The sequence below is a fragment of the Notamacropus eugenii genome, chromosome 2 (assembly GCF_028372415.1).
Source record: "Notamacropus eugenii isolate mMacEug1 chromosome 2, mMacEug1.pri_v2, whole genome shotgun sequence".
NCBI lineage: Eukaryota > Metazoa > Chordata > Mammalia > Diprotodontia > Macropodidae > Notamacropus > Notamacropus eugenii.
In genome coordinates, this window is record NC_092873.1 from 168,908,821 (window position 1) to 168,980,909 (window position 72,089).

Below are 72,089 nucleotides of genomic sequence, written 5' to 3' on the forward strand. Positions count from 1 at the left end.
TATTATGTTTGTTTTGTTTTACTGTATGTGCAGAATCTATATAAGATGGCATGCTGTCTAGGGGAGGATTAGGGAGGGATGGGGGAAGGAAGTGGAAGGAAGGGAAAAAATCTAAGATATAGGGAAGTGATTGCAGAACACTGAAAACAAATAAAATAATTTATAAAAAAAAGAAAATAGTAAAAAAGAATGAATGAGGCTATGATAGTGGGTTCATGGACTCTAGAAGCATAACTGATCCTATATCTATGCAGCTTCTGTTCATTATCTCTTTGTTTCTTTTTGGATTTTTGTCTGTCCACCCTGTTTGCCAGATTTGTTTTCTGCAGGCTTAACACCCTCTACCTGTAGATATCTACCTGTTCAGTTAAGCTGGATTTACCCTCTGTCTGTTGTGCTCTGTCACTTCTAGACATGGCATCAAGGATGCTGGCTGAGGAACTGACTCCTCCAATGGAACCTCTTGAAGAAGGAACAACTCTATGCCCAATTTCAGCCAGAAGTAGCTATGGAAGAAGAGAATTTTACTCCCTGCTGCAGGGGTCCCATTTCCCCACTCTAGGATATGGTTTTATGTGCTTATTTTGTGATCCCTGTTATATTGTTGCAAAGTTCTGTTGACCCCAGTTGCCTAAGTTACTGTTTTATATGTTTATTTTTTATCCCTGTTAAAGTTCTGCTGATATCAGTTGAGCTATGTAAAGGATAAGATAGATCTTGGGGCCAGATGTATTGATAATGCATTTTTGCGTATTGTTAATATAATTTTGCTTCTTAATGGGAAGATCTTTCCCATCCATTAATAGGCCCATGTGACCTGCTTAAGTAACATGGAAACTTGAATCACATGAGTCAAGTCACATGGAAAAGGATGGGGCAAAGCAAGAAGGGTGGAATAGGAAGAGGTGGAACTGGAGCAGAGCTGAGAGGAAGTTCATCAGACTAGTTATAAATAGGAAAGACAGAGAAAGCAGGAAGCTGGGGCAGCAACTACCATGACTGGGAGAGCTTGTTTGTGGTTATGCTTAAGGGAACTGGTTTGTGGGAAGCCTAACAGAGGGAAGGCTTGAGGACGATGTTGCCCTTTGCATGGTTATTGTGCATAGATTTCTTTTCCTGGATGAGATGGATGTGGCTTTCTGGTGTTGAGATCTGGCTTTCTGGTGTTTGAATAAATGTTTTGGTTCTGTCTTCCATGTGGAGAGTCTGTTGAATTGGAAAATTCAGTATTGTGCTAGCATATTCATGGCTGCCATAGGTGCTGTATCACACTGGAATTGCATCCTCTTCTCTTTCTTCTCTATTCTCTTTCACTTGCTGATCTTTGTTTTAGTCACTATCTCTATGCCAGCCAGTTCAAAATTTAAATATCCAGCTTTATTCTGCTTCCAGAACTCCAGGTCTATATTATTAAAAAAAAAAAAAGATTATTGGGCATTTCCAATAGAATTTTGTTTAGGTATCTTAAAAACAACATCTTCAAACTCATCTTTTCCCTAAACATTCCTTTTCTGAACTTCCCCAGAAGTGCCGAAGGTACCACCATCAATTCAGTAACCCACAGTTACACTTTGTTTTATCACTTACTAACTCATTCCTCATATCTAATCAGTTGCCAAATCCTGTTTCTGCCTTCAGAACAACTCTTGCAGGTATCTCCTTCTTTTCCTTCTTTACTACTCTGAGGTCTCCTACTTTAGTTCAGAGCATAATTTCTTATTTAGACCATTACAATAGCTTTCTAATCAGGGTCCTTTTCTTATGTCTGCCCTCACTAATAAATCCTTCAAACAAATTCCCTATATCTCAAATCCCCATTTCACTCCAGTGTCTCCCAAGTATACCTAGGATCAAATCTATCTTTCCCTATTTGAAATTGAAATTCCTAAATCACCTGATTCCTTTCTAACTTTCTTATTTTTTTCCTATGAATTCTTCAATATAGCCCTACTGGACTGTTTCTTCAAATGTAGTGTGGCATCTCCCATCTCAGTGCCTTTGTTGGCTATCCCCTTTGTGCATTTCTTTTACACCTCTGCTTCTCAGAATCCTTGGTTTCTAGTTCCTTTTTAAAAACATTTTAATTTATTTACTAAAATTACCATTTTCATTGCACAGTACAATAAAAAAGATGATTCCTTTAATAGTCAGCTAAAGTACCACCTTATAATGAAAGCTTTCCCTAGATTCTCACTTTCATTCAACCTCTAAGTACATCCTTGCTCCATACTACCTATTATTCTTTTTATATATATTATTTATACACTTAAAAATGTACATATTCTCTCCCTCATTTGAATTTAAGTTCTTGGCATATAGTAGATGCTCAATAAATACTTCTTTATTGATAGGTCCTTTGATCCCCATTCATTAACAGACCTTAGCTGAGAGACAGAATTATAAATTTAAAGTGGTAAGGAGACAGTAAACTCAGTTGGTCTAAACCTTCTCTCTCTCTCTCTCTCTCTCTCTCTTAAATAAAGAAACTGACCATTTAAAATTAAATAAAGAGCTCAAGATCACACAGGTCATAAGTATAAGAGACAAAATTTGAACTAAGGTTTCTGAGTCCAGAGCCAGGGCTTTATCCAATCTACCCTGCTGCCTAGTTCTGTCTGTTTCTATTCAAATTAGCTATGGCATAATATTTTAATTTAGGAAAGCTCTTTAAAAATTTTTATTTAATTAAATAGAATCATTCCTTTGACCTGCAACCTGATGTTTCCATCTTACCACAGGAACTCAGACTGTCTTCAAGACTGCATAAACCCAATGAATAGATGAATAGCAGATTCAACACCAAAAGGCTGCAAGACCCAATATCTCCTACCACAAAACCAAAGCTATAACTAGGAATTTTTGAACTTGGGTTGAATATCACAAACTGTACCCAAAGCATAGCAATAGGGAAGGAGGAGCTCACCCAAGCCTGCCATCTGGTAGCTTCCTATTTTAGCTAATTATTCTAACTAACCAGATGCTGTACTTTGTGTTGATTCTATGCTACTGAAGAAGTAAGGATAACTAGAAGCTGGGCAAAGTCCTGCTTGCTCTCTTCTACACATGATTCTGATTTCAACAATATTTAACAATAAGTTGGGACCACTAACCACTGACCTCATCTTGTCCAGAAGGAAAAAATAATATGTCTCTTGGAGTTCTGCACTCTTCCTGGCGGTCACATTACTCCAACTCACTAAGTGGAAGTTTAAGAGAACTGCCTACTCATTTATATTTCTCCCTTAATGGATGACTTCCCCACAGGCTTTACTGCTCTTGGTGGTTGTGCTTACTTGCTCATCTTTATCTAGGCTGGAAATTTATTATGGTGAATTTACTCAATCTGGATAAGATTTTGTGCCTTCATCCCTGGTAAACTCCACCTCTCCACTGAATTTCTTGTATTCCTCTAAGTCCCAGTCATGTGACTTTAGTACAATGGAGTCTCTTCATACAGACTATGCTTAACTATATAGAGTTGTTTTACTATTGACACAGAATCAGTAAAATAACAAACATCTGATTTCTCCCACCCTTCCAACAGTCTCTCCTGACCTAGGAAATTCCAAGATTCGAGGTTAGGTATTATAAATTGAGTAACTTTTTTTTTCTTTTATTTCCCTGGCAAATCTTCCTGCCATAAGGCAAAGGAGAGTAGGTTTTACAGCATAGTATTTTAACAATCCCTGCATCAAGTAGGGACCGTTCTTTAGATAGCTTTTAATCTGGGGATCAATCGATTATTGAAGATTCTGAAAAGTTGAATCAGAAACAAATGATTTCCTTACTTTTACTAACCTCAAACTGGAATTTCACTTTCCTTTTCATTATGTATATATACATATATATATACACATATATATGTGTGTGTGTATATATATATACATACATATGTTTGTGTGTATATAAGTATATATACACACATTTTTGTGTGTGTATATATATATACACACATGTTATATAGACACATATACACATATGTATGTATGTGTGTTTAGGTATACATATATACACATTTTGAAAAGAGGTCTACACATTTCACCAGACTGTCAGAGGGCTCAGTGACCCAAACTCACAGATATGTAAAACGTTTAAGATCACCTGCTTTAGATGAAGATTCAACACCCCAGGACCCAAGACATTCTGGAGCATGATCTTAGGACTGGGTGCAAGCTGGAACTTCTGAACTATTTTTTTCTCATATGCTGTTCCACTTCTAGTAGGACTTCTGATTACTTCTCATCAATATCAACTCATTTTAGAGAAAGAGAAGATTCATTGACTGGCCACAGAAAGAGTATTGTGCCACCTTTCTATCCTTATGTACCTCTTTTTTCTCTGACTTTGAGAACTTTAGTTAGAAGGATGGAAAGAAGGAAGGAAAGAAAGAAGGAAAAAAGAAAGGAAGTCTTAAATACCTACTGTGGGCTCAGCACTGTGCTAAGTACTCTACAAATATTATCTCATCTGCTGTTCACTACCACCCTGAGATGTGTTATTATTATCATCTCCTTTTTACAGTTGAGAAAATGAGGTAGACAAGAGTTAAGAAACTTGCCCAGGGTCAAGGACCTAGCAAGTGTCTGAGAGTGGATGTGAGGTCAGGCATTCCTGACTCTAGTTCCAGTATTGTATCCACTGAATTGCTTCTTCTTCATTGCCATAATCAAACATCTGTTACACACTTTTCTTGCTAACCCTAACCAGGGCAAAACACAGATGCTCTACACAAAAGAACCAGTTATTTTACCCACAGATATCTGATGAGGTTCCAGTAGTAGAAACTTTGATTTCTAATGCTCTAAGTAGCAGAGATAGTGGTCATTTTTAAGCATTCTCAACCTTAAGGATTGGAAGTCAAGAGATAGAATCAGGTGAGAGCCTTCACAATCTCCTTCAGCTTCTAGTAAGTTCCAGGTCTATGCATGATGTTAAAGCAATTTGGTGACTAAGTACTCTAACCATCAATCCAGAGAGCTGTGAAAGAGTTATTGTATACTATGTGGTATAAATTATTCCTTTTGGGCCAATCTATTTTTTAAATAGGACCCAAAATTTGATTTTAATTTAACCCACATATGTTAATCATTACCTATGTTAAAAATGAGTAAGAATGATATTTAACACCTATGGTGACATTATAGTGGCAAATAAGCATCCAAAGTGCACATTTTTAATGCTACTGATAATAAATATTCCCCGTTATTTATTAATATGCTAGAGACTCTGCTACTATTTCTTATTTCATTTGGTAATTTTCACCTGGCCTTTTATGAGCTTTGGTCATCTTATGACTCTCTATTAATGTTATAATATATACATCCAAGTATGAAAAAATTTCCGAACAAATAGTAGACTTGAATCTACTTAGTTTTTTTTTACCTCAGTACACTTGTTACTTGAAGATTCTACTTGTAGATTTGTTGGTAGTGGAGAGAACATGTATCCACATCTATCTATCTATCTATCTATCTATCTATCTATCTATCTATCTATCTATCTATCTATCTATCTATCTATCATCTATCTACCTGTCTGTTTGTCTGTCTGTCTGTCTGTCTATCCATCTATCTACTCATCTAGCTATCTGTCTACAAATACATCTTCACTATAGCCCGGAAACAGAGCATATACCCACATGGCCACTGTACTACCATCATCAGAGCTGTTGGCAAGAACTATTCATCATAAGAATAATGATTCCTAGGGCTTACACTCCACACTCCCTGTCTATCTCTCTGTCTCTCTGTCTCCATCTTCTGGGTCACAAAAATTGTTAAATGAATTGTTCATGGTCATATAACTTGGATGGGTCTGAGAAAGAAATTGAATCTAGGTCTTCTTAACTCCCAATTCAGGCAACCAGCTATCTTACTGCTTGTTTAGTAGAGACATTTAATTCAGCCTCTTTAATTCAGTTTATTCAGTATCTATTTTATGCTTAACACTAAACTTTGGTGCTTGGAGAAAAAAAATATTTTGCAGATATATAAATATACATATAAACACAGATGCATATATATACATACACTATATATGTTTATCTATTGAGCAGCTAAAGGATGCAGTGGATAGAGCACCAGTGCAGGAGTCAGGAGGACCTGAGTTCAAATCTCACCTCAGGCACTTGACACTCACAAGCTGTGTGAACTTGGGGAAGTCACTTAGCCCCAATTGCCTCATCCTGGGTCATCTCCAGTCATCCTGATGAATATCTGGTCACAGGATCCAGATGGCTCTGGAGGAGAAGTGAGGCTGGTGACCTTCACAGCCCTCCCTCACTCAAAACAAAGTGAAGTGCAAGTCATTTCTCTGATGACATGGTCTTCTTCAGCAGCGAAGACAAACACACACACGTTTATCTATAGAATTATATATGCACATAAATAAAATACACTTACTTTCTATGCATATGTATCATAGCCTTTGTCCAGAAAAGAATTTATGATTTTTTTTGAGAAAAACATACTATAAATGAGGTAATAAGTTATGATGACATTATATAATTAATTACACAAAGTGTGATAGAGACTATATGCATAACAGGATTGTTTTAAAATTTTATTTATTTATTAATTAAATTATTTTATTTGTTTTCAGTCTTCTACATTCACTTCCACGTATCTTAGATTTATTTCCTTCCCTGTCCCTCCTTACCCGCTCCATCCCCACTTCCTCCCTGAGGCAGCATACAATTTTATATAGTTTCTACACAGACATTCCTATTAAATACATTTTCCCCTTAGTTATGTAGCATAAAATTAAAATGAATGGAAGAAATGATAAAACAAAAAAAAATAATACAAAAGAAAATGGTCTGCTTCATTCTGGATCGAATTCCATAATTCTTTCTCTGGATATAGAAGGCATTTTGCCTGAAGATTCCATTGGGAATTTTTTAAGTCCTTGCTTTGCAATGAAGTACTAAGTCTACCAGAAAAAGTCCTCACACACTGTGGTTGTTGCTATGTACAAATTTCTCTTGATTCTGGCCCTTTCACTCAGCATTAGTTCATATAAGTCTTTCCAGGCCTTTCTGAAGTCTTCCTTTTCATCATTTCTTATAGTATGACAGTATTCCATTACATTCATATACCACAATTTATTCAGTCATTCCTCGATTGATGGACATCCCCTTGATTTCCAGTTCTTGGCCACCACAAAGAGAACTGCTATAAATATTTTTGTACATGTGGAACCCTTTCCCATTTTTATGATCTCTTGGGGATACAGTTCCAGAAGCAGTAATGCCGGGTCAAAGGGTATGCACATTTTTGTAGCCCTTTGGGCATAGTTCCAAATTGCTCTCCAGAATGGTTGAATCAGCTCATAGCTCCACTAACAAAGAATTAGTTTATCTCTCCCACATCTTCTCCAACATTTATCATCTTCCTGTTTTGTCATGTTAGCCAATCTGATAGGTGTGATGTGGTACTTCTGAGTTGTTTTGATTTGTATTTCTCTAATCAACAGCGATTCAGAGCATTTTTTCATATGACGTATTCAGGGATAGCTTTAATTCCTTCCTTTGAAAACTGCCCATTCATATCCTTTGACCACTTATCAATTGGGGAATGACTTGTTTTCTTGTACATTTGACTCAGTTCTCTATATATTTTAGAAATCAGACCTTTATCGCAGACACTAGTTGCAAAAATTCTTTCCCAGTTTTCTGCTTCCCTCCTACTCTTGGTTGCATTGGGTTTGTTTGTGCAAAAAACTTTTCAGTTTAATGCAATCAAAATTGTCCATTTTGCACTTCATAATGTTTTCTGTCTCTTTTTTAGTCAAAAATTTCTCCATAAACTTGATAAATATGCTATAAATATGCTCCACTAATTTGTATATAGTATCAATCTTTATCCTTAGATCATGTACACATTTGGACTTTATTCCTGTGCATTGTGTCAAGCATTGGTCTATGTCCAGTTTCAATCACACTGCTATCCAGTTTTCCCAGCAATTTTTGTCAAACATTAAGTTCTTATCCCAGAAATTGGGGTCCTTGGGTTTATCAAAGAGTAGATTGCTATATTCATTGACTACTGGGTCTTGAGCATCCAACATATTCCATTGGTCTACCCCTCTGTTTCTTAGCCAGGACCAAGCAGTTTTGATAATTGCTGCTTTATAATACAATTTGAGATCTGGTAGGGATAGGCCACCTCCCTAAGCATTTCTTTTATTAGTTCCCTTGATCTTCTGGACCTTTTGTTCTTCCTGATGAATTTTGATATTTTTTTTTCTAGCTCTAGAAAATAACTGACAGTTTGATTGATATGGCACTGAATAAATAAATTCATTTAGGTACAATTGTCATTTTTGTTAGATTGGCTTGGCCTACCCACGAGCAACTGATGTTTTTCCACTTACTTAGATCTGACTTTATTTGTGAGAAAAGTCTTTTGTAATTGTGTTTCTATAGTCCCTGGGTTTGTTTTGGCAGGTAGACTCCCAAAATTTTATAGTGTGTGCTTTAGCTTTAAGTGGGATTTCTCTTTCTATCTCTTGCTGTTGGGCTTTGTTAGTAATATATAGAAATGCATAAACTTTGTGCAAGGTTATTTTGTAATCTGCAACTTTGCCAAAGTTGTTTATTACTTCAAGCAGATTTTTCTTGATTCTCTGGGATTCTCTAAGTATATCATCATATCATCTGCAAAGAGTGATAACTTAGTTTCTTCTTTGCCTGTTCTAATTCCTTCAGTTTCTTTTATTCTCTTACTGCTACAGCTAACATTTCTAGTACTATATTAAATAATTGTGGTGATAATGGTTATCCTTGTTTCACACTTGATCTTATTGGAAATGCATCTAGATTATTCCCATTACATATAATGGTTGCTGAAGATTTTAGGTAGATACTGATTATTACTTTATGGAAAGTTCCATTTATTCCTATGCTCTTCAGTGTTTTCAATAGGAATGGGTGTTGTAGTTTGTCTAAAGCTTTTTCTGCATCTATTGAGATAATCATGTTGTTTCTGTTAGTTTTGCTGTTTATATGATCAATAATGCTACAGTTTTCCTAATACTGAATGAGTCCTGCATTTCTAGTATAAGTCCTACATGATCATGATGTATTATTCTTGTGATAAGTTGCTACATTCTTTTTGCTAAAATCTTATGCAAAATTTTGCATCTATATTTGTCAATAATTTTCTTTCTGCATTTTGACTCTTCCTGGTTTAGGTATGAGAACCATATTTGTATCATAAAAAGAATTTGGGAGAACTCCTTCTTCCCCAATTTTCCTAAATAGTCTATATAGTATTGGAATTAACTGTTCTTTAAATGTTTGATAGAATTCACTTGTAAATGTTTCCAGCACTGGAGATTTTTTCTTAGGGAATTCATTAATGGCTTGTTCAATTTCTTTTTCTGTGATGTGACTATTTAAGTATTCAACTTCATCTTCTGTTAATCTCGGCAATTTGTATTTTTTTAAAATAATCATCCATCTCATTTGGATTGTAGAATGTAGGGGCATTCAGTTGGACAAAGTAATTTCTAATTACTCTTTTAATTGCCTCCTCATTGGAGGTGAGTTCACCCTTTTCATTTTTGATATTGATAATTTGGTTTTCTTTCTTTTTTGATCAAATTGATGAAACAATTATCAATTTCATTGGTTTTTTAAAACCAACACTTAGTTTTATTTATTAGTTCAATAGTTTTCTTAATTTCAGTTTTATTATTCTCTCCTCTTGTTTTCAGTATTTCTAAATTGATATTTAATTAGAGATTTTCAATTTGTTCTTTTTCTAGCTTTTTCAGCTACATGCCCAGTTCATTGATCTCCTCTTTCTCTATTTTATTCATATAGGCATTCAAAGATATAAAACTTGATGCTTTTGCAGCATCCCATAAGATCTGACACGTTGTCTCATTATTGTCATTCTCTTGAATGAAGTTGTTGATTGTTTCTATAACTTGTTGTTTAACCCACTCATTCTTTAAAATTAGATTGTTTAGTTTCAAATTAATTTTTGGTTTATATTTCCATGGCTTTTGATTATGTATAATTTTTGTTGCATTATAATCTGACATAGATGCATTCACTATCTCTGCATTTCTGCACTAGATTGTGAGGTTTTTATGGCTTAGCACATGGTCAATTTTTGTGTATGTACCATGTATCACTGAGAAAAAGTTATATTCCTTTCTACCCCCATTCAATTTTCTCCAGAGAGATACCATATTTACCTTATCCAGAATTTTATTCACCTCCTTAACTTCTTTCTTATTTATTTTGAGGTTAGATTTATGAAGTTCAGAGATGGGAGGTTGAGGTACCCCACTAGTAGTTTTGCTGTCTATTTCTTCCTGTAACTCCGTTAACTTCTCTAAGAATATGGATGCTATAGCACTTGGAGCATATATGTTTAGTAATGATATTGTTTCATTGTCTATTATACCTTTTAGTAGGATATAGTTTCCTCTTTATTTCTTTTGATTAGTTTTTTTTCTGCTTTTGCTTTGTCTGAAATTGAGATTGCTACTCCTGCTTTTTTTACATCATTTGAAGCACAATATATTCTGCTTCAACCTTTTGTCTTTACCCTGTGTGTATACCCCCATTTCAAATGTTTATTGTAAACAACACTTTGTTTGATTATGGTTTTTAATCTGTTCTGCTATCCATCTCTGTTTAATGGAAGAGTTCATCCCATTCACATACGCAGTTATGATTACTATCTGATTCTTTCCCTCCATTCTCTTTCCCCCATGTGTGCTTTTCACTCTCCTTTCTCCTTTCCCCTCCACAATAGAGTTTTAATTTTTGACCACCTCCTCCCTCAGTCTTTCCTTCCTTTTTTCAGCCCCACTCCCTTTTACTCCCCTTTTCTCTTACTACTTCTTCCTTCCCTTTTAGTCTCCCCTCTATTTTCTTTTCCGCTTCCCCTCCTAATGACTATGGAGCTAGTTAGATTTCTATACTTAACTGAGTTTGTTGTTCCCTCCTTGAACCAAATCAGATAAGGGTAAATATCAAACTATATTCATCTCCTTCCCCCCTTTCCCTCTACTGTAATATAATTTTTTGCCTCTTCTTGTGCTGTAATTTACCATTTTGTGCCTCCTTTTCACATCTCCTGTTACAATTCCTTTGCACCCTTAAATCACATTTTGATCATCACATCATTTACTTTATACCCGCTTCTTCTATCTATGTATATCCCTTTTGTATTTCATGATAAATATACAATTCTCAAGATTGACAAGTATCACCTTCTCTTGTAGGGATATATGCAGTTTGCTTATATTGAATAACAAGTTTCTTTATACCCCTGTTTACCTTTTTATGCCCCCTTGAGACCTGTGTTTGAAGATCATATTTTCTCTTGAGCTCTTGTTTTTTCATCAGGAAGGTCTGGAAATCACTTATTTCATTGAATGTTCATCTCCTTGACTGAAGTATTATGCTCAACTTTGCTGGGTTGTAGTCCCAGCTCCTTATCCTTACAGAATATCATATTCCAATTCCTTAAATCTTTTAATGTAGAAGCTGCAAGGTCCTGTGTGATCCTGACTGTAGCTCCTTGATATTTGAATAGTTTCTTTCTGGTACCTGTAGTTGGTAGTTCTGGCATTTGTCAATGATGTTTCCTGGTGTTGTTAGTTTGGGATCCTTTTTGACAGGTGAACGGTGGATTCTTTTGATGACTATTTTCCCCGCAGGAGTTAGGCAGTTTTCCTTGTTGATTTCTTGGAAGATATTGTATAGGCTCTTTTTTTTCATTTCTACTTTCTGGTAGACTAATAGTTCTTAGATTTTCTGTCCTGGGTCTATTTTCCAGGTAAGTTGTTTTTCCAATTAGATATTTTACATTTTTTTCTATCTTTTCATTCTTTTGATTCTTTTTGACTGATTCATGATGTCTCATAAAGTCATTAGCTTCTACTTGTCCAATTCTAATTTTGATCAATTTATTTTCTTCTTAACTTTTGCATCCACTTTTCCATCTGTCCAATTTTTCCTTTGAAGGAGTTATTTTCACAAGTTAGTTTTTGTACTTTCTTTTCCATTTGTCTGATTTTCGTTTTTAAGGAGCTCTTTTTTTCAGCAAATTCTTTTTTTCATATTTTTAAAATCATTGGCCATTTTTTCTTCTATTTTCTAATTTGGCTTTTAAAATCTTTCTTCAGCTCCTCCACGAGTGCTCTTTGAGCTTGTGACCAGCTCACGTGCTCTTCTGAAGTTTCAGATGAGAGTATCGTCTCAGTGGGGACCTCTTTGGTACTCTTGGCTTTTTTCTTGTCCCCATAGAAAGATTCTATGGTCTTTTCTGTTTTGCTTCTTACTCATGATGATGATGATCAACTTTTTCCTGGCTTTTAAAGTAGATCTCTGTTTCTGGGGCACAAGGGGTTCTGTCCCATAGTTCTTGTACCTTGAACTTGAGGCTTTGTGTGTTGTGGCCTCTGGTTCTTTTGGTTAGAAGCTAAAATGCTACACTTTACCTGGTGCTGAGCTATCTGGTGCTACAAAGCAGAGGCCAAGTGAAATCTTTCTGGGTTTTGGAGTTGTCCTGGAGCTAGCTATGTTTAGTGTGGTGGACAGGTGGTCTGTCTAGAACCATTCTCCTCTGCTGAGCTAAACCATAGGCAAGCTCAGTGGTTGGTGATCTTGTCTGTGCCAGTGTCCTTCTGATTCCCCTTGGGTGCTAAGGCATGCCTGGGGTCCTGGTGTTGGTGGTTGCAGGCTGCATCCCCCTGGAGCTCAGAATCTTCTCCTGGTTTGTTGAGGTGGGGCTGACTAGGACAGCTCCAGTTGTGCACTGGTCCCTTTTAGCCATTGCAAAGGGGACCCTCTTTAGCAATTTTCTTAGCCTTACATGCTAAGACACTGCTTGCCCCTTCTGCTAATCCCACTGTTCTAGGATTTTTCTGGAGAAATATTTTATAGATCTTTCAAAGTCAGCAAGGGGAGGGGGAGATCATTTACCAAACACTCCACTATCTTGGCTCCCAGAAGTTCAATTAAATGGCTTACTCCTTGGGCAGACACTCTCAGGAGCAGCCACTGCAGTTACCTGGGGCTCCATGGGGGCTTCACTGGGGCTCCATGGCTCTCACTTTATGTACTCTGCTGGACTCCCATCCTGGGCTGATATGCCTGAGATTCTGCAGTGCAGCTGCTGCCTCAGAGCTCCCTGGGCTTCCTGCTCCACCACGCTGTGGTGGGGATGTGCTGGTATAGCCTGTGCATGTGTGTTCCTCCAGTCCCACAAAGCAGATCCTTCCAGTTGACCTTCCAGTATGTCCTGGACTGTGAATCTGCCACAGTGTGTCTCCTATTGGATTCTGTCACTCCAAAATCCATTCAGATTCTCTATTTCAAGGTATCTGAAGGAGTTTGTCTAAGAGCTTAGGTGAATAGTTGCTCTCACTCTGCGCTCTTAACTCCATCCCCTGCAATAGGATTTCAAAAGAGAGTAAGAACACTGTGTATCAGACAGTGTTTCTTGGAGATGATGAGACTTGAGATGGACCTTGAGGAATAGCTCTGACTTGGATAAGTGGAAAGAATAGAGAACAGGATGGGTTGGATGTAGAAGGGAAGACTGCATATTGAAAGAACAGCTTGACTGTGAGGGTAGAGAGTGGCAGCTGTGTGTAGATATCTGACTTTGGCTGTGGAACTGTCTGCTTCAGACACAGATTGATTACAGACATCTTAAACAGATAACTGGGGAAAATGTACAAGGAAGCTTTCCTCTCTTCCCCCTCCAGGTTAAACAAGGCAGATTCATTTCAGGCCCTGAAAGAGGAAAAGAAATTGAAGTAATATGATAAATTTAAGAGAAAAATTTGCATTATTTTCTAATTTCACTGGAATGTTTAACTGACTCAGAGGCAAGATTTATGTCACTTTTATGACTCAATATTGTCTATTTTTACAAATCCCATCCAAAAGCTGACACAAATGCAAAGGCAATAAATGGGCCTGCTGTCATTCTCCTTTGGAAAGAATATAGTAAACTAAACTATCTTTACCAAATGAAGTCACCTACTATTGTTCACATAATTAAATGAAAAATTTTGTAAAGCATAGTATTTGTTGAAAAAATCAAGCTTTTGTCCTAACTGAAAGAGCTGAAGACAATGACATTTCTTCTCTGGTAAATTCTCAGAGTGTACTCTATTCTTGGGGTTAGAAGATGAAGATTTCTGAAGCAAAAACTACGTGTTAGGTTTCAGTCCATCACATTTTCAGAGCAACTGGTTATTTTTTTACCCTTAGTTTTTTCATGCTCGAAGTCTCCTTTAGCTGAATGCATATTTACTATGAAACCATCCTTTCAGTTTCCCAAGCTTTAAACATTTGAGTCATCCATTTCTCACACACTTTAAAAATCTCAATCAAATTACTTGGTCTTATGAGTCTTTTTTCTTCGTTTTTTCTCTTGGATTCTTCCCTTCTTTTCCACTCATCAATAAATAGGTGGAAAAAGAAATAAGTATGTCTTTAGTGTATAAAATATTATCTCTCATTATACTACATGTGTTCTGGAATTCTGTCCACAAAGAACTTATACTGTTGTTGGGAAGATGAAACATATGCATGAGTTTCTTGAAGAACAAGAGAGAATGCATTAAAATGATAGTTGATGACTTCCAAGGTTCTTTCCAGATCTAAAATTCTTTGATTCTACTATTTCTCTGCCTCACTATGGTAACTACGCTTTAAGTAAAGATTTGGTGCTAGTAGTGTGTTAATATTATTATACTTAAAATTTCAATGATCTATGATTTCTCTCTTATTCCTTTGGATGCAGTGCTAGAGAATGTCAATAATTAAGGAAATTTTAGGAATGAAGGGAGGGTTGCCCTTGCCTTGGTCAAAAAAGTGCCATTGTTATGAGCTTTTAAATTAGAGTGTAGTAATTGGATCTTTGTCCCAAGCGCTGAAATCCAGAGAATGCATATTTGAATAATGACTCAAAAAATGTTCTATTTTAAGATTAATTGTATTTACATTTTGAACAGCATCTTTAGTCTTTTAGCAGTGAAGAAATAAGTAAACTCACTTTATTAGCAAGAATAAATCAAAACAGAAAGCGCTTAGATAGATACTCAATTCTTAATGCATTGCCAGCTCACACTCCCATTCTCATTTCCACACACTCCAAAAAGTCTTACCTCCTGGTAAATTCCACTTTACATCTTTTCTCTTGACTGATAAATTCCTGTCCAGATTTGCCTAGTCTCAAGGTGAGTCAGCCAGGTTTGCTATATTCCTAGGTTGACTCACACTCTATCCCTTCACCAGCCTTACTCCTATGTGGGTACCCAAACTTTGCCACCTTCTCCTTCTGCTCTCAAATTCTTTTTTATGTTTTATACCCTATTAGAATTTAAGTGCCTTGAGAGGAGATACCATCTTGTTTTCATGTATTTGGGTTTCTACTACCATGCTTGACATATAGTTAACACTTGCACTGAACAGGTACTTTATTTCTCTAATTCTGTTTATGTTTCTCTATTGATCATCTATCTATGTATGCCCATCTAATAACTCTCCATGCTCTCCTACATACTCTGAGTGATTATCTCTCCAGTCTTGGAATCCCATATTCCTTCCAGATGGCAGTCTTTTCTAGCAGTGGTCTCACAATGTGACAGCATCCACTTCTCTCCTGAATCATGCAATGCCCAAGGCATTCTTCTCTCATGAAGTCTCCCATCCAATTCCTTAAAATTGGCAAAGATTTAAAAAATATTCTAATTACAAAGCTTACTAGAAAACATGCACATTTAGTGTTATTTGCTCTGTGTGCCAAAGCAGCAATCTATGGCTCTGGATAAGAACAGGCATAGTTGGAATGCAACACTTGACCAGTTACTGGAATTTCTACAGGGTGTAATATCCAAGGGCTGAGAAAAGCCAGGATAAGGCTATAGAAGAGAGAATTCACTTATAGGAAAATCTTCCTAACAGTTTTAGATAGGATTTATATAGTGGTTTAAGTTTTGCAATGTACTTTTCACAACAACCTGATTTGTTTTCACAACAACCCTAGGAAGAGATATTATTATCCTCATTTCATCAGTGAGAAAATGGAGGCTTAGAGAGGTTGAATGCCTAGGACAGGGTAACATAGGTGTTCAAAGAGTGGGAAACACTGTTCTATCTATCTTTTTTCATAACATTTTTGTTGCCCAATACAGCTGCAAATATAGTAGGTGCCTATTACATGACCAATGGTTGAAAGAACTGTGATTTAAGAATATAATGGAATTTCATTACTCCACAAGAAAAAATAAGCATAAGAAATTCAGTAACACTTGGGAAGACTTGTTTAAATGAATATAGAACCAAATACAGAAAAGCAAAGGAACACTTTATATAATGGCCATAATGTAAAGGAAAGTGATAGTAAAAGGCTTTAAAACTCTGATCAATACTGAGATAAATCAACTTCAGAGAACTGACAGTGAAACATAATTTGTTTTTTAAAAAGTGAGTGAGGTGCTCGATAAGAAACATGCTATTACACATGGCCAACATGTTGATTTGCTTTGCTCAAACTGCTTTTTACAAAAGAGGCTTCCATTGGGTAAGGTAGATGGAATAAAAAGGAAAGTGACAGTGACATTTTCAATGGGTCAATAAAGCATTTATTTGGAAATTGTCTGCCATTCAAAAGAATGACTTCTGTTGGAGGGGAAAAGTCATGTTTCTTGAGAAAAATATGCAGTTTTCTAAATGCAACATAATCAACCCTTCTGATTTGTTTTGTTTTTCATTTCTGGGATCAGTTCCCTGTTCATCTGAAGTCTACAGATGAGTAAGTGTTGGAGGCTCTTTCAAGCTGCACAATTCCTTGGATAGTAGATGTATTTTACCCATAATCCCTAATGTGGATAGATAAGTCAAGTATTTTGAGTAATTATGATCATTATCTTTAACATGATTCTGAAATGTTTTAGTGCTTGTTTCAATCTTTATTGTGGCATCCACAAAGAAAATCTGGAAGACTTTATCGTCTCTTGGGGAATCTTGCTTATATTTGAATCCTGTGTTGGGCATCTTCCACAGCATCAGACAACACTGTTGGTGAGCGTAAAGTTCTCTCTTTTATGCTTCATTTATATGAATAATTAGAGGTTAACTGAACAGTTACCTTTTTTGATTTGTTCAAAGAGACTTTTACAATTTTAATATACATATGAGACACACTTTTTGGAGGAAAGACTTTAGCTTTTCATTTTGCTCTACTAAATCATTGTTTTACTTTCCTCTTCCTCATTTTTATTCAGTTATAAGACCGGGAAATTATAGTCTGCTAAATAATTTTTGCTAAATCCTATTTGTTTCTTTAGCATACTTTCATTAAAGATGCCCTCAATGTATGTACATATTATTCTCATAATGATTTTGTAGAAATAAAAAATAAATGTACAGTTCAGCAGTTTTTAATATTTTTCTGATCTACTTTTTCCTCCCATAAAAGTCCATATTTTCCACAAGAATTTGCCAATCTTTCTTCTTTCAGTTGTCTTGAGAATGGAAACTCCAATGTCCTCGAAATTGCATTGCTTCCAGCACTAACTTCCTCTGTGGATAATTGTGCAAGCCCTGCTGCTCATTCCAGATGTTTTCTTTAGTGTCATTTCTATTCAGTATATTCAGTCATTCATTCTGTATATAGGGGACTATGATGGTAGAATTCAGATGTAGTTCCATGGCCTTGATTGGAAAGAAAATAGTTTGATAAATTTTGACAAATTTTTTCTATATTGTTTCCTAAGATGTTATCCTTCTCTCAGATTTATCCATAAATAAACTTAAGATGACCCAGCTAAATTGCATTCCTCTTCATGGTTTCAGTAAATTCAGCCTGCTACCTAACACTTTTTTCTTATTTATGAAGAGATATAGCTTATTTGTATAATTACCTTGTTTAGAAGTCTGAATATTTATTCGTATTCTAAACCAATGTTGTCCCTTGCTTCTATGTCTTTCTTCTTGATAAGGAGACCAATTAATTGATACCTAACATATTGTCTAGGCTTTTAAATTGTGGTAATTATGTAAAATCATTAAACAACCTTAGGCAACAGTGATCATCTGTTAAAAGTTGTTTTGAATTGCATTACTCTTCACAGTTATTAGGAGCAATTTTTCATATGGTGTAATAATTTGCAATTCTTCTTTGAAGAATTATTTGCACATAAACTTTGGCCACGTTTCCATTGGAGAGTGATTTGTGGTCTTATATATTTGCATTAATATTCTATGTATCTTGGATATCAAAAACTTACCAAATTTATTAGAAGGAAATATATTTCTCCTCCTCTATTGACTGATTCATTAAAAAAATAATCATAGTTGCATTATTATGGTTAAAGCACAGTATTTTTAAATTTTTGTATAATGAAAATTACCCTTTTATCTTTTCTGATCACCTCTATCATTTGCTTGATTAGTAATTTGGCATATTCTCTTCTCCTTTCCCTGGCAGCCATAATACATAGCTATGATATTTTTCTTTTATATTTTTAACACTTGGTTAGTTACTTCATTTGACTTTATTGTTGTATGTTTACAAGATATTGGTCTAAACATAGGTTTTTTCAAATTGGTTTTCAGTTTTCTCAACGCTTTTTGTGAAACAGAGAATTCTTCCTCAAGTAAGTTTTGTTCTCAGTGTTATTGAACGTTGATATGCTGAAGTCAGTTGTGTCTGATTTTTCCTTATCTACACTGTTCTACCAAGCTACATTTCTATTTTTAAAACCAATACAAAATATTTTGGACAATTACTACTTTATTACTATAATTTGAGTTCTCTAAGTGCTATTGTCCCTTTATTATCATTTTCATTTTTTCTTTCCCTATGCTCATCTTTTATATCAAATTTGTTGTTATTTTAGCTGTCTCTATTGAGTATCCATGGAAATTTTGTTTGTTATATTAATAAATTCATAAAGTAATTTAGGAAGTATCATCAGATTTTGTTGTAATGGTATAACCTAGGTTGGACAATGGATATCTCTCCGATTATTAAGTCTTTCACTTTTTAAAATAGTTCTTTGGCTTATATATGTATACAGATGTTGAACATGTCTTAAAAAGCTGATGACCACATATTTTTGTATATTTTATAGTTATTTTGCATAGGGTTTTCATTGATAATATTGCTAATATTTCATTGATAATATTTCTTATGTAGAAATAGAATTTAATTTTATCAGGTTATTTTGTATGCTGCTAGTTTACTGAAGGTGTTAATTGTATCAATTGTTTTTATCATTATTTATGATTGATTAAATAAACCATCATTTCACTACAAAATATTAATCTCTTTTTTCTACTTTTTAACATTATTTATTTTTATTTTAGCTTACTCTTACTAGCATTTTTACAATTATGTGAATTAATAGAGAAAGTAAGGACATCTGTAATTTAATGCTATATTTTAGACAATTTTTCATTTTTCTTCATTACATATACTGCTTTTTTGAGATTTCAAATATTTAATTCTTATGATATTTTTAAAAATTATGTTATATTTTATAGATGTTTTAAAGCTACATGAGTAATGTACTTTGGCAAAAGTTTTTTTTATCCCTTGATATGTGATATGTTTTAATATGTTATCATATTTGGCCAGACTTTTATTTAAAAATTTAAAATTAATAATAATTTATATTAGATGATAGTTTTCTTCATTTGCTTTCTTATTCTCTGTTCTAGAAATTAAAACTATATTTGTCTTATACAAGGAGTTTCATATTTTCTTTTTTTTCTGTAAGTTAATATTTATTGAATTCATTTTTAAAAGAGGTGTGAGGAAATAAACAATTACTTCAAACCCAAGCACATATTCTTTATTCAACTAAGAAGATTACTCAAAGACTTGGTTAGGATACAGAGTAAAATACAGCTGTGGTGAAAAATTAAATTAATTTGTTCATATTTGTACTAAAGAAATATAAAAACATTTGAAACAGTAATCATCAGTATGAATTTTCCATGTATCTCTGTATCCTCACTTCATCTGGTCCTCACTTACAAGGCCAATGTAGCTACCCAATTGGAGCTAGACTCTAGAACACTAGGGTACATCTTTAACCTTGTAAAATACGCCCTGGAATTTTTAATGAGCAGAAGTGGTCAGAACCTCAGTTTTACATTTCATCCAAAAGGCAGCCTCTCCTGCTATACAGAGCTTCCATAATCCACTGCTGGCAATTGGCTTATTACCATCTTGGGATGGAAGAGTGCCACCCGCTGAATCACCAACACCACATCGTGCAGCACCTTTCATCCAACAGCTAACTAGGCCCACCCCTGTTAAATTAAAAAATTCTGAAGGAATCACAGCTTTATAATATTTCCTTTTACATTTTAAATTTCTGTCTTCTTATTTTTATATTCCATGTCAAAATCAGAATTGTCATTAATTTTTATTACTTCAATTTCTATTGCTCCTTTTCCAATGGAAAATTCAAGTAAGTCTAAAGAGAGTTTCATATTTTCATTCTCAATTTTCAAGAATAAATTCTGAAGTTGAGACATTAATTAGTATTTAATATTTCAATACATTTTTGTTTGTGTTTTTCTCCAAATTTATTAATTTATTTTCAATTTTCACAATCACTTCCATAAATCCCCTGTCTTCATCTCCCCAAGACAGCATTCAATCTTATATGGGTTCTATACATATTTTCCTATTAAACACATTTTCACATTAGTTATATTGCATAGAAGACTTAAAATGAATGGGAGAAAACATGAGAAAAAAAAAACAAAACATAAGAAAGGAGAAAATTAGTCTGCTTCATTTTGCATTCTGACTCCATAGTTCTTTTTCTGGATGTGGATGGCCTTTTTGCATAATGACTCCTTTGGAAATGCTTTACTTTCTTTGTGTTTGTTCTTCATTGCTGAAGAAGACCATGCCATCAGAGAAATGGTGACATGACTTGCACTTGACTTTGTTTTGAGTGAAGGAGGGCTCTGCAGGTCACCAGCCTCACTTCTCCAGAGCCATCTGAAACCAGTGACCTGAGGATGACTGGAGATGGCCCAGGATGCACTGGGAGACCTTGGGGCCTTAGGCCAAGATCTTTGCAGGTACTCACTTAGGGTGAGGCAGCATCAATTCATTGAATAGGCCTGTTTAAGAAGTAGCCAGGGCATGGTCCCTTTAATGAGGTCCAGAAAACAAAGACAAGTGCAAGTCATATCACCATTTCTCTGATGGTATGGTCTTCTTTGAGAATGAAGGGCAAACAGGAGCCTTTGAGTAGATGCAGCTGGTTGAATGCTAGCTGGTACTTCACTTCCTCCTCTCCTGTCTGTCTCTCCCTCACCTTCCTTCTCCTCTCCAAAGGAAGGTAAATTTGGATGGCCAAAAGTTACCCAGTTGAAGTGGGTTTTATTGCCTCCTTTCCTTTTCCCTTCCCTTCCCTTCCCTTCCCTTCCCTTCCCTTCCCTTCCCTTCCCTTCCCTTCCCTTTCCTTCCCTTCCCCATCCTCTCCCAAAACCTCAAACCTACTGCACTCTGAAACTGGGACTCCAAGGGGTCCCTGCCAAGCAGTCCTGGATACCCCTAGCTTTACAGTGATTACCAATAATAACTGTTGCTGTTTCCCACCCAGCCTGGTGTCTTTACTTCCTTGCATTGCTGTGAAGGGCTAAGTCTACCAAAAACAGTCTTCATACAATGTGGCTGTTACTGTGTATAACGTTCTCCTGGTTTGCTCACTTCACTCAGCATCAGTTCATATATGTTTTTGCAAGACTTTCTGAAATTCACTTGCTCCTCATTTCTTATAGCACCATAGTATTCCATTACATTCACATACTCCAGCTTGTTCAGCCATTACCCAATTGTTGGGCACCCCTATGGTTCCCAGTTCTTGGCCACCACAAAAAGAGCTGCTATAAATATTTTTGTATATGTGGGTTCCTTTCTTGTTTTGATGATCTCTTCGGGATGCAGTCCTAGAAGCAATATTACTGGGTCAAAGAGTATGCACCCTTTTATAATCCTTTGAGCATAGTTCTAAATTGCTTTCCAGAATTGTTGATTCAGCTCCATGGACAATGAATTAGCATTCCAACTCTCCCACATCTTCAGCATTTATTATTTTACTGTTTTGCCATGTTAGCCAAACTGATAGGTGTCATAGATCAGAGTTGTTTTGTTTGCATCTCTCTAATCAATAGTTATTTAGAGCATTTTTCTCACATGACTAAAGATAGCTTTAATTTCTTCTTTTGAAAACTTCCTGTTCATATCCTTTAACCATATATCAATTGGAGAATGACATGTGTTCTTGTAAATTTGACTCAGTTCTATATACTTTACAAATGAGACCTTTATCACAAATACTAGTTGTAAAAATTCTTTCCCAGTTTTCTATTTCCCTCCTAATGTTAGTTGCATTGAATTTGTGCAAAAACTTTTCAATTTGATGTAATCAAAGTTATCAATTTTGCATTTCATACTTTTCTCTGTGTTGTTTGGTCATAAATTTCTCCATTCTCCATAAATCTGACAAATAAACTATTCCTTGCTGCCCTAGTTTGTTTATAGTATCAGCCTTTATATCTAGATTGTATACCCCTTTGGACTTTATTCTTATATACAGTGTCAAGCATTGGTCTATGTCCAGTTTCTGCCACACTACTTTCCAGTTTTCCCAGTAGTTTTTGTCAAATAGTGAGTTCTTATCCCAGAAGCTGGGGTCCTTGGGTTTATCAAACAGCAGTCCACTGTAGTCATTGATTACTATGTTTCATGTACTTAACCAGTTCCACTGATCTGCTCCTCTATTTCTTAGCCAGTATCAAGTTGTTTGGATGATGGCTGCTTTATAATACAATTTAAGCCCTGGTATGGCTAGGCCACCTTCCCTAGCATTTCTTTTTGTTAATTTCCTTGATACTCTGGACATTTCGTTCTTCAAGATGAATTTTGGCATTATTTTTTCTAGCTCTATAAAAATATTTTTTTTTGTAATCGACTTGGTATGGTACTGAATAAGTAAATTAATTTAGGTAGAATTGTCATTTTTATTAAATTAGCTTGACCCACTCACAAGCAACTGATGTTTTTCCAATTATTTAAATCTGACTTTATTTGTGCAAAGAGTGTTTTGTAATTGAGTTCATATAGTCCCTGGGTTTGTTTTGGCAGGCATACTCCCAGATATTTTATACTGTCTACAGTAACTTAAAATGGAATTTCTCTTTCTATCTCTTCCTGTTGGACTTTGTTAGTAATATATAGAAATGCAGGTGACTTATGTGGGTTTATTTTGTATTCTGACACGTTGCTAAAGTTGTTTATTATTTCAAGTAGCTTTTTGTTGATTCTCTAGGATTCTCTAGGTATCTATGTCATCTATGTCTAGGTATCATGTCATCTTCAAAGAGTGAGTTCTTCTTTGCCTATTCTAATTCCTTCTGTTTCTTTTTCTTCTTTTATGGCTAAGGCTAACATTTCTTTAATCGAGAACCATATTGAAAAACAGTGGTGACAATGGACATCCTTGTTTCACTCCTGATCTTATTGGAAATGCTTCTAGCTTATCCCCATTACATATAATGCTTGCTAATGGTTTTAGATAGGTACTACTTATTAAAATAACAAGGCTCATTTATTCCTATGCTCTTCAGTGTTTTCAATAGAAATGACTTGTATTTTGTCTAAAGCTTTTTCTGTATCTATTGAGATAATCATATGGTTTCTAGTAGTGTTGTTGTTGATGTGGCCAATTATGCTGATAGTTTTGCGAATATTGAACCAGCTCTGTATTTCCGGTATAATTCTTACCTGATCAAAATGTATTATTCTGAAGTTGTTACTGTAATGTTTTTGCTAATATCTTATTTAAAAGTTTTGCATCTGTATTCATTAGGGAAATTGGTCTATAATTTTGTTTTTCTGTTTTGGTTCTTCCTGGTTTAAGGATGAGCACCATATTTGTATCATAAAAGAATTTTGTAGGACTCCTTCTTTGTCAAATTTCCCCAACAGTCTATACAGTATTAGAATTAACTGTTCTTTAAATTGATAGAATTCACTTTTAAATCCATCTGGTCCAGGAGATATTGTCCTAGGCAGTTCATTGATAACTTGTTCAATTTATTTTTCTTAGAGGGAGTAATTCAAGTACTTTACTTTCTCTTCTGCTAATCTGGGCAATTTATATTTTTGAAAATATTCATCCATGTCACAAAGGTTGTCAGATTTCTGGGAACACAGTTGGGTAAAATAATGTCAAATTATTGTTTTTATTTCATCTTCATTGGCGGTGAATTCATCTTTTCATTTTTGATGCAGATAATTTGGTTTTCTTCTTTCTTTTTAATCAAATTGACCAAAAGTTTATGAATTTTATTTTTTTTCATAAAACCACCTCTTAGTTTTATTTAGTCCACTAGTATTCTTAATTTCAATTTTATTAATATCTCCTTTGGTTTTCAGTATTTATAACTTGGTATTTAAATGGAGATTTTCATTTTTCTTTTTTTTCAACCTTTTTCAGTTGCATGCTCAATTCATCAATCTCCTCTTTCTGTATTTTATTCATGTAATCATTGAGAGATATAAAAGTTCCCCTAAGATCTGCTTTTGTTGCGTACCATAAGTTTTGTTAGGCTTTCTCATTATTGTCATTCTCTTGAATGAAGTATTGATTGTTTGTAATCTGTTGTTTGATCCACTCATTCTTTAGGATTACATTATTTAGTTTCCAATTAATTTTTGGTCTCTCTTTCCATGGCCCTTTACTACATATATTTTTTTAATTGCCTCATAGTCTGAAAAGGTTACATTGACTATTTCTGCCTTTCTACACTGGATTGTGAGGTTTCTATGCCCTACTATTTGGTCAATTTTTGTGTATATGCCATTTACCACTGAGAAAAAGGTGTAGTCCTTTCTATCATCTTTCAGTTTTCTCCAGAGGTCTATCATATCTACCTTTTCCAGAATTCTATTCACATCCTTAATTTCTTTCTTGTTTATTTTGAGTTTAGATTTATCAAGTTCAGAGAGCAGGAGGTTGAGGTCCCCCATTAGCATAGTTTTGCTGTCTTCCTGTATCTCCCTTAAGTTTTCCTTTAAGAATTTGGACGCTATACCAGTTGGTGCATGTATGTTTAGTAATGATATTACTTCATTGTCTATCATGCCTTTTAGCAGGATATAGTACTCTTTCCTACCTCTTTGATTAGATCTATTTTTGCTTTTGCTTTGTTTGAGATTAGGATTGCTACCCTTACTTTTTTTCACTTCATATGATGCATAACATATTCTACTCCAGTCTTTTACTTTTACCCAGTGTGTATCACCCTGTTTCAAATGTGTTTCTTGTAAACGACATATTTTGGGATTAGGTTAATTAATCCATTCTGCTATCTGCCTCTTTTTGATGGAAGAGTTCATCCCATTCACATTCATAGTTACGAATATCTTCTGTGTCTTTCCACCTTAATCCCTGGGCCCCAATTGTGTTTTTATTTCTGCTTTGTCCCTTCCCCTCCTCAAAAGAGTTTTACTTTTGACTACCACCTCTCTCAGTCTTCCCTCTCTACTATCAGCCCCCCTCCCTTTTCTTTTACTTTTCCTTTCCTACTGCCTGTAAGGCAAGTTAGATTTCTATACTTAACTGAGTATGTTATTCCTTCCTTGAACCAAATCTGATAAAAATAAAGCTCAAAAATACTCACCTCCCTTTCTTCTTTCCCTCCACTGTAATATTTTTTTGTACCTCTTCATGCAATGTAATTTATTGTTTCCCAAATCCTTCTTTCCTCTTCTCCCTTCACACTGCTTATTTAGGCTTTTTTTTTTTTATCATTATGTCAGTTAATTTATACCCACACCTTTTATCTATGCATGTAACTTTTAAATGTCATAATAAAGATACAGTTGTCAAGATTAACAAGCATCATCCTCCCATATAGGGGTGGAAACAGCTTGCCCATATAATGAGGTTCCTTTTCTTTTTTCCTCCCTGTTTACCTTTTCATGCTTCTCTTGAGCCTTATATTTGAAGATCATATTTTCTATCGAGCTCTTTCTTATCAGGAAGGTCTGGAAATCCCTTATTTCATTGAATATCTACTTCCTTGCCTGAAAGATTATGTTTAGTTCTGATAGGTAAGTGATTGCCTTATAGAATATAATATTTCAATCCCCCTAATCTTTTAATGTAGAAGCTGCAATGTTCTATGTGATCCTGACTGTAGTTCCTTGATATTTGAATGATTTCTTTCTGGCTCCTTGCATTATTTTCTCCTTGAACTGATAATTCTAGAATTTGGCAGCAGTATTCCTCAGTGATTTCAGTTTGAAATTTGTTTCAGGAGGTGATCGATAAATTTTTTCAATGACTATTTTGTCCTCTGAATCTAGGACTACAGGGCAGTTTTGCTTGATAATTTCTTGGGAGATGCTATTCAGGTTCTTTCTTTTTTTTATCATGACTTTCTGGTAGTCCAGTAATTCTTGGATTTTCTCTCCTAGATTTATTTTCCAAGGAAATTGCTTTTACAATGAGATATTTTATGTTTTATTCTATTTTTAATTCTTTAGATTTTGTTGGACTGATTCTTGATGGCTCATAGAGTCATTAGCTTCTACTTATCCAATTACAATTTTTAACCAATTGTTTTCTTCAGTTAGCTTTTGTACTTCCTTTTTGATTTATCCATTTGTTCCTTTTAAGGAGTTATTTTCTTCAGTTAGGTTTTGTACCTCCTTTTCCATTTGTCCAAGTTTACTTTTTAAGGAGCTGTTCTCTTCAGTGAATTTTTTTTTCATTTTGTCAATTATATTTTTAAAATCATTGGTCAATTTTTATTCTACATCTCTAATTTGGCTTTTAAAATCCTTCTTCATCTCTTCCAAGAATGCTTCCAAGAATCTCTTCCAAGAAAACTTTCAGAGAAGTTCATATTCCCTTTTGAGGTTTCAGATGTGGGTATAATGTCAATCCTGTCCTCTTCTGAATTTGTATTTTGATCTTCCCTGTCCCTATAATAAGATTCTATGGTCTTTGCTTTTCTAATTTGCTTCTCACTCATGATGATTTTCTTTGTACTGGTTTTTAAAGTGGATCTTTGCTTCTGGGGCACAGAGGGCCCTGTCCCATATTTTTGTACTAGGAGCTAGGGGCCGGGTTACTGACTTTGTGTTCTGTGGCTTCTGGTTCTTTCACCTAGAAGCTGTATAATGCTGTAGCTTACCTGGTGCTGAGCTGGCTGGTGTGTGCCAAGACTGAGGCCAGGTGAAGTCTGAGTTTCCCTGGGGTTACACTGAAGCTCATGGAGTGTGGTGTTGAGGATTGGTGGTCTGGCTGCTGGAGGTCTCCTCCTTCCCTAGGGCTGCTCTTGGGAATGGGCAGGCTCAGCAACTGGTGGACCCCCATCTGCACTTGTTTCTGTCCAATTCCTCAGCTGTGCTAAGTCACCTGGGACCCTGGTGTTGGCACTTATGGGCTCCACACCCCTGGCGTTCAGGATCTCCTACTGATGCACTGAAGTGGGGCTTGTTGGAATGAACTCATTTCTGCACTGGTCCCTTCCAGTCATACCCAGCAGGACCTTCCCATCAATCTCACTAGTGTCCTGAGCTAAAAGACTATTGTACCTCTTATGCTGGCCCCACTATTCCTGCATTTTTCCTAGTTCAATATTTTCTGGGTTTTTCAAGGTCAACAAGGGAGGGTGAGTGCACCTACAATTTGCTCCTCCATCTTGGCTCTATTTATGTTTTTACAATGGATATACTTCTAGATTTGGAGTCAGGAACATTTGAGTTAAATCCAGCCTGAGTCACTCACTAGAAGTGTGATCCTGACAAGTCATTTAACCTATATGTCTCAATTTCTTCATTTGTAAAATAGAGGTAGTTTTAACACATATCTCCAAGGCTTATTGTGTAACTAAAATGAGAGGACATTTGTAAAGCCCTCTGCAGACCTTGAAGCAGTATAGAAATGCCATCTTATATAACAAATGATATTTTAAAGTATAAATTAAGGAAAAAAACCAGAATAGCTAATCAATACATCAAAAACGTCTGGAAGTATGTGTGATGTAAGGTATTTATGGTATTGCCATCTCTTCAAAGAGATGGTGGTATCTTCTTACATCTTATCTTTTCAGTCACTTTTCTTTGTAATTTTGCAACTTTCACTTTTGATTTTTTTTTGGTCCAGTTATATTCTATATCTATATTATTGCAAATTATTTTCTTTTTCTTTTTTTTTGAAAGACAAAAAGCAAATGTATTGTTGTTGGGGGAAAGGAAGGTTTTCCTCGCTCCACAATATCCCCATTACAGAAGGGAGGTGACTGGTGAATAGAAAAGGAAGGAGTTGGAGGGGGGCACACCCCACTCTGTACAATATAGAAGAATGTGATATAAACACTGTATAAAAGCCACTTGTCCTCATCAGTGTCCTCTTGCAGTAGGGTAAGGAGGTGGGAGATGGGAGGAGCACAGACCTGGAGGCGGAGCTAGGACATACAGAAGCCCTATAACCCTCATCCCCTTGGGTCACTTGGCATCCTTAGCCTTCCAGAGCTTCTTGTTTACCAACTCCAGGGTCAGTGAGCCATTCAGGCTTGTGAAAACTCCTCCCCCAGGTGTGCTGTAGATGGTATACTGCTTCTCACTGACACCCTCCAGGCTGGGTAAGCCTGGCTCCTCTGGCCCATCAGTTCCTCTAGTTCCTGGTGCCACCCCCATCTCCCTCAGCTCTTCCAGCTTCTGAGACTCCTCCACCTGGTGCCCCAGGATCCCCAGCTTCTTGCTGCTGCCTCTGCTCAAGTATAATTCTTAGAGCCAAGTACTTAGAGAGGTGGTCAACTGTGGCATTCCCTGTTGTCTTCACATATCTATTCTCCTTTCTTGACCAGCAGAGAATGGGGCTAGAACACTAACTCTATCTCTCTTCCTGGCTCAGGAGAACTGGGGGCCCCAGGTGGGTTTGGTGGACCCAGGGTCCCCCCACCCAGGGGGCCACCCTGGTCACCAGAATCCTCAGAGCCTGCTCCCTCACCCATACCTCTAGTAACTCCAACCCCTGTCCCTCCACTGCTACTTTCCTCAGCTTCTGTTGGATGTCTTTCAGGGGCAGGTCCAAGAGTGGAGTCTGGGGCAGAGTCTGAGCTAACATCTTCCTCATGTTCACCACTCTCTCCCTCACCAGGCTCTCCCTCCCCATCACTCTTTACTGTTGTCTGGTCTGACTCTGGCATTGGCCTCCTTACATGTTGGACCCTGTGTTTTGCCTGCATTTGTGGGCACAGAGGTCTGCTGGTTGTGCAGGTGGCTAAGCCAGATGAAGATACGATTCCAGTGTGCCTCATACTCTTCTCTACTTGGGTAAATTTTGGAGATCAGTGCATCAAAGTTTAGATCAGGTTGAAGAGACTATTTTGACACCAGTTTCTTCCTACAAGTGGGGCACTCTTTGTTCCCGCTATGAAGCGCAGTGACAATGCAGTCAGAGCAGAAGTGATGGAGACACTCTTTTGTGGTCATGGTATTCTTCAGCATGTCCAGACAGGTTGGGCACATGAGCTCTGAATGTAGGGATAGTGGGGAAACAGCACTCTCTGTGCCATCCATGATGGCTTCCTGTGGGGTCTGATGCATCTCATAGAGACAGGTTTCGCTGGTGCTCTGTGGATTTGCTGGGATCGCCATGGTAATAAGGAGTAGCCCCACCATCCCCGAGAGCTGGGGCAGATGGGGTCCCTGAGGAATACCTGCAGGAATCCTCCCAGGTCAAGCTCACTCAACTCACCGCTCCCTCCTACTCAGGACCTTGGTCTGGCTGCCACCGCTGCTGCCGCCATGGCTGGGGGGCTCAGGCCCTTGTGTCCCGCAAATTATTTTCTTAATTTTGCTTATTTCACTCTGCAGCAGTTCTGGTAGACCTTTTTATATTTCTTGGTATTCATCATATGCAATATTTCTTATAGCACAGAAAGATTTAATTACGTTTGTGTGCTCCGGTTTGTTTAGCCCTTCCCCAGTCAATGGTTATCTACTTAATTTCCAATTTGTTACTATCACCAAACAATGTTTACATAAATATATTTGTTTATATGAGGATTTTCTTCTTACCAGTGCCCTGCTTGGCATAAAATTTAGGGAATGAATTTCAAAATCAAAGCATATGGATATTTTGTATATTTTATATCCACTTCATCTGGATAATTTCATTCTTTTTTAATGGTTACATTAATTCAGAGGTACAGCAATGATATGCTAGTGTGCCTATCTTCTCACAACAATACCAACATTGAGCATCCCAGTACTTTGTTGATGAATTGTTATTGGCAATTTGCAGGCTGTGTAGTAAAATCTCAGGATTGTTTAGCTTTTCATTTCACTTATTAGTGATTTAGTACATACACATGCACACACATGTTTTATACAATTTTATTGTATTGTACAGTTTTATAAAATATATATTTTAGTTTCATGTCTCCATATGTCTTTATAAGTATTAATATTTATGTATCTTTTAATTCTACATTTTGCAGAATTTTAAAGAGTAATGAGAGTTGTGCTTTGTCAAAGGATTTCTCTGTATCTTATGAGAACCTCATTGTTTTGAATAGATTTGTTTTAATATGATTACTTATGTTGATTATTTTCCTAATGTTGAACTGTCCTTGCATCCCTGGAATTGATCCTATTCCAAGTAATTTCTTGAGTCACCAAGCCAGCCTTATCATTTGATTTCAGTCCCTTTTCTCTCAACCCTGACTCAACTGTTCATGCCATCATTTTGAACAATTTCTCCTTTGCTTTCTTCTTTTCAACCACCTAGCTGGGAACAATAAGTTCTTGATTCTTCTTGTAGGATGGGTGAAGGACAAAGTTGTTTCACTACTAACCTGAGAGTTCCCTGTCCCAGAGCTGGGGCATTTTCATTACACTTCCAGCCCCCTGCTTACCTCCTTCCCTTCATATAGCTGAAGAGAAGCGATATTTGGTGCTTTTGACAAAAGAGAGGTCACCAGAGAGATTTGAGGATGATCACTATAGAAGAAAGGCATATCAAGATAGGTCATTCATGAAACTACAGTGCTCTTTGGAGCCTTGCAATTGTCACATGGAAGTCTGTGGAATTGGGACAATTCAAAAAGCCAAGTCAGTTATCAAAAAATATGCAGGGCACCCAGATTTATGGGTTGAGACACAAAGATGTTGATAGTTATCAAACTGGAGTGGGAATCTCCTTGAGATTAGGTGGCCACATTTTAGTTGGTCAGAGATTTGATACAATGTAACTCAATTTACTGCCTTGAAGTCTAGATTCTTCCATTGCCACCACTCTTGAAGGAAATCCTGCCTTGCAGGTGCTAGCCACACCACCTATTTACTCAACAAACTCTACTAAATAGCAACTCTATCTAGTTTTCTCAGTGTGGGTTTTTCCTTTACCAATACAGATTAGTACCATTTTCCTCTCACCAGCCCTTCTATATAATTTGATGACTTTCTGTGCCTAAGAAATATTTATTACCTGACAGCCAACCATACGTAATGTCAATGAGATTAAAGACCTTCCCCAATCATTAAGAGGCCTGCCCATTAAGGGAAGTTTGATTAGAAGAGATTTGTAGGAAGGCCCACAACTTTTGTAAATGAAGCACTGGTTCTCCAGGGTTGTGATTGACCTCTGGCTCTGAAAAGTGTATAAATACCCTGAGGTGAGGTTTTACTTTGGGGCTTACTCATTGGAAGTGTGTGTTTGGCCAGAGGAGACTCTGGGCAACTGCTAAGGAGCCCCCTGACTTTGAAAACCCAGAAGTTGATGCTTCTCTCTCTGATAACTATGTATGTATGGTCAGACAGCTGGATCTGTCTATTGATCTGTGATGTATGTATTGCTTATGGTCAGGTAGCTGAAAGCCCTGTATGTTGATTATTATTTCTTTGTATTTTCTCTGAAGTTCAGGATGCTGACTTTTTCTCCTGAACTAAGTAAATTGAATTATATATATGTATATGTGTGTGTGTGTGTGTATGTGTATGTGTTTGATTAAAGTGATTGTTGACCCCTCAAAAGTTGCTTTTCTTTTAGGAAAACAGATCAAAGAACCCATGATCGCACTCCCTCCTGTGTATGTTCAGGTGCTTGCTTTTACACCATCTAGTTGTGAATCTTTTTGAATTTACTTCAGTGCATACTCAATCCATTTCCAAGCCTATACTTGAAATATTTTCATTTTAGAACCACATGCCACAATTTGGACTCTTGCTAGTATATGTTTCCTGAAGGCAAAACTATTTTCATAACATAACTAGATAGAAATTATGAATTTCTATTCAGTGTGAAATTAAGATCAGCTGCCCAGGAAGGGGCAGGGACCCCACACAGGGCTCAGTTCCCTCAAGGGGTTTACAATGAGACCTTCAACAATGGATGTGGGCTACTGCCTGCTTTGGGAGCCTCATCCTCTGCTGCCTCTACTACTGCCACCTGAGGAGGCCCGAGTTATGGGGACACCCTGCTCCCTTCTCATCCAGCTGAAAAGACCCTCTCACTGACCTTTGGCACCTCTGGGTTTAGGGATCTGTGCTGCCACTGGAGATTCTGTCCCTGAAGCCTGCTTGGATCTGCTCCTCTTGGTGCCACGTGACCAAGGCAGGGCTAGGCTCTGGTCCGCATCCGGTGTATGACAGGTCTTTCCCATCAGTCTTTCAGATCACTCGGGGATAGAAATCTCCTCCACTGCATTGTTCTGTGGCTGCTCTAGAATTTGTTGAGGTTTCTTCTTTACAGGCTTTTTATGAGCTGTGGGGTAAGACCTAGCCTATGTGTGTCTTACTACTCTGCCATCTTGGCTCCGCCGAAATTATGAATTTCTAACAAGAATTTAATTTTACTCATCCCTCATTTGGAGAGTCATAATGTCCTAAGTTTGCCTTATATGTTTCTTCCTTGAATCTTAGCAACCTCTAGCTAGAATACTTGGAAGTAACCCTTTCTCTTTGGTGAAATTCTCCTACAGCAAATTATTTCCCTTCTTGTTCTCTCTCCATAGTTTTTTTCTTAAGAGTTTGTGAGTTGTACTTTTACTTTCAAGGCTTGTGGTGAGGAAACTGTCTTAAATGCTTCCATTTAAGCTCCTCCAGCTGTGACTTGGTAAAGTATTCAACAACATAAGTTGGTTTATTATAGAAGTCACACTACTTTCAATCTCAACGAATAGAAAAGAAATATAGGTAATGCAGAGTGGCATAGTGAAGAAAGAAATAACCTTAGATTCAGTAAGACTTGGATTCATGGCCTGCCTTTGGCATATATAGCTCTATGACCATAAGGAAGTTACTTTATATCTGAAGTTCCCAGGCAATTCTTTAAGAATATAAATTACAACTGAGTTCACTGATTTTTATCAGTAGAAGCAATTTCCATACCAGGAATTCTCTGAATGAATAAAATCACAGATTTGAAGAAAAGGAAAGAAGAAAAATATGATGGTATCCCACACATTCATGGATTAACAATAAACAAGCTTAATAAATGCTTGCTCTATCTTTGTACATTTATCTATCTTTCCACTATCTTTATAAATATTTTATTTTGCAGATTAGGCAATAATTGATATTTAAATGCTGATGCTGTTACTTGCAAATCCATCATAATCAGAGTCATTTTTGTGGTTCTTTTATGGACTGCTCTATTTCTTTTCCTATCATCATGTATAAATCTGTATTTCTTGTTTTGATTACTTATATTTTTAGGTACTCATTCATTTCTGACAGATTTTCACTTTTAATGAATTATACTTATGAAGTGAAATTTCAGATCCTTCTCCTTATTTCCTGTATATTTCTTACAAATTTACATTATTCATTTTTTAATTTTATTAATTAGATTTTTCTCTGTCTTTATTAGACAAGCTTATGGTTTATTGAGTTTGCTAGGAATTTAAAAATAGCTCTCATAGGTTTAAGAGTTCTACTGACTTTTAAAAGTTTCATCTACTTTTCCTTGAACTTAAAAATTAATCTTTGGTACTTGTAATAGGTTGTTCATTTGTTTCTATAAGAGTTTTTAAAAGCTCAGTTCAATGATTTTCCTCTTTTAATATCTTAATATAAAGTTTTCTTTGAGAATCACTTTAACTGAATCCCATAAAGTTTATGTTGCTTAATTTTAAAAAATTCTTTATAAATTTTAATTGATTTTATGCCATGACTTAATTGTTTCTCCTTGATATAGTCTTAATTCAATATATCACTACTTATGCTTCAATTGATAACCTTTACTATTTCTTTTCTTTAAATCCATTTTATTGAATATGTAAGTCATGTTTATTATTTATGAATTTTAACATTTGTGGTTGATTTTTTAAAATCATAAAACTTGATCAATTCATAAATGTATTATTTTAATATGAGATATGTGCATGCTCCTTAATATTCTATTTATAAATTGTCATCTGTCATTCATATCTAGTTTATCCAACAATCCATTCATGCATATGTATCTTGCTTGTTGATTTGTTGATTTAATTGAGATCTGAGAAGGTAATATTAATTTCTCCTAATATTATTGTGCTCCTATCAATATATTTATGCAATCTGCCTACCTTTTTTTTGCTATGCCACTTTGTGTATATATTTAGTGATGTTACCTTTTCCCTGTTTATGCCACATTTATGTGTAATGTAATTTTCATAATTGTAAGAATTACTTTGTAAGGGGCAGAGCCAAAATGGCAGAGCAGAAATATACACATATGCAGGCTCTTCCCACACAGCCCATAAAATACCTGTAGAGAGGGACTCTCAACAAATTCTGAAGCAGCAGAAGTGGAGAACAACAGAGTGAAGGAGATTTCCAGCCCAGGGTGACCTGAAAGGCCCATAGGAAATGTCTGTTGTAGTGGACACAGAGCTGAGGACAGTCCAGCCTTGGCCCTGTGGTGTGGCTCAGCTCAGCTCTGGGAGGAGGACACCTCGGGGCAGAATCTCCAGTCTCAGTAGCAGCAGTTCACAGATCCCTCAACCCATAGGCGCCAAAGGTCAGTAACAAGGTTTTTTCAGTTGGCTGGGAAGGAGAAGGACCTTCCCCTAGCTCTGCTCTCCCGCTGCTGCTGCAAAGGCATCAGGCAGGTGGCAGCAGTTCTTACACCAGCCCCTATAGCAGCCAAGTAAAATCCCTGGGGGCACTGAGGAGCTGACTCTTACCTTAGCCCTGTGTAGAGGCCCTGAGGGAGCTGATCTTTATCTCACACTGAATGGCAGCCCTGTCCTCACAGCCCCCAGTGCTGACTTGGTGGGACTGGAGGCCAGGTGGCTGTGGAGAGGAAACTCTGCTAAGATTCTGGTCACAAAAATCTCTTCCTGCTCCCAGAACAGTGTACACGCTTGATTGTGCCACCTTGGAGGAACTGAGATCTTACAGATTCCCAGAGTACGCTCTACTCTTGACAAAGAACCCAAAAGGCAAGTAACTGGTTGGGAAAATGCCCAAAAAAGGGAAAAAAAAATAAGACTATAGAAGGCTACTTTCTTGGTGAACAGATATCTTCTCCCATCCTTTCAGATGAGGAATAACAATGCTTACCATCAGGGAAAGACATAAGAGTCGAGGCTTCTGTATCGCAAACATCCAAAATAAATATTCAATGGTCCCAGGCCATGGAAGAGCTCAAAAAGGATTTTGAAAATCAAGTAAGAGAGGTGGAGGAAAAATTTGGAAGATAAATGAGAGAGATGCAACAAAAGCATGAAAAACAGATCAATGCATTGCTAAAGAAGACCCAAAAAGATGCTGAAGACAATAACATCTTTAAAAATAGACTAACTCAATTGGCAAAAGAGGTCCAAAAAAGCCAATGAGGGGAAGAATGCTTTAAAAAGCAGAATTAGCCAAATGGAAAAGGAAGTTCAAAAGCTCACTGAATAAAATAGTTCTTTCAAAATTAGAATGGAACACCTGGAGGCTAATGACTTTATGAGAAACCAAGAAATCACAAAAGAAAACCAAAAGAATGAAAAAATGGAACATAATGTGAAATATCTCATTGGAGAAACAACTGACCTGGAAAATAGATCCAGGAGAGACAATTTAAAAATTATGGGACTACTTGAAAGCCATGATGTTCTAGAACCAGGGGGCAAAATAAATATACAAAAAATCCACAGATCACCTCCTGAAAGAGATCCAAAAAGAGAAACTTCTAGGAACATTGTGGCCAAATTCCAGAGTTCCCAGGTCAAGGAGAAAGTATTGCAAGCAGCCAGAAAGAAACAATTCAAGTACTTTGGAAATACAATAAGGATAACACAAGAACTAGCAGCTTCTACATTAAGGGATCAAAGGGTGTGGAATATGATATTCCAGAAATCAAAGGAACTAGGACTAAAACCAAGAATCATCTACCCAGCAAAACTGAGTATAATACTTCAGGGGAAAAAATGGTCTTTCAATGAAATAGAGGACTTTCAAGCATTCTTGATGAAAAGACCAGAGCTGAAAAGAAAATTTAACTTTCAAACACAAGAATGAAGAGAAGCATGAAAAGGTAAAAAGCAAAGAGAAATCATAGGGGACTTACTAAAGTTGAACTGTTTACATTCTTACATGGAAAGACAATATTTGTAACTCTTGAAACTTTTTTCAGTATCTGAGTAGTTGGTGGGATTACACACACATACACTCATGCACACACACACACACACACAGGGCACAAGGCAAATTGAATAGGATGGGATCATGTCTTAAGAAAATGAAATTAAGGGACGAGAGAGAAATATATTGGGAGGAGAAAGGGAGAAATCAAATGGGGCAAATTATCTCTCATGAAAGAGGCAAGCAAAAGATATTTTTAATGGAGGGAAAAAGAGGGGAGGTGAGAGAAAAACATGAAGTTTACTTTAATGATATTTGATTAAAGGAAGGAATAAAATGCACACTCGTTTTGGTATGAAAGCCTATCTTACAATACAGGAAAGTGAGGGAGAAGGGGATAAACAGGGTAGGGGGGGTATGATGGAAAGGAAGGCAATGGGAGGAGGGAGCGATTAGAAGTCAATACTCTTGGGGAGGGACAGGGTCAAAAGAGAGAGCAGAAGAAATGGGGGGCAGGATAGGATGGAGGGAAATATAATTAGTCTTATACAACACGAGTATTATGGAAGTCATTTGAAAAACTGCACAGATATGGCCTACATTGTACTGTTTGCCTTCCCAAAGGGGATGGGTGGGGAGGGAGGGATGAAGAGAAGTTGGAACTCAACGTTTTAGAAACAACTGTTGAGTATTGTTCTTGCATATAACTAGGAAATGAAAAATATAGGTAACGGGGCATAGAAAGTTATCTTGCCCTATAGGACAAAAGAAAAGATGGGGATAAGGGAAGCAAAGATGTTAGAAGGAAGGGCAGATTGGTGATAGGGTTAATTAGAATGCTTGGTGTTTTGGGGTGGGGGGAGGGAAGAAAAGGGGAGAAAATTTGGAACCCAAAGTTTTGTGGAAATGAATGTTGAAAACTTAAATAAATAAATTAAATTAAAAAAAAAAAAAGAATTACTGTGTAGTATCCTGTTTCATCACTCCTACAGAAAATTTGATATTTGCTGCTTTCCTAGTTGATATGAGGTTATTAGGTGGAGCTGAGCCTAGAATCTGGATCATTACACCACATAAAGTTAGATAGCTTTTGTTGTGGAACTATTTCTACAACCTTCTAATTGAACTCCTGAGTATACTTCTCTCCATTCTTCATTACCTTCGTCTCGTAGATTCCAAACTAATCTACTAAAATCATAGGCCTTTCTTTGTTACATCTCATTTAAGACACTTGAAAAATTTACGCTGCCTTCTAAGATAAAATGAAAATGCCTAAGGTTGGCATTTAAATTCTTCACAATCTTACTCTAGACTACTTTTCCTGGGTTGTTATGCACATTATTTTTTATTCATTTTACATTTCAACCAAACCAGACGTTTTATTTTCTGGGCTCAACACTACATCTCCCAAATATATCCTTATCCACAGACTTTATCTGAGACCTGGAATGCATCCTTTCCTTACATTTACTCCTTTCAACCTCTTGGTTTTGCTCAAGGTTTAGCTCATTGACCATTTCATAAAGAAAATCTTTCCTGATCCCCTAGGTATACCATTTTCATTTTCCTGCCTCTATTATATCTCTTTATATGTTATTTCCACTTTCAAATATATATATATATATATATATATATATATATATATATATATATATATATATATATACACACATATATACACACACACAGACATATGCATATATACACACATATATACACCCATATATATGTGTGCGTGTGTACATATATACATACACACATATATTCCTTGAATGTAGGGACTTCTAAAAACTGCCTTGTGCTTGATAAATGCTCATTGAGTTGTTTGCTTAATTTTTTCCTTTCAAGTTCATAACCAATAGCATCCCCTCCAAGAGTTTTAAAAATGTATTATTTTAAAAATATTTTGGTGAAAATTTTTCTTTTCCCTTCAAAATGTTTTAAAAACTGAAATTATTCTGTAATACTTTTGACAAATTCAATTATTCAAATGGTTATTTTTATTAAACTTCATTTTCTTGTACTGTATTCTTATAATTGTTTGGCTTTATCTAAATTCTGTCACTGTCATGATTTTTTTCTTTCTTTGTGTTGTCTGAATTATTATTGTTGCTGCTGTTTACGTTTTTAGCAATTAGAAGACTTATTTTGTATTCTCTCCTATCAGGAAACTCAGAAGTAACCAATGTGTCTAATATACCTATTATTCTTGTCAACTGCACATTATGACTGTTTTAGAACCATTTGGTTTTTGATCAGAGAAGTAATTTTAGGTGAGCTTAGTGTTTTATGGTCCTTTGTTCTTACTGAATATAAATTCAATATAAACTGAATCCAGACACAAATTAATTTTCAAACAGGCAAAAAAAATGGCACAATGTCTCATATTTATAAATTAAATAAGTGAAAATGATCTATGAATTAGGTAGGATGACTATTATCATCTACATTTTATTTACATCAAATAATTTTCTGCAGAAACAAAAGAATCTATTTCCCACATTATTTTAGCCTATTATCAGCAACACGAATTTGATGAGAAATGTACTTTTCCAGTTAGAAGGAGGACGTGAAATTCTAGGAATTTCTAAACTCAGAAAAGGAGTTTCAGAGATGTGTACTTGAACCAATTGTAAAAAGTAATTGCAAGGAAAGAATGCTACTACTCTGAACTGACCAAAATAAGATGGTGGAGTTTTGCCAGGCACAGTGACCTGCCTCTGTAGACCTTACTATTTATCTGAATATGTTCATCTCTTTGTACTGGTAGGATCTCATGCTTTTATCCACTTTGTATTTCCTCCTTCTCTTTCTCTCCTTCACTTCTGACAGAAAAAAATGGGATCACATTACCATTGGGTTCTCCTGCACTTTTTAACATCTTTTAGAAATTTGCTGCTAATGTAAAGGTATTTATAATATCTCTTTTTGTGGTGGTTAAGAAATCGAAATTGAAGAGATGTCCACCAATTGGGAAATGGTTGAACAAGTTATGGTATATAATTGTGATAGAAGACTATTATGCTACAAGGAATAATGAGCTGGGTGGTTTCAGAAAAAAACCTGGAAAGACAATGAACTGATGCAGAGTGAAGTGAGCAGAACAAAAATATTGTACACAGTAACAATATTGTATGATGAACAACTGTAAATGACTTAGCTATTCTTAGGAAAGCAATGATCCAAGACAATCCCAAAGAACCTCAGAGGGAAGGAAAAATGGATGAACTCTGAGTATACACCAAAGTATACTATTTTTTGCTCTCTCTCTCTCTCTCTCTCTCTCTCTCTCTCTCTCTCTCTCTCTCTCTCTCTCTCTCTCTCTCTCTCTCTCTCCCCCCTCCCTCTGTCCTTCCAAAAAATGACCAAGATGGAAATAGGTTTTGCATGACAGGATATGTATAATCTATATCAGATCACAGAAATGGGGGAGAGGTGGAGGGAAGAACAAAATTTGGAATTCAAAATTTAAAAAAAAGAATGTTAACTGGTTTTGCATGTATTGGAGGGGGGCATATTATAAAAAATGAAGTTCCTCACCATTACACACTTAAAAATATATTTTGGAATGGGTTTTTTATTCATATGAAACAAGCTGATTTTTGTTGTATTCTGAGAACTTGGTATGAGAAGTGGGTAGGAAGGCAGAATTCAGTGGGGAATAGCCAAAAGGGAACAAATTGCCCTGGATTTTGAAGAAAAAAATCTGTAGCCTATATTAAACTTTGGTGATGCAAAGAGAGGGTTTCATAAGCATCCACTGATTCCCAAAGCCTAGTAACCAGGATTATGGAAGTATATTGTCAATTTTTTTCCCACAAAAATTTCATTACCTATTTACTTCTTATACAAAATATTCATAATTAAGATATGAACCTTTGGAGGAGTCTACTGTCCATTGGCTTTTTTCATTTCCTTATTTTAAGTAATATGTCCCAACATGCTCTTCACCATTCTCCTTTACAACATTAAACATATGTTGGAGAAGATAAGTAGAGCAATTCTGTGATGAACTTAACAAGATTCTCCCAAGCAAAACAATATATATCTTGATATGTTAATGCAGGTCAATACAGTGATTCAGGTTTGTAGGTAGAATATAATGAGGGAGTTGTGGACCATAAAATATAATTTAAAAAAAAGAACATTACTGGTGACAAGTTATAAAAAAGTTACAATTCCCAACCTGAAAATGTTATTAAGATAAAATGGCTACTACCCATCTGTCTCCATGTTCACCTTGGGCACTAGCCATACTATGTCAGAAAGGCATTCTCACAGACAGACCAAAGGAAATTCTGCTGAAAGCTCTGACAGAAACTCATGTAGATTGAATGATTTATGCCTCAGGTGACAAGAAAGTTAAAATAATGGTGATCCCAAAGAAGATCATCTAAAGTGAAGCCAGTCCAGCTCACATAAAACATGTCCTGCTCTTCCTACCTGCATGTCCTACCACTTCCCCTGAATTAAATACCCATCCTCCATTTTATCATCTGTACAGTGAGAATAATATTAGCACTTGCCTGACAGTGTAATTGTGAGGAACAAGTGATGTAATAAGAAAAGCAAGGATGTACACTACCACTACCACTATAATACTAGAAATGGTAGCTATGGCAGTATCATAAGAAAAGGAAACTGAGTGAATAAGTACAGTACAGGGAAGAAGGAAACAATTTCATATTTTGCTTATGATAGAGAATTTCACTTTGAGGAACCTAGAGAGTCAACTTAAGAAAAAAAGGAAAAAATAATTTCAAGAAAGTTTCAGGACAAAAACTCACGCATATTTAAGATTTTGGTATATTTCTAATTTCAGGAAGAAGAGCAAAAAAGAGAAATTCCATTTAAAATAATTACAGATATAAAATAGTTGAGTGACACAACCAACATAGAAATTATATTAACACAATTGCAAAACATTCTTTACACAAATGCAGACCTAAATAATTGAAGCAATATTAATTTCCCATAAATAGGGTATACAATATAATAAGAAGGACAATACTAGTAATCAGCATAGATATAGCAATGGAAAGGTTGGGAATTCACGAAATTGTTAAGTGCAATAGTATAAAGGGAAGGGGTGGAGAGGAGAAATAAAGGAGAGAGGAAAAGAGAAGGGAAGAGAAGAGGAATCAGGATAAAACCTTGGTGGGCACATATGTTAGTAGGTGTATCCTAGATAAATATAGCAAAAAAAAAAAAATAAAAAAAGATAATGTCAGATATGGAACAAGAGAACCATGAAAAAATGTCATAGAAACCTAGAAAAGTGGCATACCTTTCATCTTTTTACCTTTTCTTCTGAGAGAGAGATCATTTTAGAGTTGAAATATGTATGTATGTATGTATGTAGACACACATATGCATCTGTATACATATGTATGTGTATATATACATATATACATACTTATATATATAATGCAAATGCCATATGATTAATGTAAAAGTTATTGCACAGTTTCCCCTACCCTTTACAATAGTTGCTTCTTAGATTTACTTGTGGCTGTTTACATTTCTTTCCTAAGCAACTGGCTAAAAAAATTATAGCTAATTATTCATTTAAAAAAGTTAATTTTAGAACCAATTTTCTAAATGCTTCAATTCAAAATTACTTAATAGTCCATTTATTTCCCTTTTCTTTTCTTATTTCCTTGTCTTGCCTTTCTAACTACCTTCCTCTTATTCTACTCATAATACCTACTGATATTCTGTTCTCCCTGAAATTTTTTTGTTGTCATTGTTGTTCAGTCATTTCAGTTGTGTCTGACTCTTCGTGACCCTATTTGTAGTTATCCTGACAAAAATATTGGAGTGGTCTACCATTTCCATACATATCCTATTTTACAGATGAGGATCTGAGGCAAACAGTTATGTGACTCGCCCAGGGCTGTGAAGCTAGTAGATGTCTGAGGCCAGACTTAACTAAGGAAAATAGGTTTTTCTGACTTCAGGTCTGGCTCTGTATCTACTACTGCACCTAGGTGCCCCTCCTATGAAATAATACCCTTTATTTCCCATTTGAAAACTTCTTTCTGGACATTTTTCTATTGTTCCTATTTATTTTCTTTTTTTCTAACTTAAAGCACCTCTTTAGAACAGTCATTCACAGTGAATAATATTCTTTTGTCCTTATGAGATACTTCAATGATTCTGTTCCAGGAATATCCTTCTAATATCTCAAGTCATAGCCCAGAAAACCAATTCCTGATCTTTGGCAGTCTCTACTTGCTAGCTTCATCTTCCTGCTACCAAAGTCTTAACCTTTAGTTTGGATAAACAATGGTAGCACCATTTGTGTCTACCAAGTTCTTCAATTTCTCATTTAGTATTTTGTAGTTCTGAGAGTATTTTTCTGAGTTTTTTGAATCTAACAATTATCAGAAATGTGTAGTATTTGACAGACTAAACTCTAGCATCTGGATCAGGAGCTTTACTTATATAGTTTGTTTAACTGAATTGATTTTTTCAACTTTCTATCATGTCCCTGATAGATGTTCCCAGGACAATGTATTTTCCTACTGACCATCTCAGGTCTCTATATAGTTAGCTCCAGGTGCCTTACCAGAAATCGTTAACAACCATGATGTATTTTCTTCCAAAGTTCTTAAATTTCTGGTTTCCTTGTACCAGCTAAAATTATGTTTCCTCATTATTCAATAAAGACTCTAAATTTGTTCATTATGAAAGTGTGAATAATTTTTATTCTTTTTCCTCTTTCCCTTTACATCATTGTATTTCATGGGCTAAAAAGTCTTAATATTGATTTATATTCCCCTCTCGCTCAAAAATATTTTTCATCTTTGTTTTTAGTTTTGGATTATTTATTTTATTCTGTTTAGCATTTTTTTTTAAATTCTCTCTAATAAACACGTATATAAAGAAATAGGCCTTACATCTTTTCACATTCTATTTTAGCAGAAAGGTCACTCAAAAATAGCCAATGGTTTTCTCAGGAAGGAAGATTAATGTATCATAGTTTTTAAGTTCATTCAAAAGTTTTCTGAGTTTCCCTATCATTGGTGTAGAAGGAGTAGAGATAGTATTAAAATTCTTAAAGTAAATCATAGTTAGATAATCTTCTGAAAAATTTCCCCCATTTCTATTTCCTAGTTCTGTATTCCATTTGCATGGGTACTCTGGGCATGACTAGCTTGACTGATTCCTTCTCAAAATACTTACAATTTGTCAAGATATGAGAAAGCAATAGGTTTATTCTCATCCATCAAATGAAAACACTATCTATAATTTGTAAATATAGGATCACTTTGTAGATTATTTGGAAGTCCTTTTCAGCTTCTCATTTCTTCTGGCCTGCCAGTTAAAACTCGCTGATTTCTCTGCCTTCTCACTGCCTGACTGTTCCTGCATGTATTTTTCTGTAACATGTTTATCAGATAATAGTACTCACAATATCTCTTACTTTTTTTGTACAAGTCTTTGCAGATTTCTGTGTGCTACGAAGAGTCATTATCATTTGAGTTCACCAAAAAATAATATTCAAAATGACAGTCACACAATGTGAGTATTAGAAGTGACATCATTAGTCATCCAGTTCAACTTATGCTTGAAAAAGAATGTCCATTATAACAAACTCAAATGACCTTCAACCTTTAGCTTGAATATCTCCAACTGGGAAAGAGGGAAAGATATAGGGAGAGTGCAAAGATAATTCACTTTTGGATAACTTTAATTATTAGAAAATACTTCCTTCCATCAGGCCTACATTTTTCTCTTTTCAACTTCCACCTATGGCTCTAACTCTGCCCTGTGGAGTCAAGCCAAACATATCTAATCCTTCTTCCAGATGGCAGCCTTACAAATGTTTGAATATAAATAACATGTCCCGCATAAATCTTGTCTCTTTCAGCCTCAAAATCACCAGGCTAAACATCTGTCAGCTGATCCACAAGGAGCATGACCTTGAGGATCTTTACCTTCCTGATAATTCTCTTCTGGAAGTCCTTTAGCTTATCAATAGTCTTTCTAAAGCAATGAACAGAGTACATACAGCACTCGGGATTTTGTCTGATCATTGCAAAGTAAATACCCTCATATCTTTCTGTAATTCCTTGAAGCCAGACCTATTGTTGCATGTTAGTTTTTTCTGCTAAATCTCATGTATATTTAGCATCTTTATCCAGAAAATCTGTTGCCCCATCATTCTTCTCATCCTATTTTGTATTTTTTATTAATTTATTATAAACTTAAATTGTAAAACTTAAATACAAAAAAAGAAAAGAAAGAAGAAGAATTGCTATTTGTATACATACACACAAATATGCTTGGATATCTATAATCATACTCACATGTAGACATATATATTCAAATGCATTTATGTAAGACTGTACTATACTTATTTGTCCTGTTTCTCTGAGGGTTAATAACATTTTCCCTCTTACGTCCAAGATTTTCATATTTCTCTAAGTCCACCAACTCATGATTTCCTACATCACAGCAATATTCCAACCTTATATTGTCTAGTTCTTTTAAATAGTCTAAAACAATATTGATTAACAGGACTGACATATGGTGTAGTTTCCCTATTTTTCTTTTTTGATTAAGTCTATTTTATCTTTAACTTTGTCTGGGATCATTACTACCCTTGCTTTTTTTTCCTAATAAATTCTGCTTCTGATCTTTATTTTATATTTGCATGTATCTCCTACTTCCTTTCTTTTCTAACTCCTGTACTTTAGTTCTAAATGCTACCTTGCTTTCCTATTGCTTAACCTACACCCCTTTCAAAGATTCCTTCATTATCCTCCCATTCCCATTGATCTAAACATCCTTCTATACCCCCTTTATCCTATTCCCTCACCTTCTTGTTTCTTGATAAGTTTAGAAGACATTTATTCGCTTCTAAACATATGCATTGTTCTCGCTGTAACCCAGATCTGATGTGAGTAGAGTTTCCTCTAAAAATCCCTCCCTTATCTTCATCGCTCTCCCTATCCCTTTAGCCTTTTATTTCCATCTGAGTTTAGAAGACTTTTATACCCTTCTAGAAGTATATGTATCGTTCCCTCTTTACCACATTTCCAATGAGAGTAGAGTGTGGTTTTTTTCTATTTCTACTTTCCTCTCTTTTTGTAATGCCTCAGGACAATTTTCTTCAATTAATTCAAAGTATTACTGTATCAAGATTCTTTTTTTGATTGTAACTTTCAGGTAGACTGATTATTTTTATGTTTTCTCTTCTTGATCTGTTCTCCAGATCAGTTTTTTTCCTATGAGGTATTTTGCATTCTCTTCCATTTTTTCATTCTTTATGTCTTGTTTTATTATTTCTTGGTCTCATATAACTTTCCTAGCTTTCCCTTGCCCAGTTCTAATTTTCAAGAAGTTGTTTTCTTCCTTAAGAATCTGGAAGTCCTTTACAATTTACAAGTTGGTTGATTTTCTTTTGATAATTTTCTTGTTTTTCTTGGATTGTTCTAGTTTTTAAAAATTTTTCCTCAATCTCTATCATTTGATTTTTAAAGTGTTTTTAAAATTCTTCTATGAATTCTTTTTTGCAGCAGTTACCATTTGACATTACTCTTTGGGGTAGAAGAGGCTTCTTCTGCTTCAGTATCCTACCCTGAAGATGAACCGCAGCCTTCTCTATCCCCGTAATAACTTTTTATAATTGAGTTCTTTCTCCTTTGGTTGCTCATTTTTAAAATGCGTAGTAGCTTATTATTGCAATCACCTGTAGTCCTGGGGTATGGGGGATGGTGCCTCTAGAGTTGTATCCTTCTTACCTCTCCCCTCTGACACGGAACCAAAAACCAAGATATCTGCCTTTTTGTAAGTGCACACAACTAGCAGTACCCCTGCCCCACTGCTTCTGCACTCACCAGGTGTAAGCTGATTCCTTCTCACCCAAGGCTGCATCTCTGCAGCACAGCTGGGCCTGGCATCCCTTATCAGTAGAGGTTCCCTCAATCTTCCTGTGCTCAGATGTTTGATTCTCCACATTATCCAGGAAGTAAAAATTCCTGTGGCTAGGGCAGAGGCTACCTCTCAATCTAGCTAGCCCTAGGGCTTATTGCTTGCTGTTTCAGCAGAACTAGCCTAGAGATGTTACACTCCACAGGGACCAAACCTTGGTCCTGGAATTTTTCTTTGGATGTTCTCCCAGTTGTCCCAGGAGGACCAGTGTTCTGCCCCAAAACTTGTGTATTTTTACATGCTTTACATTTACGCTGAGGTGCTATTTTGTCTTGTTTGTGAGGGAAATCTAGAAAGCTTGAAATTTTTTGACCTACCCTGCCATCTTCCCAGAATCTTCTTCATTTTATATTTGTGAACATTATTTTTGAACCTATAATGAACACTTTAACATTTATCCTTATTTAATTTTGACTCATTTGAGTCCGATCAATATTTTAGCCTATCAAAATCCTTTAAAATCTTTGACCTGATATGTAAGTGTGCAAGTTAGAATTCTCAGCAATCTATCAATTGGCAAATTTGATAGTCATGTCATCTATTCCTTTAATTAAGTCATTGACAAAATAGTTGAAAAACAATCAGATCCTTGGGAAACTTCATTGGAGACAAAGTACAAGATATCAAACTCTTAACAACCACTCTTTAGCTCCAGATACTGGAGATATTCTATACCTATCATTTTACACATTTGTCTAGCCAGAATAGGGGACCTATGATCTTGAGGCCATGTGTGGTCCACTAGATCCTTGAGTGTGACCCTTTGACTGAATCCTAACTTTACAGAAATTTGTTTAGTGTTCAGTGTAGTTTGTTCAGTACAGTGTAGTGTCTGTTGGAGTTCAAGTCAGAAAAACCTAGGTTCAAATCCCATTTCACTATGTAACTCTGGGCCAGAATTTCCTCATCTATAAAATCTATATATCTATAAAATGAATGAAATAAAGCTACAGATGACTAAGGTCCCTTCCAGCTATAAATACAATATCCTAAAAGTTCAACTCTGATTCCCCATGAAAGCATTTTGAATACCCAAATTCCTTAAGGCTAAGCCAGTGGAGCATAATCTTTGCCAGGGCTTAAAATGGAGTATATTTAAGTACTGATCCTAGAGTGAACTGTGATTTAATTATTTTGAGATAGGTTCATTATTCCATAGTGAATGGTGTGCCTATAGCTAAGTTGTGAGAGCCAGTCTTGTTCCCAAGAACTTATTGTTAAATGTTTGGGGTAAGCATTTATAGTAGAGAAAACTGCAGTGCTTACCAATCACTTTTTGATTAATTGTTTTCTTGATTGCCTAGGCTTAAGAAAATGTTAATAATCCAGATTTAACAAATTGTGTGTGGGCATTTTTTTTAAATTTTCTGGAGAGTCAGATTGTTAAACATTTATTAGCATACTCCTTCCTCCAGGTGATGAATAATAATCACCACCCACTCATGAAAACTTTCTGCTAAGTCTCTGTCTGGATGAATTCTGCCGCAATGGAAAGAGTGCCAAGACTAAGGAAATCTTGGATCTTTAGAAACCCTGAAGGAAGTGGAGTGATCAGTAATCAGCCTGAGGCTGCTAATCCACAAGATGTAAATATCAGCCACAATCAGCAAACTGTGTGTATGTGTTTATAGAATATAAAATGAAAGACATTTATAGATTAAATTGTGCCTTATAGTTGTTCTAAAACATTTCCATATTTAAAGAAACAAAATAAGCATATATTATCCCCATGTTCTTTTAACTCTAAAAGTTTTATCATTTACAAAGCCAATGTATCCAGATTTCCTTTTCTTTTTCTATTACATTTCTTCTTTTGCTTTCTTTTCCTTTTTCTTGTTCTCCCTTTCTTCATCCCTATATCCTCCTTCTTTTCTTCCTCCTCCTCCTCCTCTTCTTCCTTATGGTTTGCAAAATATTTTACATATAATATCTTACTTGTTCTAGTTGCAAAAGCTTCTGTGGACTGGGAAATACAGGACTTGGATTATAATTCCTTTCTGTCACTTAGTTTCTGTTTACTTGTAGCATATAAAAGGAATAGACAAATTGATGCCCAGTGTCCCTTCTGGTTCTAAATACAATAAAGCACTTAAATTCTTTCCATGACAACTGTTCCAATATATAAAATAGCATCAAGAGTTCTTATTATTTTTATGTATTTAGCTGTATGAATCAAATGAGAGAATTACATATTAAGTGATACTTTGTTGAAGTTGAATGTTTGAGAAGAGTAATTATATTTATGTATGAAGCACTGAAATGGGTAAGTTTTGCAATGTTATTGTCATGGAAAACCATGTGGTGCAGTGGAAAACTGACAAATCAGAATCACAGGACCTGAGTTCAAATTCTGACTCTGGTATTTCCTATGAGGGTGACTTAATTTTTCTTGGCCTCAATTTTCATAATCTTTAAAATAATGGTATTGGGTTGAGGTCCTACATCACACTATCAGATTGGCTAATGTGACAAAAAAGGAAAATGATAAATGTTGGAAGAGATGTGGGAAAACTGGGACACTAATTCATTACTAACAGAGTTGTGAAATGATTCAAACATTTGGGAGCATAATTTGTAAATATGTTCAAAGAGCTATAAAACTGTGTATATGTTTTGATTCATCAATACCATTACTAGCTCTGTTTCTGAAAGAGATTTTAAAAGGTGGCATGGGATAGGGGAAGAACCTATTTGTACAAAAAAATATTTATAATAGCTCTTTTTGTGGTAGCAAAGAATTGGAAGTTCAGGGGATGCCTGTCAATTACCTGGAGAAGTTGTGGTATATGACTGTAATGGAATATTATTGTGCTATAAGAAATGACAATAAGGATGCTCTCAGAAAAAAAACCTGAAAAGACTTATATGAACTGATACAAAGTGAAATGAGAAGAATCAGGAGAACATTGTACCCAGTAACAGCAATGGAAAGTTGTGAATAATTTAGTTGTTCTCAGTAATACAATGATCCAAGAAAGTCCAAAAGGACTGATGATGAAAAATGCTATCCACTTTCAAAGAGAGAACTGATGTCATCTGAATACATTCTCAATCCAAAACATGCTATACTTTTTCTTCCTTCCTTCCTTCCTTCCTTCCTTCCTTCCTTCCTTCCTTCCTTCCTTCCTTCCTTCCTTCCTTCCTTCCTTCCTTCTTTCTTTCTTTCTTTCTTTCTTTCTTTCTTTCTTTCTTTCTTTCTTTCTTTCTTTCTTTCTTTCTTTCTTTCTTTCTTTCTTTCTTTCTTTCTCTCTCTTTCCTTCCTTCCATCCTTCCTTCCTTCCTTTCTCTCTCTTTCTTTTTTCTTTCTCTCTCTTTTTCTCTTTCCATTCCATTCCTTCGTTCCTTCCATCTTTTATCTTTCCTTCCTTCCCTTAATTCTTTCCTTTCTTTTTGTTTGAGTTTGCTTTCACAACCTAACTAATATGGAAATGTTTTATATGATTGCACATGTATAACCTATATCAAATTGCTTACTGTGTCAGGGAGTGGGGAGAGGAGGGATGGAGAAACACAGTTTGGAGCTCAAAATTATGAAAAAGACAAAAAAATTAAAAAAATTTTCACATGTAATTGAAAAAAAAACCCAAAATAGTATTAAGAAATTTAAAAAGCGACATAATGGGGTTGTATCAGATGACTTTTGTAGTTGACTAGTTGTAGATCTATGATTCTGTTTTCTTCTCATTATTTATCTTATATGACTTTTCATCTTCAGAAATATACCAGATTTATAATCTCTCACTTCTTATGTGAAAAATGAGTTTCAATAGGGGCTATAAATTTAAAATTACTTTTATGCTATTAATGAATTAGGAAGCTGCTTATAAAACAACTCTAAATATTTTACATATGTGTGTACTTTAAAGAGAGGCAGTAAACTAGAGAAATGAGAGATCTTTTTTTTCATGTTTTCTTATACCAAGGGATATGCCAATGCTTTACTTATTGTCTGATGTGTCACACTGTGCGATCTAAAACTACCTGACACAAGAATATGTGTTGTGGAGAATGATGTAACATAGAGTTGGCATCAGACTCAGTTCTAAAAAATAGCATACAGCAGAACCTTAGATGAAATATCTTTTAAGGTATACTATAGAAATAAATTATATTACCATAAGAAACCTGGGGACAGAAATGTCTTTCTTGTAATAAAACACATACAACTCTAAAAGATATGGCTCTGACCTACGTATGATGTAATGATTTGGTTGATATTGAACCTTCATGTATGATTATTCAGTTAGCTAACCAAATAACCACAGAGTCCCCATGTAGGCAAGTATTCCAGCGATATGAAGTAATTGAATTTTGTTCTGACCCTCTTTGGCCTCTGTGCAGAAGCAATTTGTGAATTATTTAGAAAGAAAGGAAAAGGAGATTTACCCTGAGAGAGAAATGCAGGGTACAAGAAGAATTTGAGCTCAGTGACTTCTTTTCTCCAAATACATCTGCTTTCCCAGCTTGAAATGAAAATCTAAATGGAAATTTCTATTCATTTGTGTGCATTAACAAGATCCCTTACTTTCAGTGCTATGAGTTATACCCTCCCTCCTATTCTTCCCCCGTCCACTTCATACACATACAGCAAGGATAATGGTTGAGCAAAAATAAAGTATAAATCCTGCTGAGAAATGTGGTATGTAAATGATAATTTACTGCATAACCTTTGGATGCTAAAGAGGTTAAAGGGTAAAGTAATCCCACTGTTAAAAAATAGATATAGGAATTTGGGCTTTTCTGTGTACTCTGTCTCAATTCAAATCTAAATTAATTAAGGAATAGAACAGAAGTTATTGTTAATAAGCTTTCCCTAGAGTTATAGATTACTATGAGTTAGAGCTAACAGGCTCCTGCATTGGTGGTGATATATATAAAAAAAGTTGCTTCTCACATCCTCTACCTTCCTCCTTCCTTCCCTAATTCCTTTTCCTTTCACTTTCCCTTTCTTCCTTTCCTTTCTTTCTTTCTTCCTTCCTTTTTGCATTTCTTTTTTCTTCCTTCTTTCTTCTCTCTCCTTTTATCCATCCTTTCATGATGATTTTCTTTGGATTTTTTTTCCAGTTTTCCTGCCAAAGGGGATAAAGGTTATCAATATTATCTTTTACAAAAATCCCTGTGAATATGTCCAGAAGAAACTGTTCTCTAAAGAACAGTGAGATATGCTACATTTTATAGCCATCAACAGTATTGGCATTTAAGTGACAATGAAAGGGTCAGAGTGAAAATAGTGTAATAAAACAATTCACAACTAATGTCAAGAAAAATGAGATTGTAGTTGGGCTGTCACTAGCCTTATGGAGTCCAGGGGCAGTTATGGAACTTTTTTTTCCTAAAGCTGTGATTGACCTGCCAACACGGATTTGTATTGTCACTCTGAGGACCCTTCTAATAGCCCTGAAGTGGCACCCTGCTGCAACTGATGGATGTTTGCATCCAGGTTATTATTTGTTGCATATTTCTTCTCTGACATTTTTAAGCATAAAGAAATTCAATCAAGAACTTTTGCCATCATGTGATTCATGCTGGTACCTGTGCCTCTTTGCCCTGGGTTAGGGGCACTACAGGGAAACAAAACAAAACAAAATAAAATTTAACACCTACATGCATACACAACACATGCGACATTAGGACAGTCAGATAATCTGCACAGGTAAGAGTCACTAAAGATTCAAATATAGGTGAAGAGGAAGGAAAAAGACATTGGCACTTGAAAATAAAATAAAAAAGATTGGTCTTTTTGAATACAAGTAAACTTTTTGGAATCATAATTCTAGATAGTGCGGGCCAAGTACACAGAACACACAGTGGGTGAGCAGTATCATAGTTAATGGGAATGTTCCCATGGTCAAAGGGAGAACATCTCACAGTATGTGCTGTATTTTTTCAGTAGCTTCTGTTTAGAAAAAGAAAAATTTCTGAAGTAAATGAGTACATATACACATACATTCCCACACATATGTATGTATATATACATATATATACATATATATAAAAATACACACACGTACATGCACAAATTACAGATCTATTTCTGAGTATCATCTATGTTCCATACTATGGGGTATAGAAGGTTTAGACAAAGTGGTCAAACTAGTTGGCCATTAGACAGCATTGCTGTGCTAGAAGAATACCTAACAGTTACAATGTACTTTCACAATACATTATAATACTCATGTGATCCTCACAGTGACCTTGTGAGGTGGGACTGTATAAGAATCATTATGTTAATTTTTATAGGCAAATCATCATGCCCAGAGAAGATAATTCATGAACCAAAAATCAGCAAGCTGAATAAGCATTAGAAGTGGAATTTGAATGAAAGAAGATTTCATATAGATAAAGCATAGGGATTCTATTTTAGCGAGTTTGTGTGTGTTTGTGTGTGTATTTATAATTTTAACTGCTATAAAACCAAAGTCATACAATTATAGGATCATTGGTTTAGATATAAAAGGGACCTTAAAGACCATTCCAGTTCAACCCTTTCATTTTATAGATGGTGAACTGAGGTTCAGAGTAATTGAATTAATTGGCTAGGGTTACGCATCTGAATGGATAAAACCAAAATCTGAATACAAGTAATGTTCTCATAGATAAAGCACTGTTATTCCTTTTTTAAAAGTATGTGTATGAACATATTATTTTAACTGCTACAAAACCTAAGTATATGACTTACTATTGATTGTGTTAGAGAATCTCCATTCATACAATAGTTCATGTCCTCATCATCTCCCACCTGGACTATCGTCTCCTTGCCTCAAAACTCTCTCCACTCCAATACATCTTCCACCCAATTGCCAAAGTGATTTTACTGAAACTGAGATCAGACCATGTGACTCTCGCTCCCATTCAGTAAACTCTAGTGGCTTCCTATTATTCCCAGGGTTGAATTTAAAATGCTCTGTTTGATTTTAAAATCTGTCATAACCAGTATCCTTTCTACCTTTCCAGTATTCTTTCACTTTACTTCCTTACTGGTAATCTAAGATCCAGTGACTCTGACTTCCTTGTGGTTTCTTGAACAAGACATTTCATCTCCCAACTTTGTGTGTTTTCGTTGACTCTCTCTCCCATGTCTGAAATGCTAGGCTTTCTTGCTTCTTCATCTGCCTTTAAGATTCATTTTACGTACCACCTTCTGCAAGAAGCTTTTCTCAGTTTCTTCCTCTGATAGTTATCTTCCAATTATCTTCCATTTATTTTGTATATATCTTATACGTACATAATTATTTTCATATCGTTTCCCCTATTCTTTAATACCCATTCAAATGGAAATTCTTCCATTTCCCCACATTCTTTCCCTTTAAAAAATGTGTGTATGTATTATTTTAGCTGCTACAAGACAAAAAACAATTCAGCCCAGTGCTTGGCACAGACTATGGGTTTAACAAATTCTTGTTGACTTATTGCTAGTTGGTCTGTGGGTGAAAAGGAAGTGGCTGCCCAGCAGTTGCTAAATGGGAAGGGATGGTTATATGCATCAAAATTTGCCCATATCCTCTTGATGAACCTCAAGCCAATATCACCAAGGGAAATTGTCTTGACTAGGAAATTAGTATTGTGGAAAGAGCTCAGGATTTAGAATTATCTCATACTTACTACTTTCATGATCATAGTAAAGTCAAAACTTCTCTGAATTTCAATTTCCTTATCTATTAAATAGAGTATTAATCACATAAGGTGGTTATGAAGATCAAATGAGATAATGTATGTAGAGCACTTCACAAACCTTTAAGTGCTATATAAACAAACGATATTATAGTGATGCTACTATGGTGGTTAAATGAGGATTGCAGACTAGTAGCTATCTGATGCCATATGTAAATTCAAGTCTTCCTGACTCCAAGCCCAGCATACAGATCGGGTGACCTTTTCTGTCTGTATCTAAATCTGTGGTCCCAATGTCCAGAATCCAGATCTTCTGTTTCATGGGTCAGGATTTATTCATTAGAGAGTGCTACTTCTTTCTTTACTATTCTGAGTAGTAATATTTCTTGTCAAAAGCACCAAAAAACCTAAACAAAACTGATTTCCATTAGACACTGGATAGATGGATAGTTGTTCATTGTTATGCCCTTACTGCATATAGTATTACTGGACATTTCACAATCAATCATTTATTTTTAATCAGCAAGGCATTTCTTGGTGGCTTTTGAAATGCTGAAAGTATTAAAGAAAGGTCCCTGTGGGTCTAGGGAGGTTTTGTTGAAATAATGCTATAAAAGCAAGCATCCTCACATACACAGGAGGGCCTGCTATCACAGGTTCTTTGATCTTCTTTTCCAAAAGGAAAGCAACTTGAGGGGTCAACAATCACTTTAATCAAGCACATGTATCATTCACTTAGTTCAGGGGAAAGAGTCAGCACCTTCAACTATAGAGAAAATACAGAGAAATCAAAATCAACAGAGAGGGCTTCCAACTGTCTGACCATAAGCAATACATATGTCACAGATCAACAGACAGATAACTGTCTGACCATACATACATAGTTACCACAGAGAGAAGCACCAACATCTGGGTTTTCAAAGCCAGGCAGCACCTTGGTGGCTGCCCAGAGTCTGGTGTGCCCAAACACTTCCAATGAGTAAGCCCCAAAGCAAAACCTTACCTCAGAGTCAGAGGGCATCACGACCCTTGACAGCCAGTGCCTCAGTAACAAAAGGTGTGGACCCTCCTACAAATCTCCTCTAATCAAATTCCCTTTAATGGACAGGCCTATTATTTTAACAAACAGAATACACATATAGGTGAAATAATATATTTTAAAGAAGATCAAAGTATTATGATATTTAGGCAATAAGGTGTTATTAATAGACTACTCCAAGACTAGCACATATGTCCATATAAAAGCATTTCATAGGAACTTTCAATAAGGAATGAACTGAACAACTTCAGCATGGTATTATCACTGTTAAAATGAGCATAATGTTATTATTAACAAGGCATTTAGGGTATTAGTTAGAATTCTGGAATCAAAGCAAGAAAGACCAGGAGTTCTAAGCCTCAAAGGAAAGTGATTTAAACTCTCTGAGCCTCAGTTTCCTTATTTATAAAATAGAGATAATGATAGCACATACCTCACAGGGTTTTTGTGAAGACTAAATAATTTACTATCTTTAAAGTATGTTGCAAATGTTAAAAGGCAGTATAAATGAAGCTAAAATATTTTTTTTTCATCAGAGTGACAAGAGAGACAACTTGACATAGAAAAAACAGCAAAAGAGTTAGAATGAGGACATAGGTTTAAGTCTTAGCTTTGATTGTTTATTTCTGGCTTTGTGACCATAGTTAAGTTCCAGCCTCAGATATTTACTCTCTGTGTGACAAGGGGCAAGTCACCCTTACCTCTGTCTGTCTCAGTTTCTTCAAGAGTACAACGGGGATTATAGTGGCATCTACTTATCAGATTTGTTGTAAGGATCAGGTAAGATATTTGTAAATCACTTTGCAAATCTGAAAGCATCATATAAATATTAGCTATTATTAAAGAACAATATAATTGTGACTTGAGGCTGCTGATGTAGTAGTAAAGTGCAAGACATGAAGTAAAGAGGACCTGGGTTCAGATTTCACCTCTGACATATACTAGTTGGCTGATATTGACAAGCCATGAGTTTTTTACTACACTTCAAGCTTATTGATTACATTATAGATGGGTTATAATCTGCATTAGCAGAGGGAATTCTCACATTATTAAAATAACAGACTCTTGATGTATTAAAATGTGTAAATGTGAGCTAAGTAGTGGTATACACCTGAGATCTTGCTTTGAGTGCCAGCAAGGGAGCCATGTAATTTAAAATAAGGCTAGATATAAATAAATAATAATAAAAACACACACATATAAACAGAAAATAATATTACACCCAGTATGATGATATAGTAAGAGAAAGATTCTCCATAAGCAATGGAGCTAAGTTTGGGATTTTGGTGCTCAAAGGATAATCTTTTCTTATCATCAAATTGAATACTTTTACAAAAGGATGCTTAATTACTTGAACACTGGCATTTTTTCTTTCTTTTATCCTCCCCCAGAAACCCATTCAATCTTTAAAATATTCCACATTTTAAAATTAAACGACTTTAATCATCTATCTGTAAATTGGTGGCACTATAGGAAATTGACAGCCTGGCATCAGAGTTAAACACCCTTTTAATTCTTTTTTCTTTCTAATTTGTATCATTAACATATCTTATTCTGTCAAAGTAATCAAAGCCTTCAGTGGGGGAAAAAGGTGACTTGTGTGTGAGTTCCACATATTCATTAATAGTATTTCAATCAAGAAAGTTGGTGGTTCATTTTCAGGAGGACACTTAACAGCCCTTTATTTGTTCAGTCCACTGTGTCTTGCAAATATACTCAGCCATGATCTGTAGTTGAGTTGATGGACTATAGCAAAATGGAAGCTTTTCCAAGACAGGGGCTGTTTCTTTTTCTCTTGCATCCCCAGTAATCGCCAATTCAAGTTAACAAGTATTTGCTATGTGTTTATTGAATGCTTGGCACTGTACTAAGCACTGGAGATACAAAACAAGGAAAAAAACAAAAATGGTACTTGCTGGTAAAATGCTCATAATATAATAGTGGAAACAAACTGTAAATAAGTGGGTACATACAAAGATATACACACAATGTAAATGGGAGGTAATCATTCCCCTCTCAATTTTAAATTTTTTAAAAAAGTTTTGAGTTCCAAACTCAGTTGCTCCCTTCCTTCTTTCATCTCTCCCTTCTGTCCCTTACCTGACATATAAGCAATCAGATAGAGGTTATATATATATACAATTATGTAAAACATTTTTATATTAGTCATTTTGTACAAGAAGACTCAAATAAAAGAAAAAATAATGAAATAAAGTGGAAAAACAGCTCGATTCAGTCTGTTTTCAATCAATATCAGTTCTTTTTCTGGAGACAGCATGCTTCATCATTAATCCTTTGGGACTGTCTTAGATCATTGCATTACTAAGAATAACTAAACCATTCACAATTACTGTGTAAAATGTTCTTATTCTGTTCCCTTCACTGTGCATCAGTTCTTGTAAGTCTTTCCAAGTTGTTTTTTTCTTCTGAAATCATCCTCTTGCTATTTCTTAGAGCACAATATTATGCCACTATAATCATATACCACAGCTTATTTAGCCATTCCCCAACTGATGAACGTTTGCTTGATTTGCAATTCTTAGGCACCATAAAAAGAGCTGCTATAAAGTTTTGTAGTTTTGTACAAATAGATCCTGTCCACCCCTCCCCTCCTCTGCCTTTTTGGATGCTTTCAGGATATAGACCTAACAGTGCTATTGCTGGATCAATGGGTGTGCACTATTTTATAGCCCTTTGGCCATTGTTCCACATTGCCCTTCAGAATGGTTGGATTAGTTCACCACTCCACCAACAGTGCATTACTGTCCCAGTTTTCCCATATCCCCTCCAACATGCAACAGTTTCCTTTTTTTGTTACAGTAGCCGCTTTGATAGATATTAAGTAATACTCCAGAGTTGTTTTAATTTACATTTCTCTGATCAGTAGTGATTTATAACATTTTTTTATATGACTATAGCTAGCTTTGATTTCTTTGTCTGGAAACTTCCTATTCATATCCTTTGAGTATTTAAAAATTGAGGAATGGCTTATGTTCTTGTAAATTTTACTCAGTTCTCCATATATTTAAGAAATAAGACATTTGTCAGAGATTCCTGTTATAATGTTTTCTCAAGTTTTCTGCTTTCCTTATAATTTTGATTGCACTGGTTTTGTTTATGCAAAAAACTTTTTAAATTTTATATAATCGAAATGATCTATTTTACTTTTTGTCATGCTCTCTATACTTTCTTTGGTCCTAAATTCTTCCCTTATGTATAAATACGACAGATAAATTATTCCATGCTCTCTTAATTTGTTTATGATATCACTCTTCATATACCCATTTTGACCTTATTCTGGTATACAGTGTGAGATGCTGGTCTATACCTAGTTTCTGCAATACTATTTTCCAGTTTTCCTAGTCATTTTTATCAAATAATACATTTTTTCTCCAAAAGCTTGGATCTTTGGGCTTATCATATAACAGATTACTATGGTCATTTACTATAATGTGATTTGTACCTAATATATTCCACTTTACTAGCAATCTATTTCTTAGCCAGTACCAGATTGTTTTGATAATTACAAGTTTATAATACAATTTGAGATCTAGTATAGCTAGATCATATCTTCTTTCACATTTTTTCCATTGATTCCCTTGATATCTTTGAACTTTCATTCTTCCAGACAACTTTTGTTATTATTTTTTCTAACTTTATAAAATGTTTTTTGATAGTTTGATTTGCATGGCATTGAATAAATAGATTAATTTACATAGATTGACCAATTTTATTATAATGACTTGCCTACTCATGAGCAATAAATATTTTGCCAGTTGTTTAGAACTAGTTTAATTTGTGTGAAAAATGTTTTATAGTTGGGTTCATATAGTTCCTGGATTCATCTTGGCAGGTAGACCTCAAAATGTTTTATATTGTGTACAGTTATTTTAAATGGAATTTTTCTATTACTTGCTCCGGGACTTTCTTGATAGTATATAGAAATGCTGATGATTTATGTGGGTTTATTTTTTACCATGCAACTTTGCTGAAGCAGTTAATAATTTCAAATAGTTTTTTAGTTGATTCTCTCAGGTTTTCTAAGTATAACATCATATCATCTGCAAAGAGCAAGAGTTTTGCTTCTTCATTTCTTATTCTAATTTCTTTAATTTATTTTCTTCTCTTATTGCTATAGCTAACATTTCTAGTCCAATATTAAATAATAGAGATCATAATGGACATCCTTGCTTCACTCCTGATTTCATTGGGAAGGCTTCTAGCTTACAACCATTACAGATAATGCTTGCTGGTGGTTTTAAATAATTATTATTCATCATTTTAAGATATGCTTTTTTATTCCTATTGTCTCTAGCATTTTACCCATAAAAATGGGTACTGAATTGTGTCAAAAGCTTTTTCTGTATGTATTGAGATAATTATATGATTTCTGTTGGTTTTGTTATTGTTATAGTCAACTATGTTGACACTTTTCCTAATATTGAACCAGTCCTGCATTCCTGTAAGTTCCACCTGGATCCTTGTGATATATTACTGTGATCCTTGTGATATATTACAGTAATCATCTTGCTAATATTTTATTTAAAATTTTTGCACCAATATTCATTAGGGAAATTGGTCTTTAATTTAATCCAAATAGTTTATATAGCATTGGGATTAATTGATCTTTAAATGCCTGGTAGAATTCACTTTTGAATCCATCTGATCCTGGGGGATTTTTCTGGAAGTTCATTGATGACTTGTTCAATTTCTTTTTCTAAGATTGGGTTATTTAAGTATTTTATTTCTTCTGTTAATCTGGGTAATTCATATTTTTGTGGGTATTTATCCACTTCATTTTGATGGTCAATTTATTGATATATAGTTGGACAAAATAACTCAACTATAGTCTTAATTTCTTCATTATTGATGGCAAATTCACCCCTTTCATTTTTGATACTAATAATTTGCTTTTCCTTTTATAATCAAATTAAACAATGGTTTATGTATTTTATTGCTTTTTTTCATAAAACCAGTTTCTAGTTTTATTTATTAGTTCAGTGACTTTTTTACTTTCAATTTTATTAATGTCTCCTTTGATTTTGTAGGATTTGAATTATTTCTTTCTGGCTGCTTGCAATACTTTCTCTTTGATCTATGAATTTGAGAATTTGGCTATGATGCTCTTGGGAGTTTTAATTTTGGGATCTCTTTTAGGTGGTGATTGGTGAATTTTTTCAGTTTCTATTTTGCCATCTGATTCTAATAGATTTGGGTAGTTCTCTTTGATAATTTTATGAAAGATGTTTTCCAAGTTGTTTTTTAATCATGTCTTTCAGATAGTTCAATAATTCTTATATTATCTCTTATGGACTTGTTTTCTAGATCACTTCATTTTTCCAATGAGAAATTTCTCATTTTCTTCTATTTTTTAAAACTTTTTTGATTTTGTTTCATCATATCTTAATATCACATAAAGTTATTATTTTCCATTTGGTTCAATTTTAATTTTTAAGGAATAATTTTCTTCAATGAGGATTTGTACTTCCTTTTCCTATTGGCCAATTCTATTGTTTACAGAATTATTTTCCTCAGTTAATTTTTGTATGTCTTTTCCTGTCTTATTGACTCTTTTTTTCCATGATTCCCTTGTATTACTCTTATTTATTTTCCTATTTTTCCCACTTCTCTAGTTTTCTTTTGTAAATCCTTTTTAAGCCCTTCCAGGTATTCTTTTTGGGCCTAAAACCAGTTTACATTTTTCTTTGAGGCTTTGTATGTAGATATTTTGACTTTATTGTCTTATTCCCTGATCATCCCTATCACCTTAGTAACTTTCTATAGTCAAACTCTTTTTTTAATTTTTTGTCCATATTTTTGGTTCTGTCTTTTTCTAGGACAGTGATTTTTATGTGAGAGTTGGGCTCTGGTCTTACTGTCACAGGCTTTTTGTGCTAAGACTCTGAGTATTATGGTTGGGTTTCACTGGGCTTCAGAGCTTAGTTGTTTGCTTCCTATGGAGGATAGGCTTCCCTTCTGGCTTATAGTAGGAAGTGGGACCTCCATGTGCTGGCATCTTCAAGGTGTACAATTTAGCTACTGGTCTGCTCCAAGTGTGTGGCCTTGCTCCTGGGTTGCTATGGAAACAAGGCTTCTCAGCTAGCAAGCCCTGGGGGAGTAATTTTGCTGCTGATCTGCTTGAGGGTTGGCAACCTACTGCTGGGTTGCTATGGAAACAGGGCTTCACTGGTGGTAGGCCCCAGAGGCAGGGTCTCACTGTTGGCCAGCCTTCGGGCAGGGCTTCACTACTGGTCAGTAATCTCACTGGTGACTTGTGCTGGGGGTGGGGTTGCTAGGGTGGGGTCTTGCTGTGCTGCACAGACTGCTCACTTGACTAGGAGACTGTTGCCTTACAAGAAGGCAGTGCCTTGCTGGTGAATTACCCTAGGTTCCTAGTGTCACCTGCTGTGAGGACTGTTGCTACTCCTGTTCTTGGAACTAGTTCCCCTCCCACCACAGTGAGACAAATCTTTCTTGTTGGGCTGATAAGATGCTTCCTACTCCTAGATCAAATCTGAGGTGGTTTTCTAGTTGTTTGGATAGGAATTTGGAAGGGCTTTAGAGGGTTCCTTCTTCACTCCATCATCTTGGCACTGGAAGTTGGGGAGGTAATTTTAAAAGAAAGATAAGTATTAAGGGGTTTCAGGAAAAGCATTTTGCCAAAAGTAGTATTTTAGTTGATATCTAAAGGAAGCCAGAGAAGCAGAGAAGACAACAGGTGGAGGTGAGGAGGGAGAGTAATACAGGAATAGAGGACAATCACACAGTGAGCAGTCTGGTGTGGCTGAATTTTAGAGCACATGGACAGAAGTAAATTCTAAGAGGAATGGAAAGGTAAGTAGGGACCACACCAGGAAGGGCTCTACAAAGGCAAACAGGAGATTTTGTATTTGATCCTAGAGGTAATAGCTGGCCACTGGAATTTATTGAATGGGGTTGCAGTGGGGGTTGGGGGGAACAGGGAAGCACAGTGATATAGTCAGTCCAGAGCTTTAGGAAGACCACTTTGATAGCTGAATGGGCAATGAACTGAAGTGAGGAGCTACTTAATTCAAGGGAACTGACTAGAAAGCTATTTCAATGGTCCAAGTATGAGGTGACCAGGAAATTCAATATGGTGGGGACAGAAGAGGAAACATACAAGAGATGTTGTAAAAGTAGAAGGAACAAGGTATGGCAATAGGTTCGATTTGAAGGTTTGAGGTAAAGTCAGAAATCAAAGATGACAACTAGGTTGAGAGCATGGGGAACCGGGAAGATGGTGGTGCCTTGGAGAGTAATAGGGGATTGAAGAAGACAGCAGGGTTGGAAGAGAAGTATTGAATTCTAATTTTGGCATGCTGAGTTTAAAATATTTAATAAACACCTTGCACATAGTAGGCATAGAATAAAGGATTATCACGTTAAATTAGAAAACATCTCTGTGTGTTAGAAATGAGAAAGACAAATGCACATAAGGTCATGTGAGTTTCCAGAAACATAACTGTGTTATGTGAAGCACCAACAGGCGGACAAACAAAGGGAGTGAGTGCTTCTGCAGCAAAGCTTCCTCATTGTATTATTCTCCGATTACTGTATTATGGGACCTTAGGGGCCCATTAACTCAGGCAGAGAGTGAAGCTGAGTCCCTCTGCGCATTCTAAGAGCACACCTTAATAGCTTCTCTCAAAACTACGTTTCCCACTCAACAAGTGTTCTTTTTCTGGCCTCACCCAGCAGGGTTGTGGGGTAGCTTCTCTGTAATTTCCAGGGTCTTGAATTCCTCTTCCCACCAAGAGAAGGGGAAAAGTCTTCGCAGGGCCGTTGCTGACACTAACTTGGGGCTACCCAGACATAATTTTCCACAGTACTCTGATATTTGTTTTTTGTTTGGATGTTTTTGTTTTTTGCATCTCAGATTTTGGATGGAGGAAGGGGAGTGGAGAGGAAGAAAGGGAGGAGGGAAGGGGGAAGGGAAGGGCCTTTCTGTGGGTATACTAACAAAGGGTGGCTAGGATGGAGCTCAAATTTCCAGATACAGGGAAAGCTACCAAGGAATACCAAACTCCTTTGACTATCTTGTTCTTCTGCAACAGTGTCTCTCTCTCTGGGCTTTCTTATTTTCCTTTTTCTTGTATATCCAAGGCTCAGGCCTACAAACAGTATCACAATTGCCCAGCCTAAACATCAAACCCGAGTTTGGGGCTCTACCTCCTTTCATCAAATACCTGTAGCTGAGCTACCAGTTTGAGAGCAGGACAGAAGAAGAAAAGATAGTGAAGGAGCCCAGGCTTTTGCCCTCAGCTTCTAATTGCTTCCCATCTCCTGTTTTTGATCTCAGCTTATTTGTCATGATTGTGGAGGGCAGGCCCAGAATGCAGTAGTCCACGTGACTCTAAAGCACCTGGGGCCAGCTCCCTGGGAGAAAAGAAGGTGGTTTAGGATTGAAGACTTCTTGTGAAATTAGTTATAGCTGCTTTAGCATCATGGGCCCTAATCCAGTCCTGCCACCTCACACTTAACTTCCCTAAATGTAGTCACTAAATACAGAAAAGGTTGAAACTTTCTGGTTTACCTTAATTTTCTTTTCCCTTAGCTGAGGGTAGACACCTAACCCTTCACCTCTTGAGATTACCATCCTTTTGAGATTACACCCACCACCATTTGCACAATGTGTATTTTATACATCGTTATTTATAAATTAACTTTTCCAATAAAATGTAAACCCTTTGGATGAAGGGAGCAAAATTTTGCCTTTATAGGTACTTAGGTATTACAGGTATTTGCCTTTATAGGTACAGGCCATTATAAGTATCTCTGGTCAATCATAGATATGAAGTTGGAAAGGAACTCAGAGGAAATCTAGTCCAGCACCCTCATTTTACAGAATAGGAAACAGAGGCCCAAGGAGTTAAGTGACTGGCACAAGATCACACAAAATGTCAGCATTAGAAATGGAATGTGATTTCAGGCCCTTTGACTCCAGAGTAAAAAATCTTTTATTTGTACCGTGATATCTCCTCATTGGGACTCAGTTTCCAACTCTGTAATATGAAGAGTTTCACTTGATGATGTCTAAACTTCCAGCTCTAAATCAATGATCTCATAAAATATTTAAAGAAACTGTCTTGGAGAATGCTGATCTAACCTCTCTTCATTCCACATTTTCCTCTGTCTTTTTATCAGTTTGTCTCTCCATCAGTCTCTCTGTCTTTCATCTCTCTGTCTATATGTCTCTCTCTCTGTCTATCTCTCCCTTGCTCTTTCTGTCTTTGTCTCTCTCTGTCTCTGTCTCTCTGTCTCTGTCCCTCACACACACAGGGTCAAAAACTTTTCTTGGGAAAAAAACTGCTTTTATAGACTACAATACCTTATTTTCAGTACTTGGAAAGTATTCATTAGGAATCAGACTTGAAAGATGATGAAAACACATGGAAGAGAAACCTTTGTTCTTTATATTTCCCTTTTTGGTCTTGCCTGAAATTCTGTACTCCTCAACCCTTACTCCATTAAATTCACTGACCTCCAAATTTTCTCTTCCCTTTCTGTTATACTCAGAAAGGTACCTAGAAACCAAATGAAAAGATCATGAAAAGTGGAGGTTGAGATTTACATACCGATGTTTTCTAAGGCCATTTAGATCTATTTTTATTTTAAGGGGAGAGGGAGATTTCAAAATGTATATTTGCCTTTGTGTGTATGTACAGGTGTGTGTGTGTGTGTGTCTTTGCTTTTCCATTCCTAATTTGGAAACTCCTTAAAATAGGCATTGATAAAACACTGGATGGCAGGCAGTCTTTCTGATTGCAGCCCACCAAAAGCTAGAACAGCCTGTCAACACAAGTCCCCCTACTGTATGCCATTATATTATTTCCCTGCATCTTCTCACTGCACTGAAATTCTTAATTCTAGAGAAAAGCTTGGCAGTTCAGTGGAGATGGGGCAGTGCATAGCAGTAGAAATAGCAGATTTTCCTAAAAGCCCATGTTACAAAGCAAAACTGTGAGATTTACTAGGTCAGCCAAAACATGGAAACTGGAAGTGAAAAATTTCCTGTTCAGTGATCCAGCCACTGGAATTCAATCATGAGATTCCTTCCAATTTTTTCACTGTTCTCACTCATGATTTTCTGAATAAAGATGCATTTCTTGTGATTGGGCATCTTTTTTTTCTTTTTTTCTTCCCTCCACATCTAGTTTGGTGCACATATCTTCATTTATATGAGTTTCCTGTAATCAAAGCCTCTGTGAGATTTAGCATCTGGAGTCTTCTGCCATATTCTATTTCTTCACTTTTTTCTTCCTCTTTCCCCCTCTCCCCAGCACCAATCCATGACATGAATTTGTGTTACAGAGCTACAAAATACAGCTTGCCTGCTGAGACTCAACAGTGTCCCAGCATCTGACTCATGAGTCAGCTTCTTCCTAAACTACCATGCCCTGCTGGATAGAAAACAATGATCTTTTTTCAATTATTTTTAATGATTTTAAAAATATATGACAATGCGAGATAGTCAGAAAGTAATTAAATAGCAATATATAGCAGCAAAAATCCTGCAAGGAAGAGACGAAATATTTCCATATGGTATATTTCATAAGACATGTAATTAAAATAGACAGAAAACTTGAAAGATCCCAAATTTCCATAGTGAAGTAGCAGGTGGTTTTAACTAGGTGTCATGAAATCCTATGTATGTACAGTATATATGTATAAAATCCCATATGTGTATAAAAATATATATATATACACATATATATGTATACATTTCTGTGTGTGTGTCTACACACACACTTTTCTCAGAATTAGGCAATGAGTGTTGCTTCTAGTCACAAATGAAAGGGCATTTGAAATTCACCAAAAACAGTGTTGTGCCATCCCAAGTAAGAAGCTTTAGCACAAAGATCTCTGTGCACTTTCAATGTGCTCTTTCTTTAAATCCAACATTTGTGACAATGGATGGGGAGAGTATTTTCATTGCTCTGTTAAACATCCAAAACTGAGCTGAACAATGGGTAATCTAGGTGAAGGAACTGACTGTAAAGAAGGTAAAAACTAGTCAGAAGATGATTTTGTGAATTTTTTTTCTATTGTTCAGATGATTTCCAAAGCAGTAAACATTTTTTTAATAGTCACACCTACACAAACAGAGTAAAATCACTGTCAGCTCCATTATTTTGGAACATGAAGAACATACTTGCATGTAAAAAAAAAAATCATAGCGACCATAAATTTAATGACAAACAAATAATGTGTAGTCAGATTCTACACTAATTGACTAATTTTAAGGGAGCTTAAGGAATTTCTGGATTTCCGCAAATACTATCTCTAGCTTACTTATACTTTGTATGTGATGTTTACAATCCTCTATAAAACATTTCTGCTATTTTACTCTTACCAGAAATTTCAAGATTCCACTTTTTCAGCACAGATAGGAAATGCCTGTCTATGTGAGTCACACATTACGGGTGTGCCGTTAAAGCCTTTAACAAGACAGCCTAATGGGCCATTATTGTTTTTAACAAGACACCTTACAGTAACCTTTCAGCAAATTTTCTGACATATTTTATCTTAGCCTCCATTTATTTCATTTATATTGACCTTAGGCCTTTTTAAATAGTTGGGTTTTGAGAAACACATGATAAAGGCAGCGTTCCTGCAAAGACATTCATAGGGTTCCAGGAATGTTGCGATGGCTTCATGTTAGGGCCTCCAAGCTGCACTCCTTTTGGAATCTGCCAGCATCAGAAAGATGCAGATCAGTCACTTACTATATGAACACAGAAATTTTAAAAATCTTTCCTTTTGAAATTATCCGCAGCAACTGGAGATTTACCAAGGAATAGCTAGTGATATGGCGTGAGGGTAAATGGTTGTCTCTAAACCGCTTTCCATTCCCACAGTTATATGATTCTATGATAGAATAGTGAGTAATTATAGACATAAATTCCACACTTGCCTGGGGGGTAGAGGGTAGTGTAGAAAGTCCTAGGATGGATCTCAGTGGGACACCATGCCAACCTAGTATTGCATATGGAGAATAACATGAGTGGAGCTGGGAATGGTTCCAAAGGCACTGGATAATTAGGTAAGGATGGATCATTTAAACAGGAGAAATGTATTTGGAATTCTGTCCAGAACAGGTGATAAACATACATGGTAGCCTATCCAAGGACAAAAAGAGGAATATGGAGACCAGAAAGGGACTGGTACAAGGGCATATAGCCATAGGTGCAACAGTTGAAGGGAAAAATCAGAGTGCTCAGGTGGGGTGTTTCATTAGGAAACAAGAGAAATTAATGAAATGCAGAAAAGTTCTCGTCAGGGCTCAGTATATTTGCTCTGATATCATGGTGACCAGTTGGCATGATCTATACTTCCAAGCAGTACTTAAGGGCAAGTGTTTGCGCTAATTATTGGTTCCAACTGAATTCTCTAAACCTGGAAGTGAAGGCTTTTTATATACCTGTCATGTAAAATCATAAGGTTCCAAGCTCAAAGAGACCCAAGAGACTCATTTTACAGATGAGGAAAATAAAGCCCAGAGATGTCAAGTGACTTAGCTAGCGTCAGAGAGTTCATTTGAAACAAAACTGGAATTCAAACTGACATCTGTCTCTGAAGCTAGTGTTTTATTATATTTTGTTTCATCTCCTTTGAGCTCCCAGATAAGTGATAATTTTTAACTGTACATAGGTGTTTACAGCAGACTGCTTTCTGAACTCTAAAGAAGTTTTAAAGATTTGAGAAGAACTTACCCAGTGTTTGGGGGTATGAATCGGGGAAAAACAAACAAAAACCCCCAGTACTCCAGAGTTAGCTCTAGTGTTCGTTGGCTGATGCCAGAAGTCTATGCAACTAGGAAGCTATGGTCCCAAGATATCCTAATACCTGACTGATATCTGGCCATTGGATCAAGATGGCTTTGGAGGAGAAAATGAGGCTAATGACTTTGCACAACCCTTCCTCACTCAAATCAAAATCAATTGCAAGTCATGTCATCATCTATTTCCCTGATGTCATGATCCTCTTCTAGAATGAAGGACAAACCACAGCCTGTGAGTACTCTGAGCTACTTGAATAGGGATCCAGCTGGCCAGTTCCAGTTGGGCACCTCAGATCCTCCTTCCCTCCTCTTTCTTCCCCTCCCTTTTCCTCTTTCCTCCTCTCCCTTTCTTGCCTCCCCTGTCCTCTCCTCTCTGTGCTCTGCCCAAAGACAGGTAAATTTTGATGGCCGAAAGCTACCTAGTTAGCTTGGGGTTTGCTGGATAGAATTCTTTCTGGAAGACCAAGCCTTAAACCCAATTCACCCTGAATCTCATGAATTGGACAGTAATAGGTCCCTGCACTTAACAGTTCTTTTTTGTACCCTCTTGGCTCAGAGGGAATGTAAATAGTAACTGTTTCTCTTTTGGCTAGTAACCCTGAGGGTCTTCCCCTCCCAGTTTGATTTCTTTTCTTTTTTTTTCTTTTCTTTCTTTCCCTTTCTCTCTTTCTTTTTTCTTTCTTTGTTTCTTTCTTTCTCTCTTTCTTTTTTCTTTCTCTTTCTTTCTTTCTCTCTTTCTCTTTCTTTGTTTCTTTGTTTCTTTCTTTCTCTCTTTCTTTTTTCTTTCTTTGTTTCTTTCTTTGTTTCTTTGTTTCTCTCTTTCTCTTTCTTTCTTTCTTTCTCTCTCTCTTTCTCTTTCTTCTCTTTCTTTCTTTGTTTTCTTTCTTTGTTTCTTACCATCCCTTGATTCACTTCTTAAAGAGGCTCTTCACTGAGTGGGCATTGCTTCACTCAAAGTGAGAACCTGAAAAGATATTAGTATAAAAGGGCCAAGTTCTCCCTCTGGATCCTGAGCTGTCTCCAGTCATTCTGACTGATATCTGGCAACTGGACCCAGATGGCTCTGGAGGAGAAAGTGAGGCTGATTACTTTGCACAGCCTTCCTTCACTCAGATCAAAGTCAATTGCAAGTCATGTTATCCTCTTCCTGGTATCATCATCCTCTTCAAGAACAAAGGACAAACCACACAACCCACAAGACCTATAAAAGAAAAACTCCAGTTACTTCCCTGAGAGATTTCTTGAAAGGAAAAGTTTAGTTGTTATCTCTTTTGGGATTAAACAACATGCAGGACAGTTTCCAAATGGCAGGATCCCTGGACAATTTTCACTGTTTAGTTAACTTCCATTGCTACAATCCAGGAGAAAACAGAACTTCTCCTCTAATTATCATGATCCTCAGATGAATACTTTTTCCTTCACTTCTCCATTACATACTAGGTCCTTGGATGTTGAAAAGACATAACCAGTCATTTTGTCTTACATATGGCAAAAGATTACTCTGCTTCCATAGGTGAGGCTTTGGAGTACACACTACTTATCAGATGATGATGACATGTCCTCCTCTAAAAGTCACAATATCATAGAGCTCAAGATTTAAGTCTAGTAGAGGATATTAGCAATCATTTAATTCAAGTTCTGAATTTTATAGTTGAAGAAACTGAACATTAGAGAAGTTAATTGACTTGTACAAGGTCATATAAATAAGGAAGGCAAGGTAAGATTCTAGGTTCAGAGCTAGATTCTTTGAATTCAAATGGCATGGAATGAATGCTTGAGTTTCAAAGATGATTCCAGCTGACTGCAAATTTAGAAAGAGTGAATTTGGGCTCAAATGTACACTGTTGTACTAGGGCCAGTTTTTAATGCCTCATTACCATATGGTTGACCACCAGGTGATGAATCCCTTTGACCACAGAAACTGACTTTGACCCTTTGCTAAGGCGTGAGAGGATTGAGATATGTAAAAGCAAAGGAGAGACCCATACTGATGAGATTACAGATTTTCTGAAGTATTGGAGTAATTACATGTTCAGCCTCATAACTCACTTTAACTTGGCACAGATTAGAACATAAATTAGACTTTTAAAGTCGTTTCTACTTCTACTTCTTAGGCTATTCTTTATTCATCCTTTAATCTAAACAAAATTTGACTGCATGTGTGTCTGTCACTGAATAAACAATAATATGACAGTTGATAGAGCATTGAATATGGAGTCAGGATACCCTGAGTTCAAATTCTACTTTAGACACTTATTGGACTATTCTTGAGCCTCAGTTTTCTCATCTTAAAAATGAGGATGATAAAAGAATTTCCTCTTAAAGTTGTTAGGAAAATGAAAAGAAATTATTTACACAAAAAAACCCTGCAGACTAAAGTGATAGGAAAACTATTTTTAACATTTCTTTCCAGCATTAAAATAAATGTGTTTGTCTCTCTTTTTCATGCTCTGTTCTAGTCAAATTGACCTCCTTGCTCTTCCTCTCTCGTGACACTCCATCTTCTGCCACTGGGCCTTTGTCCAGACTGCCCCTGTGCCTGGAATGCTGTCTATCTTCACCTCTGACTCAGCATCTCAAGCTCCGTTCAAGGCTCAGCTTTACTTTTAACTTACGGGCTTTCTTAGCTTAAGCACCCCACAGAAACATTGGTAGTGCCTCTGCGCTATCAAATTACTTTATATGTATTTATTTTGTATATACATTCTGTCTCCTTTGATAGGAGTTTTTTTTTTTTAATTTCTGTGATGCCCAAGTGCCAGTGTCCAATAAAATACTTGGCATACAACTGATAATTGATAAATGAGGGTTGATGATTGACTGGCTGGTTTTTGAATCACAGGACCCTTAAACAATGTTCCCAGTCAAAATAATCCTCCTTGTAAACACACAAAACCCTATGTGGTGGCATTCCTAGAATTCTATCCACATAATTGACCTAAAATAAATTCATCCTATCTTGGCAACTTACTCAGGACAAACACCTTGTCTCTCGTTTAACCCTTTGACATCCTTTCTTTAAACTCAGTTTTTCTAAAATCCCTTAGTTATTACATATCATAATATTACATATTACATACCTGCTCCTCCACCCTAACCCCTATCATCATTAACCATCCAGGGAGTCATATTGACCATCTATTAATAATATAATCAACAAAATTGACTACCATATAAATGTACATACACAAATATATCCATATGCATAGCACCTACTATATGTCAGATACTGTATGGAGCTCGTTATAAACATCTCATTGGACACTCAAAATTACACTGGGAAGTAGATACTATTGTTATTCCTATTTACCAATGAGGAAATTAAGACATAGATTAAGGACTTGCCCAAGTAAATGTCTGAGACTGAATTTGAACTCAGATCTTCCTGCCTCCAAACCCAACACTATCTCCACAGCAATACATTGATGCTTAATATCTCCAGTTACTATTTCTCTTCTTAGTTCAAAACTCTACAAACACTACCATTACTTTGCTACCATCAGTTTTTAATTCAGTCACAAAAGGATTACCATTTACTGTCTAGACACTGAGGTTACTTTTTCTCTAATCAAGGTTGTAAATAGACGAGCAGGAAACTGGCACCACAAATATCACACTCTTCAATTTCCTTTTTGATCTTCATAGGTACTATATAGGTGCTTCTTTACAAGGAAAAAGCTCTGATTTGTTGAAATTTCAAGTCACTGAATATAAGCAGTCATTCAATGAAAAAATATGGCTGAATACTTATATTCATGAATACTTTTGAGGCATTATGTAGGAGAGAAAGATGAGGTCTAGGTTCTTAAGAAGCATAAAATTATTATGGTATTGATTTATTGACTGAACATTTAAATAAGAGATCACCCTGTGTATGTTAGGGGTTAGGAGGAGATAAAATATTTAGGAAAAACAGCTCTATTACCTCAGGGAGCTTTTAGTCAAAAAGGAATTAGTTACCAAAAAGGGATAGTTACCAAATAGGTATCTAATATCCACTAGAATATTATATAGTAAGTTTCTTATAGAACTCTAACAGGAAGGATTATAATAACTCTAAAAGGAGAGGTTATTATCAGCTAGGGAGAGACAAACTAGGTAA

General features: G+C 35.9%; 1 pseudogene; it reads right to left on the reverse strand.

Moving 5' to 3' along the window:
- Positions 1–28,538: 28,538 nt before the first annotated feature.
- LOC140522877 (E3 ubiquitin-protein ligase RING1 pseudogene) lies at positions 28,539–29,693 on the reverse strand (annotated as a pseudogene).
- Between the last annotated feature and the right edge of the window lie 42,396 nt (positions 29,694–72,089).